A 72,089-nucleotide genomic window follows, 5' to 3' on the forward strand; every position below is an offset into this window, starting at 1 on the left:
TTTCTTTTTTGTTTTATGACAAAGCTGAAATTCCCTGATCATAAGCTGTGCAAATTGTAGATCATGCCTTAAAACTTATGCTTCTCCATGTACAGTTTGAAAAATTATATATAAATGTTTATTTTATGATGGATGTTTCACCAGAATTGTCAATAAACAAGTGATTTCCTAAAAACAGGACTCAAATGGTTTGATATTCAGTTTTGTAAAGTTGATATTTCTAAAAATGTTTTTACATACTGTATGTAGAGGACCAAACATAAGGACCAGGACAAAGGTAGTAAAATTAGGAAAAGTTGATAATTTAATAAAGTTTGAAAAATGTTTAACAAAAGCTCCAAAAAATGTCAATTAACAAAGTTTGGGCCCAACTGAGGTCAACTAAACCATAACTATAACAGAACAAAACTCGCCTAACCGGCAAAGGTGGTCTTAAATAGAAGGGGACCAACCCAAATTAAACACAAGAGGGAGGCATTACACTAACAAATTAAACCAAACCATTAACTTAGTCAAAGTAACATAAAAAGCAAATAATTATAACTGAACACAAAATACTAACTGTGCAAAATGAACGTGATTTTAACCCAAGAATTAAGCAACTGGATTAACACTAAGGAACAAACAGTGTTTCCCCCTCAGTCTTTGTAGCAGTAGTCCCTTCCAGCTCCTTAAATGGTAGCCAAGCCCATGAGTTAGGCCTTTTGTCTGGCAACTCAAAGAAAAAAAGTGTAAGTAAATAATTCAAACATGTCAAATAATATGTGTATATCAGTCGTGTAGTGGTCCCTGGAGAAATGGATATACTCCCAATGTGTCCCTCTCTTGAAAGACATTTATTCTGCCTTTCGTGACTGCATTTCCAATAATCGCACATCTTTCAATGAGACATGCAGTGACCTGTCAATCAGCTGGGGTGGCACTGGCACCTGAGGTGTCCAATCAGGTTCCAGAGATGGCCAGCGCTAGTTAGCAATATTTTCCTCAGCATGACCACCCCTACTGTGCCTCTGATTGGCTCATCAGTCCTCATGCCTAAAGTTAACCAATGTAATCAGTGAAGGCAGTGAGTACTAGCCAATTAGAGGCAGAGTAGGGCAGGCCATGGCTTCACCATTCTTGGGGAAAAAAACTGACAATCTGGATACTACTGAATGGTACACATCAGGGGGGATTTAGAAGTGGGCATACGCAATGCTGACAGAAAAATAAGTAGGTATACTCCATATACCGCTGTATACCCTGGACTACACCACAGGTGCGCATCCAAATTAGGATGTGTTTAAATAAAATAACTTAAACAAAACTGTGCATGGTAATTGATAACTAACTTAAGAATGAAATTAAACTTATGAAATAAAAAAAATACTGACGAGGTTGTGGTGGGTGAGGGATCCACCACACTATTAATGTTTCAAGATCCTGAATTTAATAGGAAAAGAAAGCTATTCACTCACTCAGATTGGACCTGTAAAATTAACTGAGTTAGTATTTGTCCATATGAGTTAATTGTCCCTTATGTCAATTAAAGATTGACATACATGTATATTAACGCTAACTCACTGCTGAATAATATCTCAAGTTCTTTTAAACTATGAACAAAATAGAAGACCTGTAATGTAAGCATTCGTTTACCCTTAAATTATTGACAACCTCATTACCCTAAAGATCAGTTAGATATAGGTCAGTTTAGAAGATGAGAGACCAGTGGGACTATGTGTAATTACATGTAACAGAATGCCTGTTTTCTCAAACACAAGCTCTGAAAAAAAAACCTATAGAAAAATGTCCTTGACTAAACCAAGTAATCACATGCATCTTAATGCAGTCTTGGACAAACCAGTTGTGTAGCTTTATATTTTGCAGCAGGTCTGTGAAATGTCAGATAATAAGTCAGATAATGTTGCGATGGCATTTCTGCAAAGGCCTTTATCTTATCAGCTCATCTGTCAGCATTGTTTAACTGTTCCATCTGTTCAGGGGGCGGAATATATTAGTATGTGATTCTGAATGAGACAGTTTATGGCTATTTTATTCGAGTTAACAGGAATAAACCAGACAATCACTTAGAACATGTACTCAACCAGACATAAAATCATAATATTATAACAGAGATAAGGGAGGGAACACACAGTTGTTCCCTCCCTAACAACAGGTCTGTGTTAGTATCATCATTACAGTCCTTATGGAAATCTGACGATAATGGCCCTAAACGGCAACTTGATATGTTTCTAAAACGGAATTACCCTTGTTTAAAGAAGAACTAGAAACATACGTATCTGAGGAAACCCATTCAGGACAGTGGTTTTCAGTGAGGTGAGATGAGAGGTCCTATGGGCCTGCTTCATTTTTTGATGCAATGTTGATGCGTATTTTGATAAAGGTTTTAACTGTGAAGCTTGAGCCACTAATGTCAGTACTTGTTAAAGCCTGAGAATGAACCTTTTCTTTTGAAAATAATTCTTTCTGAACATAATACCAGTGATGATTTACTGTACTAACCTCAAGAATGACCCTTGGGCATATTGACTCAAGGGACATTTTTGACAGGTTTATGCAATGACTCCCTGATCTACTTTCTCAAAACTGACATTCATGTTTCTTCCAATAATGTACAACAATTTGAACACATATCAGGTTTAAAGATGAGTTTGTTAATACTGTAGTCATGCCCAGTAGTGCAATAGCAACGCTCAGAATGGCTTTATTTGTCAGTGATCACTTAAAGAGATCGGACATTTGAGTAAGAACTGGTTTCAGCTTTAAATAATTATAATATACCCAAAAATTTGAAAAGGTGGGAAAGACTCACTTTTTTCTTGTTTGAAGGGATAGGTGTGGTCACCAGGAATATATAGTTCTACAATAGGTTGAATAGCAATTGTACTTTCACCTCTGCCTGGTCAGATTCAATATCCAGCAGGTTCTGGACCAGCTTCTTAAACTCTACAAAGAAGAATCAGTAGTATCAAATGTGACATTAACCAAAACATGTAAGCTATGCTCCTTATGTGTCTTTCTAGGAGGACAGTTTTGCAGAGCACATGTGTCAAAAACCCTTCTCATATTGTGACACATTTGGTTTGACAGAAGAAAATATCTGAGCGTCAAATATCCTAACTGAATTATATGCAAGTCAATGTTCAACACATGTACTCATATGTTTTAGAATATGCAGCGATCTGAAAACGGTAGAGAGAAATGAAAAACGAGGAAGGACCTTCGCTTGGATATGACTTGGAACTATAACATCAAGCATGTCTTGGCAGCTGAAATGGAAAGTGTAAAGAACAAGTACAAAACTCTTATAGACTGTAATGGCTTTCTAAGGATGTCCCTGCAGTGGACAAGTGGCATGAGAAGGTACCAGCAGAAGTCCCCCTGGAAAACTGTACTTCAACCCTTCACGACAATGTCAAGGGGTTTATTATGATATGGCAACCGGTGTTAGACACCGAGGACCCCCTCTGGACTGGAATTCACTATAACAACACTGCAACCAACTGTTTACCAGTATGTGTCTGTAGTTTATATGCATCTACTGGTGTGTTTTGTAATACATTAATAAAGTTGTAACTTTGTGTTTAATTTGAATTCAGGAAAAACTTAGAAAAAAAGATATTTTGGATGTATCTGGAAACTTTAATGGCTTTTTCATGATAATCTATGAAATGATAATGTAGTAATTTGTACTATTTAAGTCTAATGTTGCAGAGATTTTCCACCGGAATGAATTCAAGTTACTATTATGTGTGAATAAATCTTATCACCAAAATTTTTACATTTAATACTGGATATTTGTCCTCATTAATGTAAACCAGAAGTGAAACTGCTCAGCAAAACTATCAACGGATGTACTTTTGCGCACATTTCCCATCAGTTAAAAGTTTATTATACAGTAATATTGTGAATACAGAACATTTCATGGATTTATTTGAAGTATGTCTGTAAATATACAATAGTGCTTATACAGGGGCTTTTCTGAGTTGTTCTTACTGCTGCTTGATATAGAACAACACTGCTCTCATGTGGCTGAAATCATATAATACAAATACAACTGTACATTCATGGAATAGTTCAATCGGTCATCACTGACTGTAAAGAGACAGACAAATAAATGGAATACGTTAGTTAATATAAACTCATTTATAAGGCATATCAGTGTAATTAAGCCTTGGCGGCCATTATATCCGAGCGTAGGATTGCATAAGTTATACATGAGTATATTTTACAAAAAGTCACAAGGTCCAAATTACAAAAACCAACTCATTTCTTACCACTCCAGTGATGTTTTTTTTTTTTTTTTACACTTATGTGGGTTTAAGTTGACATCTGCATGATTTCTGCCTTCATTCACATAATACATGGGTAAATATTTTTTTTTATAATAAAAATAAAATCCAATGAAAACTCCAAGCTGACATAAACACAATGCAAATAATGCAAACTGAAAAATCACATCAAATCTCAGTACGCATCTTTTTCTGCAGGGTTGTCGTTACTGCAGATTAGTGCTTAAGCCAAACAGCTTCACAATTCAAAGGTGTAATGGTTATGAGCCAATTCTTTGTTGACATTAGCCACTTTTATTTTTATGCTAAATGATGAAAATGCAACCTATATATTTTTGTAATACATTGTAATGCGTCTACAGACTGTTATCATGGATGTACGCAACCAATAAAGTCAGGGAAAAGGCCCAGTGATTAAGATACACAATGATTAATATATATAAATTTATTCCAGATGTTATAAATGTTGTGCCTGACACACAGCAATAAAAAACATGAATTGTCTTTAGGTTAGCAAGAGGTCAAAGGTCAACAATCAGGCATGAATGACTGGAGAATTCCCACTGCTGAACAGAGTCAGAGGTTACAGCCCATTTTTATCACATGGCCACATTTTGATCTCATAAATGATATATCTAAACCATCTCCATGACAACAGATTGGATACTAGTTTTGAAAAGTGACTTTAAGTTGTTGGCACATGATACTACAATCATCCAAAAAAATTAAACAACATTAATGATCTCTTATGGCAGAATATAAACAGAGGTCATTTTGTGTTTTTTTGGTTGTACTTTGGGTGAAATGGATCACTGATAATCCCAAAATGGCTTCACATTTCTTATTTTGTTGTCATTGCAACTCCCTTCTTGACCCAGGCATTGCTGTTGAGCAGAGAGAGCATAAAGCGAGCGACATCTCCTCTCGCCACTGAGCTGCCTGCAGGGTTTCCACCGTTATCAGGCACAAAGTAGCCCTCGTGAGTCAGAAACTCCTGAGCTGTAAAGACAAAAAAATATATCAGTCAGAAGCATTACAACGAACAGGAAAAGCACATTTTATCTGTGGGCTATTAAAAGACCAACCAAGTCTGTATGGAAACTCTGTATTTAAAGAAAAATGTGGTCTATTCATTCCTGCAAATACCACATTAAGAGCATGTGCTCATATGCCTCAACTATGACAAAATGGATCCTGAGGCAGGAGGGCCCTGGTCTACAGTCACTGAAGGTCTGCTGTTCATGTGGGTGTAACAGCTTAAGTAACTTTCAGCAACTTTTATGAAATAAATGCACTGTTCAATGTTTCATTCTGTGAATTGGTATATTACTGCCCCCTGGTGGACACAGCTCATCTGCTTTCACCTGTGGCAGACATATTCTTCAGACCAGGAGGACGAACCACAGTCCAGTTAATGTCCTCAGTCTTCTGCAGAAACTCTTCCATTTGAAACATGTTGTTGAGGACACTGCGGATCATCGGCAGTAGCATGAAGCGGATCAGATATGATGACCGAGTTCCAGAGTTAGCTAAAACAAAGGAAAAAGAAAAAACACTGTCTATAAAATCTTATACATTTACATGCATTTTTAAAGACAACTGGACCAAAGCAAAGTTAATAATGAGGATCAAGAATCGGATAGCAAAACAAAATGTAAAAAAACATACTGTAGGACAGTGGCAGTGTTGCAGTTTCAAGCTTTCAGGAGCAGGTAGAGTTGACAATAGTTCATAAAGTGTACTAGATGAACAAACTACACATCTGTAATAACTCCTAAGTCCTCTTTGTAAAGTAATGCTATTCTTGCTATTTAAATATTAGAAAAACTGCTGGTTTCAAAAGACAGTAATAATATTAATAAACAAATCTGAGTATTAAAGTTCAGCTCAGTGTTAACACAAGAAAATAAACTTTTAATTACATTTTGAGTTGTCACAGTTGTCATTTACATCTGGAAACTAAACAATGAAGACCATTTAAATCATCTGAAAGTGGCAGACAAAATGAGTCACTATTCTCATTGCCTGCTGCATTAACCCTGACATAATGGTGACATAGTGGAAGCAACTGCATTTGCAAAAAAATTAATTACTAAGAAATCTAGTCACATTGTAAAAGTTCAGCGTGTAAGATTTGCATATGTGTGTTTTCTTGGGTGAAGCTTACGTTGAGTCTGTTTTAAGCTGCAAGATTTTCCTTTGTTGACATTAACTAGCTCCATTTGTAGACTAACAATCTGGTTACAGTCAAACAAATTAGTAATTTTTACTCTTTAGACATACAATTTATTATTTATTCTCACAAATATCTTAAAATGACTCAGTCATTATGCAGTAGTTAAGTCTGCTTATGTGCTTATACGTATTGGAGTCTGTTTTGTGCATGGATCTGGTCATTTGTTGATGTAAAATGACTCCATTTCAAATGCAATTCAAATGACAGTGTTGCACAGCGTTGTCTCTATAAAGGTGAAGAGGCACTGAAGAACACAACACTCAAAGTGCCCTAATGTAAACATCCCACACAAGTGTTAGGATGTTTACTGCTATCATGTGACTGTCATAGAAATGGAGTTAATTCATGCCAACAAATGACATAGACTCCAACACAAACTTAAGAAGTACACATTTGCATATTGAGCCTTTAACTGTAGAGATAGTTGGTACATTTGGTGCATTTTTGACACTTAGAAGAAGTCCTATGCAAATAATTAGGTTATTTCAGACCTTATAGACCACTGTTCAATGTAGCAACAAGAAAACATTCAGATTCAGTCAATCAGTTGCTGTACATTTTGACTGATACCCATGTTTTCACCTGAAAAACTTCAACAATCACCTGTCCAAGCAGAAGCAACACTTAAAGGGAGTACAGGAGCTGAACTTACGCTCAGTGTACCAGGAGGTCATGGTGATGACCCTGTTGACCCGGGCCTCTCGCATAGCGCACACTATGGAGTTCATGGACTGGGTGTAACCCGTCACCCCAGAAAAGAATGAGACCGGGAAGCCGAGGCAGGACATGATCACATCCTGCCCTTTAAAGTGAGACTTCAGGGTGTCTGCTGTGAAAATATCAGCTTCCACCACCTGGAAGCAAACAGGAAAACAAGGCCTCATTTATTTAGAAGTTACGTTTAATTCAGTATTAGGAAGGTTTCACTAAGGTGAGATGGAGGCAGAGTCATTTGATGTACTTACTTTAGCAGGTGAAGCAGTAAAATGGAAGAATTTTCTATTAATGCAACGTGACATTTTTTAATGTTCCAAATTTTTTTCCAGCATCTTAAACTTAAATATTTTTAGGTTTCTTTCCACCTCAGTCACAATAAACCAAATCATTAAAGCAAATCATTTGAAGACATAATCTTGGGATTGTTGACATTTTTTGCTACTTTCTGGCATTTTATAGACACAACTACTAATCAATTAATCAAGTAATGACCAGAATCCTTAGTTGTTGCTACTATTACACCAACACAAGAGATCCAAGTGACTTGATTTTTCATACAATACGCTAATAGGAAGCTAAAGGATAGACTGTTGTATGGAGAAGCGGTGGGATTACACAAGTTATACTTCCTCCCACTTCTTTTCGAATGCGCAAATGAAGTCATACTTTGCTTCATGTATAAGTTTCGGGGTTTTTTTTCTCCATGATTTCTTACTATCTATTTATTTCTAAGGACTAAGTAAGATTACCTTTTGTTGCATATTTGAAATAAGATAAACAAACAAACAGACAAAAAAAACATCTTCCAAGTACTGTCACATTACACGATACAGACTAAATGACTTCTCTTTACCCTGTTAAAGACACAACTCTCTCATATATCTTTAAAAACACAGGTCACAAAAGTGTAATTTTCATTTCAAAAGAGGTTTAGTAATGTCACTGGTCAGTGCAGAATTGGCAAATGCTGCTCAATCAGGAGTAAACCTGGACCAAGTAAACCAGAACTACTATCAGCTATGACTAACGATCAATCTGTTTCTGATCTGTTTAATACAAATTTGGTTATTTTGGGTGCTTCTAGCAGCAGGATAGTAACAGTTACAAAGTAACAGTTGCTTCAAACTCAAAACAAATACTACTCATAATTGTTGTTAATTTTAAGAAACATATCAAGCAATGCAAAGGTGTGTCACTGATGATGTGTGTCTAGGAGCTCCAGATATTTATGAAGATCTATGATAAAAGGGGAATAAGTTATATTAGGCTTTTGAAATGTTGCATTTAATAACCAGGATAAAAAATATGCACTATTGCCAGCCTTTACGTGTGTCCATAGAGTTATCAGCATGTACACAATCACATCATGTTGTTAAAATTAAAGACTTAATGCTACAAGTTTATATATATATATATATATATATATATATATATATACACACCCATATATATATGTATGTATGTATAAACAGGGTGCCTACAAGTTTCTACAGGTTAAATTTAAGACTTTTTAAGACCATTTCAAGACTATTTAGAATAGAATTTAATGCCCATTTCACAGCCTATTTAGCCACCATACTGGCAAAAATTCGTGATTCCTAGAACTTAGGGAAATGTATTTATTCACTCCATCACCTTGATTCCCACCATTCAAAATCATTTCTCAATGGGTTCTACAAAGTTAATGATAATTGGTTCCTAATTGCAATATAAGTTGCCAGATTGAAACGGGTGGAACTAACTTGGACAAAGTTACTTTCTTTGCAGCTCGGACATTTAACAAACACATTTAAACACAATACAGCCAACAAGTTTATAGCAACATAATTTAAGACCTACCATATTAAATTTAATACTTTTTACAGACGTTTTTAAGGTATTAAATGCAGATTTTTAAATTTCAAACTTTTAAGACTTTTTAAGACCCTGCGGGAAGCCTGTATAAAAAAAAGAATCCATGCACACTACCTTTCTCTTGACGTCATAAAACATTTATCATGTGACAACCCAGTGACTGTGACCTTTGAACCCTGGACACAGGGAGCCACATTCTATGCTTATACAAAAACAGTACAATATATGGAGATTACCTTCAGATTATCATGATGCACTGTGAGTTTTGCCGGGTTCCTGACGATGGCGGTGACACTGTGACCCTGCTGCAGCGCCTGGTTCACCAGATACTGTCCAGTCTGCCCAGTGGCTCCCAGCACAGCTATCTTCATCGTCGGTGCTCAGACAGAGGCTTCAGTCTGCGTTGATCAGTGGAAGATGTGCAGTATGCTCTGTCCTGTGTAGCAGCAGGGAGGTTACTTCCCTGTTTCTCAAGTGTAATAAATGATTACTATGGTGCAATAAAGAAGCTTTCTCTCATATTAGGGTTATCAGATGACATAAACTGTGGTTAACATGAAGTTCAATATTTCCAGGGAAAGCTCTTTTTTAAAATATCATTCTTTGAATCAAAATTATTCATCCTGAATTGCCATATAACATAGAAAAAAGACCAAATCTGCAAAAACTAAAATAAATGTAATATATTACGCTTTTACTATTGAATATAATTTAGCCACATAAACCTCTTGACGTCAGAAGGATGTAAAAATCCTCTTGTGTTTAAAAGATATCAGTTAAAAACTGAGTCTGACTGCACACAAGCACAGCATTCAGAAAACTTTCCCTTTGGCATTTCACTGTAATAGAGTTCATTGGAAGATGTCAAATAGATATACTTACACTGTACACTGCCTGGTCAAAAAAAAGTCACAGACAATACAGTTGTGGAAAAAATTATTAGACCATTCTTGTTTTCTTCAATTTCTTGTTCATTTTAATGCCTGGTACAACTAAAGGTACATTTGTTTGGACAAATATAATGATAACAACAAAAATAGCACATAAGAGTTTAATTTCAGAACTCATATCTATCCATTTTCCATGTTTTCTTGATAATAACCAAAATCACTTAATTTCTTACATCAATAGCTATGGCATTGTACTGACAAAAACGGTGCTTTTAGGCATTCCATGTCTTCTCTGTCTGTTTTAGTCACATGATACAGACAGAAGTTAGTACTTGATAGCATAACCATTGTTTTTGATGACTTTTGATGGTCTAATCCTTTTTTCCGTGACTGTATTTCTTTGGGGCAGCTTTAGCTTCGATTACAGCACACATTCGCCATGGCATCGTTCACCTTTATGCAATATCATAACATTTATTTCTATCCACAGTTGCACTAATTTTTCATCAAGGTCTTGTATTGATGATGTAGAGTCAGACCACTGTGTAAAGATTCATCTGTCACATCCCAAAGATAATCAACAGGGATCAGGTCTGGACTCTGTTTTAGGCCTATCCATGTGAGAAGATGATGTCTCGTGCTCCTGAACCACTCTTTCATAATTTGATCCTGATGAATCCTATCATTATTATCTTGGAATACGTCTGTGTCATCAGGGAAGCAAAAAAATCTACTGATGTTCAGATCTGGTCATTCACTATATTCATGTTCAGCTGACCTCATTTGTGTACACATCATTCTACTGAACCTAGACCTGACCAACTGAACCAACCCCAGATCATATAACTGCCCCCTGGGCTTGTACTGTAGGCACTAGGCATGATGGGTAATCACTTCATCTGCCTCTCTTCTCACTCTGATGCACCCATTACTCTGGAACAGGGTCAGTCTGGACTCATCAGACCACGAGTTCAATCTTTATGCTCTTTATCAAACTGATGATTGTTAAAGAAAGAGTAAGCTACTGCATCAGTTAAGGTTAAAGAACTTGTTGGAGCTGAAACGTATTAATCACTGCGGTAATTATCCAATGGAAGGATCTGAACTATTTGCTGAGTTAAATCCAGATGACACCTCTCTAGGCCAGGCAATGTAATTTAATGTAGAGATTAAAATCAGAGACCTGCTATGTTACTTATTATTGGTCCATTTACTATTGGCCTGACATGAGGAGGTAAAATTCTGTAATAAATACTCAATAATTGCCTTTTAAAGTTGCCCAGCAGTTGCAACTTTCAGTTTTAAGTTTGGTAACGCCCGATTTTACACACTCAAAACATTTCGGTGACAAAAATGTTGAAATGAATGCAAGACACCCACATAAAACATATATCCCACAGATGTTGCTCAAAAGACATGGTTAGAAAGAAATGCAAAACTCAACTATCAAGTAAAAAGCATTTTCGACTCTCAAATATCCACAATATTACAATTTAAGCTGCTACTAATAACAACAGCCTCTAAGTAATAACAAAGTAAGCCAGTTAGTAAGAACTTGGACCAACCTAAACTGACCGTGGATGTACTGAAGATAATTCACCTTCATAATAGTGCTGAAAATTCCAGTTCTTTTTAGAGAGCTGTAATTCTTTTGGGTTGGCTCACCAAAAAGAACAGATTCTTTTGACTCCCCAGAATTTTTTGTTGTTTTAATTTAATTCTTACCAAATAAATGTACGTAATGTAAAAACATACAATATATCTAATGTTTATTATTGATATGGCTTCATTTGTACATTTCAAAACTACAATAACAAGTGGTTCCAGGCACAGTTATACTTGTAACTTATTTTGGCATCGATCCAGCTGATGTCATCGTGTCTATGCCTGTGGTGATATCAAAGCATATCAATTGCCTCTATATATGTGGCAAGTTTGAAGTAAATGGAAACAAAATTGATGTTTTTATAGACATTTGAAATTTTGCCCATTATAAATAAATGGGAGAAGAAAAAAGGTTTTAAAAACTCATTGAAAATTTTAACTTTGACCTACTTTTCCCAACATGCAATCTATAAACCCAGTTTGGTATGAATTGAAGCAATAGTTTTGCTGCTAGAGTGTTAACAAACAAACAAACGAACAGAAAACAATACCCCTTGCCCCCCTCCCCAAGCAACAACAAGCCACCAGGCTGAGCCGCAAGAAGTACAACCTGCAGTCCCCTCCAGCACCCTTGTTGTTCAGTGGGCGGGGTCAAAACTTATGAAATAGAAAAACAAAGGAGCAGCAACAGTTTCAGTGGACACTCCAGTACCTTCATTAACAGGCTCATTTGCTTGTATTTTCTAATTGATGGATGGACAGTTTGTACATCCTCCTGAGACCCAGGACAGTAAATGTTTTGGCTTTTTTACATGAAATATTTGTCTGGATTGGAAAAAGCATAATGCAACTGTTTTTCAGATACAATTTTTTTTAATTTTTATTTTATTTATTCATTTATTTTTGGAATGGCCTTTGCAGTGGACATCATTTTTTCTTTTTATAAGTAAAGCTGTGAAACTCTTGTCCCCTCCAGAGGACATAAATGCATTGCTGAGTTCAGGAGGACATGTCTGTGCAGTTAGTTTGTGGAACCTGCTCAGTACAACATTTCTACTTTGCAAAGTCTCCACTCTGCTCTTGAACTGTTTATGATATTAAAATGTATTCCAATTTGACTTCTTTTTTCTTTCACTCCTTTTCCTCACCTTTGCAGCCTGTAATCTTTTGCCCAAACGTCTCTGTCTCTCTGGTCCCTCTCACTCTTGTTCCGGTGTTCACTGTTTTGTGTACCTGTGACCCCACCCATCACCCTTCTGCGCCGCGTGGACACACAAACACCACCTGCACACCTGGACTAATCACGTGCTACTTAAACGCATAAAAAAGACGAGGACGAGCATTTGAGGACGAGGACACTGGACTTGACACAATTTCATAACGCCTTCGCCATGTTGTTTACTTTACGTCACCGCAGCGATGCGTTCAAGAACCGCAGTGTTCAGCAGTGTTTGCTAATCAACGAATGGGCTCTATGCACAGCCCCACTATTTCCTGTACTTCAGGTGGGTTCTTTATTTCCTGTCTTTTATTATTGGACGCACTGATTAATCCAGGTGTGCCTAATTAATCAGGAGTCACAACAAGAAGTAGCAGACACACCGGGATTAATCAGTGCGTCCAATAATAAAAGACAGGAAAGAAAGGACCCACATGTTTGTTTGTTTTTTCCCCAACTTTATTAATCAAAATATTTTCATACATTATAAAGAATTCCATAGAAAAAGACTTCTTTTTTCCAGACTGAGCGTCAACATCAACTTATGCTGAACAGAATTTATAAATAGTGTATATATATATATATATATATATATATATATATATATATATATATATATATATATATATATATATATATATGTATATATATATATATATATGTATATGTATATGTATATGTATAATTTAAAAAAAAAAAAAAATCAGAGGTCTAATCAGGTATCAATACATTCAAATGTTCACAAACAACCAAGGCTTGTTTAGTTTCTACATATTTCAGTGTTTTGTTTTGTTTTTTTAAGTTTGTTATGTCATTTATGTAAATTAAGAACAGTGAGTTGTTCTTCATAAATCTACATCTGTGTATAAATTTTTTAGCCATAATAAAGTGTTGTACATAATTTCTCATTTTTTGTTTTTCATTATAACTCTGAATTTAATAGGACCCACATGAAGTTCAGGAAGTAGTGGAGCTGTGTATAGAGTCCATTGTATGCGAGAAGAGTCTGGTTTAACAGAATGAGTAACCCGAGGCAATATTTTATCAAAAAAACCTTCTACAATAGCTGAACTATCTCTGGGTTTAGAAAGTCAGCCAAAAACAAAGAAACTTTAGCATTTAGCTATCAAAAATTTAGGTGATGGAAAGCGAGTTATGCCAGTATTAGAGGCCTTTTTTTGGTAGCTCAAATATTTAATGTTGTTTAGCAACATATCTAATTAGTTGTTGGTTTACACAACAGGAATAAAAACAGGACACACAATGTTATAAAACTTCAATAATTATTAAAATAATAATTAAAATGTTAATGTATTTTGGTAGGGTAGCTTTTGCCAAATTAACATTATTTTCAATGTGAACAAGCAGAATGATTACCTCCCTAACCTAAAATGATTGAAATACAGCTATCCTTAAAAATTATTATAGTCCAGATTTAAAAAAAAAAAAAAAAAAAAAAAAAAAAGAAAAAGTCTGAAATAACACACAAGCTTGTAATCAGACCCAGTTCTTAAACATGTGAGTAATGGAAAAATCTGCTTTAACAAGTTGCCATTTTGATATTTAACTTTTTTGTCGATAATTTTTTTATCTTGATTGTTGCCTGACCTTTCCACAGTTCATTCCAGGCCTGTAACAGCACCAGGATATGTAGAAAAACCCTGACTTCTCTTAAGAGTCCAGTCATGTTCTTATTGGATGAGGTTCTTGGATGAGGGCATGAAAATATCTGCAAACACATAAACACACAAGCCTACACATACTTTTTTTTTTTTTTTTTTACCTATGTTTACCTTTGCATTTTGCTATCTTCCTATATAAAGAGCAGTCTAGTCGCATCAAGTCATTAGCTCCCATAATCCCCTTGTGGCTCAGTGCCTTGATGATGCGATCACACCAAGGGACTAAAGACTAAACCCGTTGCTGCTGCAAGGATTTACTGAGCAGCCAACACTGGGGAGAGCAGCACTCATGAGGGCCCTGTGGTGAGTTTCTGAGGCTATTTTCATTCATTCATTCACCTATGATGAACCCACAATCTCAGTGAGGTCCTGCAGTTTTGGACCTGATCCTGGTGGACTGGTGGAGGATGCAACAGAGGAAATGGTTGTATGAATTTTCACTGAAACTGACAGCCTAACACATTGGGAGTTGGTGACTGGAAAAGGGAGGTGACCACGTAAGTAAACTGCTGCTTTAGAGGAGTTTTAGTCGGGTAATATATTTTATCCAGGTACAGGTGAAGTAGAAGCATATAAGTCCTGACAAAAAAATTAAGATTTGATGCATCTGACCATTTTCTTACTCCTGAATTCAGTTTATATGTTTTACAATTAAACTTTCATAACCAATATAAATATACTTAAATATCTGAATTTATTGTGGTTTAAAATAAAAGGTCTTTAATTGATATTTTACCATAATTCAGCTCCAATATTATAATTTACAGGACAGGAGGCTGTTTTAATAGAAAAACATTCTCCTGTTTTGTTTGGTGCAGAACATCCTTATATTTGACACTCATCTGTTCTTTTATTTAAGCTCAAATAAACATTGTACAGTGAATAAATACATGTGAAAACACTATTCGATGACACACAGACAAGAATGTACAGTGTTTTCTACATTATTGCACACTGTAAGCAGCATTTTCTGTTGACCTAAAACAAGGCGACTGTTGAATGCTGTTTACACATCTTACTTTTTCTGTTTGATCAAAATGAATGTAGTCTGTGAAGATATTTCCAGTCTTGTGTGTTTACATAGATTGATCAATGTAAGCCTTCGTAGAATTCAGACAGAAGCAGGCCTCTCCTTTGGGATTGAGGCCAATCACAGAGGTCATGAGTGAACCAGCAGATAAAGAGATTAAACAGAGCACAAAGTTGAAATGTCCTGAAGCTCCTGCTTTCCGACCACTCAGACACTCTAAAATTTGTGTTCTGTGAATGAAGGGAGAGGACTGTAGAGAAAATAATGAATATTGTTATATAAACTTGTATCTGAGTCTGGTCATGTGTCCTGAAATGTGTATTCTTTAACAAAAAAAAAAGCTTATGAGAAATCAGCAGTAAAGCAGGCTCATGTGTTGATGCTCTTTTTTTTTTTTTTTTTTTTTAACTCTTGTCCTTCAAACAGGAACAGTCATGGGATGTGGTGTCACAAAGTCTGACCAGTTCCACAAACACCCCAGTAAAGGTACCAGTGATCCACCAAACAGACACTTATTATTCACTTTTAACCTCCTTAGACTCTAAATCACCATCACCGCAGAGTTGTCACTGAAAAAGCATTATACTTGTTAACTTCTGCCACAGTTTTTTTTTAGTTTTGTTTTATCAAGATTTCCTTTTATGTGTGTTTTGTATTGTACATGGTTTATTCATGACTGCATGTTTCTTTTTTTTGTCTTGCGCACAGCTGTCACATGTAAGCCACAAACTCCCTCCTTTTTTGTCTAGTCAGTGTTTGCTGTAACCAAGATATGATGGCAGAGAAAGTTGATAGATAAATAGATAAGAAGTAGTCAAATTAACCCTTTCATGCATAGCAGTCACTACAGTGTACATCTATTCTACAGCTGTTCTCTTGTATATTCATGGGTTTTATTGTTTTAGTTCCATATCAGCCAATACAGTGGACACTTATGCACCATCCCAAACACTGCAATTCATACAATTACAGTAACTACAGTAACAGCAGTTCTTGATAAACCTGATCTGCGGTAACATGTTTGAGTGTAAACTAATTGCTCATTGACATTAGACTGTTATTAACAGTTTTTTTAAAACAAAAATGTTTTTTTGCACATTATCTCCATGAAGTCAGTAATAACTTGCATTAGAATATGCTAAAATGTGAGAAAACATCAGATTAGCTGCATTAGAAATGTTTTTATTTCATAGTTTTCACATAGTTTATCACTTTCTGTTATTGCATTTTAAATACAAGTTTCTTTGCTTCAAAAATTAAGCACATGGTGTCTAGTTGAGTGGACATTTTTGTAACTATAAAAAATAGCTTCATTAAAAACATTTCAATCACATTGCTTTTTTCATGCGTAAAGAGGAAGTAAAACACTCAGGAAAAAAAAAATCTTGACTAAGGTTCTCATAATTCGTGCATCAAAGGGTTAAACTGAAGGAAATACTCTAAAAAGGTGCTTAGTTAAAATTAGTCTACTCTCTGGTCATCCCTTTTTGTCCTTTTATCATCTCGTAATATGCATGTGTTAATATTCCACTTATTGTCGTCTCTTGCAGCTATAAAGGCTGCCATCCTCATTCAGCGATGGTACCGTCAGTATGTCGCTCGCACAGAAATGAGGCGGAGGTACACCTGGCACATCTTCCAGTCTATCGAATATTCAGGCGAACAGGCCCAGATAAAGGTGAGAACCACTGGAAACTATCCACTATACTGTTGAGTGTGTGCTACAAGCAACTCCAAGCTGAGCGTTTGTCTCTGTTCTCTGTGCAGCTTTATAATTTCCTTGGTTACCTCATGGATAACTTCACACCATCAAGCAGTGAACGTAAGTCGTCTGCATACCTCAGGGGTTTTGATTCATGTTAAAGTTATTTTTCCCATCTCTAAGACCTGTCTTCTGAGGCACCTCTTCATTCTCACAGGTAATTTGATTTCTCACATCTTCCGAGAAAACGAAGTGTGTCGAGATGCAGAGTGGGAGCGATACTTCTGCTACAAGAACATTGAGGTGCCAGACATCTACTCGGGTCCTCACCTCACCTTTCCTCTGTCGGTGGAGCAGGCGGTCGGCCTGGTGCAGGCCTTCAGGGACAAAAAAGTAGGAGCTTCAGCCTCTAAGCCTCAAGGAAACTCTGTGATTTGGTTGTGTGTTTTTTCACATTTATTATTATCATGTTTGGTAGAAAACATAGAAAACTGTCAAATAAGACTTCACAACAAACATCTTGACACATTTCCCAAACCTTACAAATATGTGAGCATCCACAAAACACTGTTCAAGTGTACCAAATAAAAGACAAATCTAGAGTAAAACAAAGTAAAAACATAATGTACAGGGTGTCCTTAAAGTCTCTTTACAATTTAACAAATTTATTACAAAAGTAAATGAACAGAAAAAATCTATGGAAGTTATTGCAAAGTGAAAAGTAGGTATTAAATTTTTTTTTGCCTCATTTAATACACCTCTATATGGGCACCATTAGTTGCACGAAGCACATCAAGTTGGTACTCTTGCTATGTTTATATATATATATTTTCTTATATATTATATATATTAGCGGCATTGTATCTGTGGTGCCATTGTACGATAGCATGAGAGGCTAAAATCACCCAGCATACCTCACAACATTTGAGTACGGACATAAAATTGTGCCTAGTAGATAGTCAGGTAATATTTCTATTCATTTGGCGAGTTTGGCGGCGATTGGGTCTGTGAAGGTCTGTGGTGAGGTCGGACTTGGTCTGAGGTGATCTGGGACCCGGTCTGTGGTGAGCTTGGACCCGGTTCTAGGTGAGCTGGGACCCGGTCTGTGGTGAGCTGGGACCCTGTTAAAATCACCCAGCATACCTCACAACATTTGAATACAGACATAAAATTATACCAAGTAGATAGTCAGGGAATGTTTCTATTCATTTGGCGAGTTTGGCGGCGATCGGGGCTGTGAAGGCTGAGGAAAACCCGTACAAATGCCCTCCTGTGCTGCAACATTGATCGGACGGACGGACAGGCACAGAACGTGCATTATATAGTAGAATTTCTTGCCATGTTGGCTGGAACATAGCCTCATCAATGGCATCAGCGATCTTTCACTTCAGGTCATTGATGTCCTGTATCTTTGCTCGATACACGATATGTTTAACACAACCCCATAGACAGAAATCCAGGGGAGTGATATCTGGTGAATGAGGTGTCCAGGGAATTGGACCATCCCTTCCAATCCACCGGTCTGGAAATGTTTGATTTAGAAACCCACCAGCATGCAGTCCCCAATGTGGTGGTGCACCATCTACCTGGAAAATGGTGGTTGGCTGAAGGTCGTCCGGTTATGGTGACACATATTCAGTCAAAAGGTCAAGGTCAACATTTGCAGTAATTGATCCCATTGAAGAAAAATGGACCAATGATTCAATTTGGAAGTGATCCCACAATGTGATTTAAAAACTTTGATAATCGCTGAGTACATAGAGTAAATATGAAAAACAAATCTCATCAATTGCTTTTGTAAAAAATTTTTTAAATTGTAAAGAGACTTTGTGGACACCATGTATAGTGGAATTAGAGGAAAACATTGGACTAACATTAAAAGAGCCCTGACCTCATCTATAGTATCAATATCTGAAAGGTCAGACAGATTCAGTTCTAAACGTGCGAATCATGTCAAGTCTAAATCTTGACAGACCTACATTTTACAAAGAAACACGAGCTTTAAATTCAGTCAGATGCATTCACTATCCTTGCATCATAACCGGTTCCTGTAGTTCTCATTTAGTCACAGTTACAGTTAAAATATGTTTTGTGAGATCGCGACAAGCATTTAAACCTAACGGGGATGAACTGACAGAATGATGGACACGTTCTTATAGAGGTTATATCAACCTTTACAATTTGAAGTTTATGTCTTTTCAAAATCTGATATAGACTACTAATGTAGATACAATAGGGAGATATTTCAAATACATTAACCTAGAGATAGAGAAAAATGCTATTCACAATAATGTGACCATTAAACCTGTTCATGTGTTTTAGAGATTAGATTTTTTTTTTTGTTAAAGCAGGTTTGGGAGAATTCTCAGATAGTAATTGAACTTCATCCTGGAGAGAAATTCTTTATTTATTTCACTCATAATTCTGCTTCTAAACAGAATATATAGAAAATCACTTTACAGTCCTAAACCTATTTCCACAATGCACTTTAATGTTTAATGTGCACTTTAATCTATCTATCTATCTATCTATCTATCTATCTATCTATCTATCTATCTATCTATCTATCTATCTATCTATCTATCTATCTATCTATCTATCTATCTATCTATCTATCTATCTATCTATCTATCTATCTATCTATCTATCTATCTATCTATCTATCTATCTATCTATCTATCTATCTATCTATCAAAAATATTTGTTCCTTCATTTCATTTTTGCTAATAAGTGTTTTTCCCAGCAGCAGTTGCACTCGCGTTACGTCCTCCAGCTCCTCTTAGAGACGTGGAAACTGCTCCGCATGCTGCCAAATATCAACCGCATCTCCACCTGCCACAGCAAGGAAATCACCATATGTGGTAAAGGTTTAATTTTTTTTTTTTTTTTAATTATTTGCAGCTCAGATTAAATCCTTTTATGCTCACAGTATTTTTAAGTTTACTTTGGGTTGTAGGTCCCATCCTTTCTGTTTGGATGGTGATAAATTGTATTTCTGCTTCTCTTCTTCATTCAAGGTGATTTGCACGGCCAGCTGGAAGATCTGCTGCTTATTTTCTACAAGGTTTGTAACTTTTCCTTCTCATGTCTTGACATTGACTAAATTATTTAATCCTCATGACAATCAAGGATCTTATGGATGTAGTTGAATTATTTTTAAAGGGACACAATCAGATATTTTTATGAAGTTAATGAAATTCTTGTTATTCCATTAATGCTGTATTTTTATTCATTTTATTTAATTCTGTTCATTTACACTAGTTTTGCAGAATGACCTTTTAATACCCCACTATATTGTTGTTTACATTATAGAATGGGATGCCATCTTTAGACAAATCGTATGTGTTTAATGGAGACTTTGTTGACCGAGGCAAAGACTCCATTGAGATCCTCCTCATCTTATTTGCGTTCCTGCTGGTTTATCCCAGTGACGTACACATGAACCGAGGAAACCATGAGGACCATATTGTCAACCTGAGGTACAACATCCAAATGTGTACCAGCAGTAGCAATAAAATACAACAAAATCCTCCATTTCTAACTTTATCTTGTGTTTCACTGTCTACTACAGATATGGCTTCACTAAGGAAGTGTTGACTAAATACAAGGTATGTTTCTTTATTTACTGCTGGGTATTAACTCATTATCAGTGCCAACACGTGCCTTTATCCATGCACTCTTAACGAACATCAGGTCAATCTCACTTTCCAAGTAAAGCTTAACATAGGCCAGTGTGATCCTCATACTATACTGTTCAGGACTGACTCGGTTGGTCCTCAATGAATCAAAGATGTCACAGTCACAGTGAAGACCCCATAGATGCCTCATATATTCCAGGCAAACAGTACCATCCTGTTCCAGCTCCAACCTCATTAAAAATACAACATTTCAGTCAGTGGGCGACATTGTATTGAAACCATGTGGATTTTGTGATGATATTTTATTTTTAACTCTGTCTGTGAGAGTCATAGAAACAATTTATTACTATTCTATGAAAAACAGGAAACAAAAATGTCAAGTAATGTTAAATGTGCCACATAAAATATTTACCAGGACTCTAAACATCGTTTCTAAACAGATCAGGTAGATTTTCATCTGAAATGGTAGTGAAATCAACAGAACAACAACTCTCAGTATCCCACACTACTTCACAATGTCAACACACAAAGATTAAAGATTTGCCCGCATCAAATTCAAATCTTTAATCCTAGCCTACAAAATTCTCAGTGGATCTGCTCCTACCTATCTAGGTGGACTGATAAAAGTTTATGTTGCTCCACGACCACTCCGCTCGTCTGGGGAACGTAGTCTGGTGGTCCCCAGACCTTGTACAAGACAATCCAGGCTCTTTTCATGGGTCGTTCCACATTGGTGGAACGCTCTGCCAAGTGCTACAAGAACAGAGGTATCCCTGCCTATCTTCAAGAAGCTCCTGAAGACCCAGCTCTTCCGAGAGCACCTACTATCCTAGCACTTTCAAACATTCCTTTTTAAATATTCTAATAAGGTTTTTTTCCCAGGATTATCACAGATTCTTCCAGGATTATCTCTGGACCTGCTGCGGTGGTCCTGCCTCTTCCCTGCCCTCATCATCACCACTCACTTATCCTCATCTGCCTCCATGTGTCACCCCCTACTCCCCCCTTCTCCCCCCTTCTCCCCCTTTCCCCCAGTCTCTATCTCTATCGCTCTCTCTTTTTCTCTTGCTTTACTCTCTCTCTTTAACCCCAACTGGTCAAGGCAGACGGCCATCCTCCAGGAGTCTGGGTCTGCTCGAGGTTTCTGCTGTTAAAGGGAAGTTTTTCCTCACCACTGTCACCAGTCACAAGTGTTTGCTCCTGGAGGATTCTGTTGGGTTTCTGTAAATTGGCTTAGAGTCTGGTTTTTGACCAACTCTATATATAAAAGGTCATGAGATAACTTTTTTGTGATCTGGTGCGATATAAATAAATTTGATTGTTTGAGTGATTTAATTGGTTTTCCACTGTAAGTCGGTTTGCAAAAAAGCGTCTGCCAAATGCATAAACATAAACATAAACACACAGCATGTTTTATTCTTATTTTGATCAAGAAACCAATAGTGGGTGGAATTATAATTCATTGGTGTGCATTTCAATAGTTTTTAAATACTTCTTTTCATATGTCGTGAATTTCCCTTTCAGTGCACCAGATGTGGTTTTTAGGTTAAATATGACCCCCATGGCCAATTTTGCCCGAACTTTCATTCATTCACTTTCTAAATCACTTGATCCTTGAGAAGGTTGCAGGGGTGGAGCCTGTGCCACCTACCACACTGGTCTACAATTTTTTAGAAATGATTTGCTTCAGAAATTAAATGTGCTAAATGTTATGTATTTTAATAAGATTAATTGGAAAATAAATGACAAAAGTGCCGGTTTGCTGATGTTTTCAAGGTATATGATTAAGTGTTATTACACATATATATTGGTTTATGTACATCTATATAACAGTTTTATAAATCATCCACTAAATAGAACCTGTAAAGTGAATGTATTCTAATGTGCAGACAGTGTTTTGAAGTAGATCTTGTAGCTCTGAGACAAATATTCCTTTTGAGTCAAACCCATTCTCTTGTTAATTCTTGAATTTCACATTTTGACCCAAGGCTGTATCTTGGAAGTTCAGCCAACCAGCATTTTTTACTTGATTTTTCTTTATCAGTGACTCTCATGTGGTAAAATTTCATTACTTTTATTCTGGAAGCATTTTCCTTGTAGACCAGTGCCATCGGGCAAAGGCAGGGCACACCCTGGATGTGTTGCAATTCATCGCAGGGCTGACGTATAGAGACGAACAACCATTCACTCTCACATTCACACCTAAGGGTGATTTAAATTGACCAGTTAAACTATTAAGTGCATGTGTTTGGACAGTGGAAGGATGTCAGTGTCCAGAGAGAACCCACACAGGTGTGGGGAGAACATGCAAACTCCACACAGAAAGGTCCTTCCCAAACAAAAAAAAAAAAGGTCAGTAGAGAGAAAAGCTAAAGTAATTTTGATATTGTGTTTCTTTTTCTTTTTATTCATCACTCTCACATTCACTCTCATATTCCTATGGGCAAATTAGATTAACCAATTAACCTATCATTGCATATCTTTGGATGGTGGGTGGGAGGAAGCTGGAGTACCCGGAGAGAACCCACGCAGACACGGGGAGAACATGCAAACTCCACACAGAAAGGTGCCTCCCCCTGATATTTGTGTTTCTCTTTAGATGCATGGAAAACGCATCCTGAAACTGCTGCAGAAGATTTTTAGCTGGTTGCCATTAGCAACGGTCATTGACCAGAAGGTTCTGGTCCTCCATGGTGGGATCTCTGACAGCACAGACCTCAGCCTCCTTGCAAGACTTGACAGACACAATGTGAAGAAATATATTTATTAAATCAAATACAGATTCATCCTCTTTTCTTTTTGAGTGTCAAACCTGAGACATCTCTTTTGTCTTATTTTCACAGTACGTGTCAGCCCTGAGGCCTCCAAAGAGGAGAAACACGAGTTCAGCCGGGATATCTATTGACTCAGACATAGACGAAGACTGGTCCAACCACAAAGTCTTCCAGCGCCGGGCGTCATTCACTTTCCCCAAACCTCTGGGAACCCGTAGCAGCTTTCAGAACCGCTCACTGCAGGACTTCTCTGACAGGATCAAAGTGAACGTAGAGGAGGAGCTGGAAACGTGCAGACGGAGGTCGTACACTTTCAACGCTGGGATTAACAGAGTGGAAAAAGAAATGGCACCATGCCCGTCCACTGACTCTGTGAACAGTGACAATGCCAAGGAGGAGTGGAAACAGGTGAAGAGAAGAAAACCGAGCAGATAAAAATGTCTACACTGAGCTTTTTTTTAACACTGTTAATTTGTTTCATGGAAATCCAGTGGTTCCCACAGTTTCCTCATGCCTAAACCCATGAATCTATAAATAATTAGATGGTCACTCCACAAGACAAAACCCCACAGTCTTGTTTTGCAAAAAGAGAAAAAACAGGATCTATCCCTTCATAACAATCAGAAAAGTGTTAGTTCATTATTGGCCTTAAATTTTTACCAAGTTTGAAGAGTCAGTGCTATAGTTTTTGCATAGTACTGCTGATAAACAACTGAAATACAAAGCCTTAACCTGGAGGTACATGATGTATAAATGCTTTTCAAGGCAGCAAAAGTGACAATACACTGCATAACCATAAGAAAAAAATATAAATAACAGTATGATAGTACAGTAATATTTATTAATATATATATTCATGACAAAAAACAAACAAAGAAAAAGAAAACAAGTCCTCAGCTTTACTTATAAAGCCTTTTAAAACCAACACAGATGGCCAAAGTGCTGTACACAGACATAAAAACTAATAAAACAGATAAAAGAATGAATAAAAACAATAGAAGTAATTATATGTTAAGACAATAAAAAGCAAACTCTCATGCTGAGTTAAAAGCCAAGGAGAAAAAATATGTTTTGAGAGAAGATTTATAAATAGATATAGAATAGAAAACAACAACACAATCAAACATTGTCGGTTAATTATAATAATGAGAGATTTGACTCATTACATTTATAGGATACCTTGAATGCCTCATAATATTACTGCAGCCTAAGATAATAGTTATGTGTTAATATTTTTCAGTACTGCTAATGGTTAGAATTAGCCTGAATTGATTTGCTTTTTACTTCTTGCTCTATGAGCGACGGGTTGTTGGTGTTATTTACTATCACACCTAAATGGAAACAAAGTTTTTTAAGGTCAACGATCACAATTCATGACCTTTACACCTGCTCCCATTGGCCCTGAGTGACAACCTGTTAATGCTCCATCAGTAATCAGTGTGAATCACTGTGTGCGTGGGCCTTAAAAGCTGTAATCCACTGCGTCATTAATCCCTTTGCAGTGTGTTCAATCTGCTTTTCTAAACTGACTGTCAACATTACCTTGCCTAAGTGCTACCAGTCAACGTCAAAGCACCACTAGGTGATTTTATGACCTGATGTCGAAATGAAATGCATCCAAGAGGGAAACAAAACACCATCTGCAGTATTGGATCTCTTTTTTTGCCATTTTGTTCATTCTTAGGCAATATAACAAGCCAAGACTCATAAAGACTGACGCATCTATTTGTGATTTATAATATGTACATAACTGCAATAAACTGAAATGTCAGTGATGCTTTCAGATGTTTAACTTTATACTTAGTACAACTGCAGTATTTACAGACTGTGTTATAAACATTCAAAACATTTATTTTACTATTTAATTATGATGTCTCTTTAGCCAGAATTTTTTAGCCTTAAATGTAGTTTTTCTAAAGTTCAGTTCAGGCTCGTTGCATACTAACATTACATCATTACAAAAAGACTGTTCCTAGGATTTAGTATGAGTATGACTAGGCTATTAATAGGTTTTTGATTAATAATTATAAGGATATTCGACCTATGTAGGTGAGAAATCTTGCTTATTTTAATTTTATATATAGATTTTTTTCTTGACTTTTTTTTTTTTTATATCGTTTTTAACATAGTAGTAGTAATATTCTTTACATTTTTCTTTTTAATTTGATCTACAAAAAGGTAGCAACTTGCTAGAAATTGGCTTAACATGCTGACTGATAGTAGAACAATATAAAGATTTAGAGATTTAATCTCCTGTGACCCAGGAAATGTCAGGAAAGAACAAATTTTGGCTTTTTTTAATTAAATTATTGCCTATATTGGAAACATCATGATGCAACAGTTCCTTCAGATGCATTTTTTAAAATTTATATGGAATGTGCTTTGTGGAGGACAGTTTTTTTTTGTTTGTTTGTTTGCTTTTTTTGTATAAAGTTGTGAAACTCTTGTCTACAAACATGGACAGAAAACCCATAGCTGGGTCTTAGGAGGTTAAAGAAGAATAGTGAGATTTAATTGTTTATTAATGACTTATAAAGTGTTCATGACCTATTTAATAATCTAATTGTGCACCATAGAGATCCTTTGGAGTACTATAATTGTGAAACATAACTTCCAATATATCAAATATTTGTATCAGAATAATGGGAACTAAAAAAAATCAAGAGATTCTCAATCCTTTACAAATCATGAAATGTCTGAATATTAAACCTTTGAAATCTATCCTTGTATCCAGATCAGCTGGCTACTTAAAGCATAATTTGTGACATAACATCTGTCTCATTTTGTACTATTAATAATGTTGCAGAAATGTATTATACTATTTAATGATTATTTCCTCTTGTCTGTTTTGTTTCTTGCTGGCAGGTCCTGGACCTGCTGTGGAGCGACCCCATGACTCAGGACGGCTGCGTACCCAATGAAGTGAGGGGTGGAGGCTGCTACTGGGGCCCTGACATCACCGACGATTTCCTCAACAGACACAACCTGCAGCTCATAATCCGCTCGCATGAGTGTAAACAGGATGGATATGAGTTCTGCCACAACCGTAAGGTGAGCTCAGACACTGACAGCCCACAGGGGCCTATCAGGGACTATAACCTGTTACTCACCTGCGCTCCAGTCCAGGGACTATAGATGAAAATGAACTCTTAGCTATTTGTGGTATAATTTATGTATTGTGCACTGTCCCTGCTAAATAAACAACAAATAATTAAAGAAAATATCTTATATGATTTTCCTCATCTCTTTAGGTCCTCACTTTGTTTTCTGCCTCCAACTACTATGATGTGGGAAGTAACAGGGGAGCCTATGTTAAGTTGGGTCCAGACCTTGTGCCTTATGTGGTTCAGTACCAGGCCAGTAGCATGACCAGAGAGCTCACCGTGAGACAAAGGTACCCAAAAACATGTCACTATGCCTCACTCATCTGCCAAGGTTGTAATTTTTTGGATTTATTATCAGCCTACAGCTTTAATTACACAACTTTCAACTTATTGTTCATAAAATATTACACTGAAAAAGCACCTCAACGATTAAGTGATTCAAATGTAACTTTACCCCCATTCTGAGTCTAACTCCAACCACTGTGTGATTCTTAAAACAGCTACAAGGTTGGAAATAGACTGAGAGTGAGGTGATCTCAATGTCCAGGTGTGGATGTGAGACAAGTGTAGTTCAGGGACATTCATATGACGGAGAATCACACATAAAAAAAAACATGTGAGGCTCTGAAAGGGTTAGTTTCCATTTTTGCTGTTTCACAAAAAAACTAGTCCCACCTAAAAACCAATATACACTTCCATGTGTACTGTATTTCTTCCACTCCTTTCCCATGGGGTAGTGAAGCCATGAAGTGGTCTGATCCTGCCTTCACGTGCTATGGGAATTATGGTAAATATTAGCTACAAACTCAAAAATTGCACATGAACATCCCCTCACATCATATTTTCCACTGGGGAACTGGGAAAAAATGTTGATACATGAGCTGCCAAAATTAAAATAAACAAACTTTTCAGCATGGCCGAGAGCAACAAGGGATTCACCTCGAAAGATGAACACTTCTTTTGTTAACATTCTGCTGCTGTTAGCTGATGATTTTGCACATTTATAGCATAAACAATCTGCCAAAAAAAAACAAAGTAGTAGATGAATTAACATGTCCAAAACTCTTTTACCCAAGTAACAGTTCATGATGAATTGTGTGTCAACCATTTTTTCAATTCGCTACGACAACAAAACCACTTATAATTTTGAATTCACCAGTGAAAAGGCTCATCTTCCCGATAGCATGTGAAGGCAGCATTAAACCTACCAGAGTTCAAAGGCAAAAAGAGAAGGCAGAGACCTCTGTTGTGTCACTGTGGTGTTTTAATTTGATGTTTCAGAGGTTTTACAAGTTAAAATTGCTATGAGTCTGGTGGTTCAGAATAGATATGATATAATGGCTGTAGTTCAGCTTTGGAAAATGAATAAGGTTTGTCAGAATGTGGCTGAAGGACAGGTGGACTGAACACCTCTGACTAAGGAAGTGATGATTGATGACCTGCTTTCACCTACAAAACACAAATTTGTGTCAGTTTTTATGTGCATCATTACCTGCGCTGATGGATTTCTTTAAAATGTTTGCATATGATTCTGTTTACAACTTACAAAACATGTTTTGTTTAGTATCACTTTAGAGAACAGAAATTCTTAGGTGTGAGGTTGTATTCAGTAAAAGTATTTAGCCCTTTTCAACCTTGTTGAAATAGAATATGAACATGGGCCAAACTTAACTTTGCTGATGAAATGCTGTATTTCCTCTTATGTTGCAGTGTGGGACGAACAGAACGCTCAGCCCTCAAAGTCCTACGGGAGCAGTTGTTTGCGCACAAGTCTGACCTCATCAGTGCCTTTAAAACATTTGACAGCGAAAACACAGGTGTGTAGTGTGGGTTTCATGATCGGATTCAGCGCTCAGCAGATCAGGTGTATTTTCATTGTGTAACACCTCTCATGTGCCTCCATTTTCACGTGAATTTCTCAAAGAACCTTGTTTCACCACTGAGAAATGTGAGCTCACCTCTTTGTAGTTCATGTAAAGCATCATAATAGTCATTTAGAAGAAAAAAGAACATTTGTGGTGGACAAAGGTCTATTCCAGAACACCAAATAGTTTCACTGAAACCTCAGCTGAAACTGTTAGTCTGCTTCATTGGAACACTGTTGTTTAACAACGTCATAAAACTTTACAGAGTTGCAGAGCACACTGTGTTTCCCAAAGAACCAAATGTTGCGTGGCCATTGAGTAGATGAACTCCTAAAAACATGTGCCTACAATAAAAAAACAAAGTAAGTCAGTTATTTTTGCTTGATTTTGGCTCTGATCTTCCTATTGTGTTTGTCATTCCAGTTCATTTGTCCTTCACACATTGTTCCATGTCAGTATTGTAAAACTATTATATTTGAGTGTAAAAAAAAAAAAAAATCATACTTGTCAGTGTTTGTGGAAGTGCTGTTTCAATTTGTTTACTGCAGGAAAACTGAAAAAGTACAGGCTCTGAAATGTACTTGAAATATAAAACTATAAAGAAGGCATTTGAAAGACATTTCTTCTAGTTGTTTCAGTGTGAGTCAAACTGAACCTCGTGTCATATTATTGTAATATGAGACTATTAAACAAAATAGATAGATAGAAAACAAGCCTGGATTTAAAAAAGAAAAAGTGGATAATTAAACTGTAAGATTCAAAAATAAAATGCAAGGTACAAACTGTAATTTTCCATGTGATCAAAGTGCAAAATGAAAATTTAAGGGCAGAGAGACTAGATTAGTTTAAACATCAGACAGAGGTGAGTTATTGTTCAATGAAATGGCATGTGGCAGGAAAGATGATGTTCAATCAGTAATTCGCCTCAAATGCATTGAAACCCAAGAACCAAGCCTGTTTTAAAAATGTATGGAATAAAAAGTATAGAAATATGTAATAAAATGCATGGACTAAAAGTATTAAGAATAAAGGTAAAAGAATAAATACTCAAGCAAAGTACAGATACCTGAAAACTTAACTTGGTGCAGTAATGAAGTATTTGTAGTTCATTATTTCCCGCAAACTTAACACTCAAATGACCCAATTATGAAAGAAAGTGATCAACAAGGGTCATTATAAAGTGTTAATAATGGAAAATGCCTTTATGGGTTACAGATAAAAGCTGTTTCTTTCTCCTGTTGTAGGTCTCGTGTCTCTGACTGACTGGGCCTCAGTCGTGGAGAGCGTGATGCACCTCGGTCTACCCTGGAGGATGCTCCGCTTTCAGCTTGTCACCTGCAAAACCAGTGACGGCATGATCGACTACAATGAATGGTTCAACGAGCTCGCCATCAAAGCACCCAACACTGATGTAAGAACTCACCAGCACCACCTTAACTCACTAGAGCCTTATTATATTTAGTCATTTTTACATTTTTACAAACAACAACAAAATGCAGCAGCACTTTTCTTTTTGTTGCATTTAGAGCTCCTCGCCTTCAAAAGGTTTTTAACGTTTTTTTTCCTTTTTCAGAACATTGAACAGGGTTTGTTGGAAACGTTGTATCGTCACCGGTCCACTGTGGAAACCATCTTCAGAATAGTAGATACAGACAACTCAGGTACGATTATTTATCACCAGACTTTTGTAGCTTCTGAAAGAAAAATATTATGTTTCACATTTGTTCTTTGGTAGCATATCTCTCTAATTTGATACTATTTTGAGAAACACAGGAGATCTATTTTCAGAAGGTCAGCTATGTTTCATTGCAGTTTTGAGTTTGACTCGGCATAATGCGTATCGTTTATTTCAAGATATTTCTGTTCTCTGCCTTTAGATATTTTCTTACTCAGTTAAATCTTCCCAAGCACATTTATCTTCCTGCACTGGAAGATCGTTTCTTTAGCTTTAACTTATCTCATCAGTAGATTTTTCCAGTGAATTAGGAAAAAAATATTTTACCATGAGTGAAACCAAAAATGAACTATTTCAGACAAAGTAGGATTTCATTATTTGCATTTATTTTTTGCATACTACATAAAAATAGACAACAGAAGTGACACAAATGTCACAGACTGAGTAAAGAAAAACAAAAATATATGAATTGCCTAAACATAGAAAATTCACAATCATTATTAAACATAATTTCTGACATTAGGTATCTTTCATTCAGAATGTTAACCAAACCTGAAGCAACATAAGATCATGGGAGTTGTTGCTTTCACAGCTTTTGCAGATATAAATCTAATGGATGTGACTTAATTCTTGTACTTAATTTTAATTAAAAGTTACGTTAAATTTCAGTAAAATGGATGTGACACCATTAACCAGTGACCAAATGAAGTAAAGTGTTAACACAATTATGGATTTTTCTGAATTTGAACATTGCTAAAAGTATTTAATTTAATGTAAGCACACAAGTCAACCAAATATAAAACCATTTATAGGTACGTTATGACAGAAATGTGACATATAACTTTAAAGGGGTTGTTATTGATCACAAATTAAAATGGAAACCACATATTAGATATATAAAAAGAAAGATAGCAAAGTCAATGGCAATCTTGTTTAAGTCCAGAAATATACACAACCACAAGGCACTACATATAACTTACTGTTCACTTATACTTCCTTATATGTCATATTGTGTGGGAGTGTTCGGCTCGACATATAAAACAACTGTAAATACTATATACTCCTACAAAAACGAGCCATATGTATTATCAATAAGGAAGGTTACTATGAATATACTAATGAATTGTTTATGAAATCCTGTATTATGAAATTTAATGATTTGGTTTACTATAAAATAATGCAAATAATGTATAAAGCAAAATTAAAGTTACTCCTCGTCTGTGTACACAGGTTCTTCTCAAAACATGAGTCTAAATATGATTTGCGAGATGTTTGTAAATTTCTTGTACAAAAAGCTAGAAAAGAGACTAAAAGCAGATGTATATCTGTAGTTGGAGTTAAACGATGGAATGAGGTCAGCATGGATTTAAGAATGTGTAGCCCATTTCTGATATTTAAAAAAATGGTACGTAAGGCAATTTTTGAAGGATATAATTGTTAAGCTCTAATAAGTAAACAGTAAATCATTTATTTTTGACTCTACATTAAATTACCATTAATTTCGTTGGTTAAGTTTTCTATTTTTCTAGTTTAGTTTCACTTTTTATGTTTTTGCTTGTTTGTTTGGTTGTATGCATTGTTGTTTTTTTCTTTTTCCTATATTGAATGCTGGATAACTGAATTTATTATGTAGGACAGGCATTAATATAAGCATTCTGCTTCCGCCTGTGCCTTTTCAGTCACTAACCTGTTGGTAATGTTTGTAGTGTTGACACTGGTTGTATTATTATGTGACGACTGAATAAAGAATTTCATCAATTTCATCAAAGAGGAAAACAAGAATAAAGAAAAGGCGCAAGTAAAAACAGCAGAGAAATTTGGTGATAAGGCGAAAGACATGACACTATGACAGAGTGACCTGCACAAGACCGTATTAAACCCATATACTCAGGATGTGTCCAGAGTTATATGCTTTGAGGTCTACAATGTGATGACATTCTTTACTCAGTCTGTCACACCGGGTATAAACTTGTATAAAGTGTGTCAGTTGATTGTTGTGTCCAGATAGAAACGTCACACGAGTTCAGCCCCTGTTAATCCACCTGTGGCGTTCCAGCAGGTCATAGCGTCCTGATTCCTCCCTGTTAAGATGTGGATTAACCCACTGATCTACTGCTCTGTCCACCCCCCCCCCCCTTCATCCCACGCACATGCTGCTTTTGCATTATAAGCCCTTTTCTCCATCACCTTTCTTTTTATCGCTTCCTTTCACTCCTCTCTCTTCTTCCTCCTCAGGTTTTATTACTATTGAGGACTTCCGGCAGACATGGAAACTGCTGAGCATCTATCTGAAGATGGAGTTCACTGATGAAGCCATCTCTGACCTGGCCGTCACCATTGACGTCAACCAGGATGGCAACATTGACATTGATGAGTTTATGGAAGCCTTCCGCCTCACAGACAAAAAGAGCCGCCTGGAGAGAGGTCGCAGCATGTTTATGGGCACAGCCACTGACCTCACCAAACTAGAGGGAGACCCCGACATCTGAAGGTGCTGGACAGAGACGTCTTACTGACTCTTACCAAGTCGAGGAGTGAAAGGGAGGGTGGGGAAATCCTGCCAATGCAAGCTGCTTTAATGACGCACATTGAGATGTAGGATCACAGACGCACAGATCATATGGGATTAGATGGAGGTCAGAGTTCAGAGGTCAGCAGTGACTGTTTTTTGGATTTTCTGAAGGAGATAATTTTCTACAGAGGAAGTATTAAAGGAAGTGAAATACTGTGTAACTGCAGGAACAAGAAAAAGGGACCGTTTTGAAAAATTTGAAATGCTAGATTAAAAAAAATCAAAGTAACCTTGTTTTTGGAAGATGAGTCTGTTTGACTGTCTTAACCCTTTCATGCATGAATTATGAGAACCTTAATCAAGATTTTTTTCTTGAGTGTTTTTATTCCTCTTTAGGAATGAAAAAAACAATGTGATTGAAAATTTTCTTCTGAACCTTTTTTTTTTTCTGAGTTCTACTCAGCTGGACACCATGCGTTTAATTTTTGAAGCAAAGAAATATATATTTACTGATATACTGTGTGAAAACTATGACATAAAAACATTTGTAATGCTGCTAATCTGATGTTTTCTCACATTTTTAACATACTCTAATACTAGTCAGTACTCACTTCATGGAGATATAATATGCAAAAAAAAACCTTTCGTTTGAAAAAAAACCTGTTAATTGCAGCCTAATAATAACAAGCAACCGATTTACACTCAAACATGTTACTGCAGATCAGGTTTATCAAGAACAGCAAAGTTACAGTAATGGTATGAATTGCAGTGTATTATGGGATGGTGCATAAGCATCCACTGTTTTGGCTGATATGAAACTAAAACAACAAAACCCATGAATATACAAGAGAACAGCTGCAGAATAGCTGTCCACTGTAGTGACCACTATGTGTGAAAGGGCTAATAAGATATTTCATCTAATATTGAGCTACAGGGTGGGGAAGCAAATTTACAATGAACATTTAGTTGTTTTTTCTCAGCAGGCACTACGTCAATTGATTTGAAACCAAACATATATTGATGTCATAATCATACCTAACACTATTATCCATACCTTTTCAGAAACTTTTGTCCATATGAGTAATCAGGAAAGCAAACATCAAAGAGTGTGTGATTTGCTGAATGCACTCGTCACACCAAAGGAGATTTCAAAAATAGTTGGAGTGTCCATAAAGACTGTTTATAATGTAAAGAAGAGAATGACTATGAGCAAAACTATTACGAGAAAGTCTGGAAGATACTATTAAAGAAGAATGGGAGAAGTTGTCACCCGAATATTTGAGGAACACTTGCGCAAGTTTCAGGAAGCGTGTGAAGGCAGTTATTGAGAAAGAAGGAGGACACATAGAATAAAAACATTTTCTATTATATAAATTTTATCGTGGCAAATAAATTCTCATGACTTTCAATAAACTAATTGGTCATACACTGTCTTTCAATCCCTGCCTCAAAATATTGTAAATTTTGCTTCCCCACCCTATACATTTTAATGTCTCAGTGAGTGAGATTTAGGTGAATTCACAAAGATCTAACTCCAGAGTTGAAATATAATATCCATAATTATGTTTTCATTGGTACATAATAGCACAAAAACTTTTGGATGAGTTGTTTATATCTCCAGAGGAAGGACTGTTCACAGAGTCCCCACGTTGTACTGCCATCGCTCAGAACAGAACAGACCAGACAAAACAAACAGCGGCTTTAATGTGACTTCACATATTTTTTTATTTTAAAAAAAAAAAAGATTTACCACTAGATATCACTATTTATCGCGCACTGACTGTTTTAACCAGTAACAACCAAAAACAATGTTTACGTAATATCCCAGCAGAATGTAGATGATTTATGCCAACTTTAAATTACAGTTTTTGCATAGTTAATTATCACATCTATCATAAAATTTATGAGCATACACTAAATTATATAATATACACAAAACCAGAGAAAGTATTGAATTCATGATAAAAGAGTTGATAACTGTGCAAAGTATGCACTAATGTATCAAATACATTCTAAATACAGCAGAGTAAAAATACAGAAAATACAGTGTATTTTTCTGGTGCCTTAGCAGTAGTAGCATAGTAACTTCTAGTGGTGAAGTAAAGTCCTGTAAACACTGACAACATTTTATATCGGTGCAAACTGCCAATGATGTATTGGAGTCCCTCTTTGTGTCAAACAGGGTCTCAATTTTTCCAGAACAGGGAGCTTATGCATTTATTTAGTTCTAGTACTATTATAGGGTGTGCGGCAACTATGTAAAGCTCAGAGCAGACATGGTTTGTTATTGTTAGCTGTTTCAATTAAACCTGCTCTGGTGTCATTGTTAGATAATACTTGAATGTTATTTAGAGCCACCACAAACTCATTAAGGAATCAGTTTTGTCTTTTTTTTTATATCTAGTATGCTGTTGACTGTACATACATACCACTGTCAAACTGTTAATTTGTGCGTGTGTGTATCTGATGTTTTGATGGATATAATTTGCTCTTCAAAGAGGCAGCAGTGATCCAAAAGTAGTATGATAGAGAAATATAACTGTCATGTTATTCCCAGAAGGCCTTTTGATAATATTAACCAATAGGACACATGGGGCTTCAGAGTTACAGACTAAATTTACATAGAAAATAAGGATGAAGCTCTGACAAGGACCAAGAAGATCATAGACTTATCATTTTTGGTACTGTTTATACAGGAAGTCATGAATAGTACACAGGTAACATTTTACTTCACATGTTCTGAGCAATGTCTGACAATTACTGGAAATAATGTAGCATCATGTGATGGGATGAATGTAATAAAGATATTTTGCAATATTCCACTCTGTGTATTTTTATTTTCTTTTGTTTATTTGTTTATTCCATTACCCACAGTATCTCATGAAATAAGAAGCCCTAACCCCTCATCCCTAACCCCTAATCCCTATCCCTTACCCTCACCCTCACCCCTAACCCTAACCCCAACCCTAACCCCTATCCCTAACCTTAAATACTAACCCCAACCGTAACCCCAACCTGTCGCCAGACCCTAACCCTAACCCTGCACCTTTCATTATGTCAAGTCATCTGAGAGCATTCCTTTACTTTTCTGAGCAGTTAGAAAAATGCAATTATGGAAAGTACCAACAGGGGGCACATAAGACCATTTAGTTTAGTTTTGTATGGCTGACAGATGAGGCACCATATTTATAGAAAGTAAAGTGTGTTTTACCTCAAGTTATTGTTATTAAAAGGAGCCACGGGGGGGGTTGTCTTATTAATAAAAAAACCAAGCAAAAAAAAAAACAAAAAACAAAAAACACCCAGAGTTTATTTAGATCTCTGAAGGTCCTACAACCTAAAGGTGAGCAGACACAGACAAGACAAATTCTAGGGGGTTTACCAGAGACTGACTGGATTTTCGTTGGGTTATCTCCCTAAGCTTCCGTGGGTAGGAGAGTTATTTTGCTTTCGGTTGATTATCTTTAAAACAAAGGGGTTTAAAACATGCCCAGAGCCGTCTGCAGTTTGTACAAGCCGGGATATAAAGGCATTACATAAACTGAAGTTTACAACACCATAAGCCTTTACCTTTCAGAGGAGCTGCCTGTGCTGCCACTACTGAGCCTGTGGAGCCAGTTTCTCATTAACAGAGTATGTGGTCACTCCTTCAGGGCATCTGAGGTCACTTGCTTGCAGATTTCTGTAAACAAATTAACGTATCATGAAGAGCTTATCATTTGGGGGAAATTGCATGGGTGCTTTCTTCACTTATTAAAACAATCACAAATAGTGCATAATATGGGAAAAGAAGTTAAACTCTGGCTCTACTCTACTGAATAGGAGTTGTTTGACAGTAGTGCATAAACAAACAGATGGAAAAGATAAAACCGGTGTTGTTCCGGCAAGTAGATCTGATACTGTGCAGTTCTGTTGAAAATTAAATGATGCATTTCACATCATCAGTATAAGTTCTTATGAGACTGATATAAGGCTACAACTATTAAAGTAACCCACACTGCAAATAGAAAAAAACTGAAACAAAATCTTTAACAGAAGATGCTACTAAATTATTTCTCATTGTATTATAACAATGACAATAAAGTTGTACTCTTTTCTATCTGCAACTAGGGTGTGTTTCCTTCTTCTCCTCTTGGGACCCATCTTTTTAATTGCCATCAGGTCTTGACTCACTCTTACACAATTCATTCCAAGGAAATTTATCTCTCAGGAAGCACATTTATAACATCAAAACTGGCTTGTTTTTCTTGACAAAATAGAAACATCTTCATCTGTGTGTTCAGAGTTCACACATTATTTGACAGTAATTCAGAAGAATATGAATAAATGTGTGAATAAAATGAGTAAGTTTGTTTAGTGAAGTCAACGAAATGGTCTGTTTTCACTTTTTTCTTAAAAGGTTTTTTTTTAAAATGCCTTTAACCTTCAGCTCACAAAAACTCATATTCATAAATTCATAATTTAGGGTCTTAAGTGCTCAAAAGAGTATAGAAGAAAAAGTGCAACTCCAGTGTTTTTTTTCAATGGCAGGTTTCACTTTCACACTGGCAGAGATGTCGCTGTGGTGATTTATATCGAGGCAACTATTGTAAGTTTCCCTTCTAATCATTAAGTGTAGGACAGCAAATATTGTATGGACATTAGAAGAAAAAAAATGAAACTGTGTTGCTTTTTTAGAGCCTCAAGTTCCTTGTTTGTGCCTCAGATTCACCCACAAAAGACAAGTTTGCCTTTTCCTTTAGATCACATGCACTGTAAAAAAAAAAAAAAACGTAAAAAAAAAAAACTGTAATATTCTGTTAAATAATGGAAAATAACCATCTCATAAAAATACGCTAATTTTCCATAATTAAAATATAATTTTTTGCCCTAACTTTACATAAGATTTTGCTGGGTTTTTTTTTTTTTTTTTACTTTTTAATGTTTAATAAAGAATATTTACATGTATTAAAACAATCAAATTACCTATAAATATATATATATATATATATATATATATATATATATATATATATATATATATATATATATATAAATATATATATAAATAATTTTCAATGAGACTAAGTTGTACAATTCACTGATAAAAACTATATTTGGACAGTTTATCAGTGCTTATACATGTTATACATTCACAGAAACACATTTATTCAATACTTTTGCTGTGAAACCTCCCGTAATTACACAAGATATTTGTTAATTAACAAACAAGTCTTGTTAAACTTACAGAACAAATACTTCTTTTATGGTTAATTGTCTGTAATTTTATCTCTTTTTTTTTTTTTTTTTTTTTTGCAGGATTAAACTTTAAATTAACAGTTTAATCTCATAAATAGAAAATAAATATTTGTGAAATTACGATACATTTGCAAATGTATTTTAACTGTATCTTTCTGTGAAAAAAAAAAAAATTCTTTTAAAAAATTGAAATTTTATGGTTATTCACAGTTACAGTTTTTTCATGTTATTTTACATTTGACATGTAAAATCACAGTCTATTTTTGGAATTTCATTGATATTTTCCTATATCTTAAAAATACAGGAAAAATCTATAAAATAAACAATGAAAATTCTGTTCAATTAGAGTTTTTTTTTTACAGTGTGTTGATGGCACCATGGCAACAGTCAGCCAAAGACATGTCTTTCCTTCATGTCTTTCAATAAAAAGGTTCAGATGAGGGGTGTACCTGTGGCCCACCTGGTACAGAGCATCCCACACAGACAGAGGCCGGGATTTGATTCTGACCTAAAGATAATATCCTGCATACTCTATTCTCCCTCATTTACTGTCTCTCTCTACTGGACCTATCAAATAAAGGCAAAAATGTAAAAAAAAAAACAAAAAAACATATAAGATTGCCCCATTCCCAGCAGATACACACACTCGTACACACAGACATACACACACTGTGTAACCTATTCAGAACAAGTACACAATTAACTTTGGCTCATGAGCCACTAGTTGAGAAAGCTCGCTGTGTAGTTGCACCTTGATACCACAAACACAAGCTAAATAAACTAACTGAAAGCTGACTGGTGTTACACCACATTTTATCACCACATCTGTGACTACAGGGTTTTTGTACTTAACCCTTTCATGCATACTGGTCACTCCAGTGGACAACTATTCTGCATCTGTTCTCTTATATATTCATGGGTTTTGTTGTTTTAGTTCCATATCAGCCAACACAGTACATGCATCATCCCATACACTGACATTCAGGGGCCATTACTGTCACTGCTGTTTTTGATAAACCTGATCTGCAACATGTTTGAGTGTAAATCAATTGCTAATTGTTATTAGACCATAATTAACAGTTTTCTTAAACAGAACTTTTTTTTTGCATACTATCTCCATAAAGTGAGTAATAACTGGTATTAGAGTATGTTAAAATGTGAGAAAGCATCAGATTAGCTGCATTAAAATGTTTTTATTTCATAGTTTTCACACATTTTATCACTTTTGGATATAGCGTTTTAAATATATGTTTCTTTGCTTCAAAAATTAAACACATGATGTCCAGCTGAGTGGACATTTTTGTAACTCCACAAAAAATAGGTTCATTAAAAAAAATTCAATTGCATTGCTTTTTTTCATGCCTAAAGACCAATAAAAACACTCAGGAAAAAAATCTCGACTAAGGTTCTCATAATTCATGCATGAAAGGGTTAATTCCATGCTACATTTAACATTTTTCGAAAACTAATTCCCATATCATTGTATTGTAACAAATTTTAATAGCTGGTCTGAACTGTACCTGCCATCCATCTGTGAGGTGCAGTTCATATGAACTATCAAAGGTCAAAACTCTGTTGATGGTTGTATGAGTTGTGGTTAGTCTCCCAACAGCTCAGAAAATGGTTAAAAACAAATCAAACCTGTGAACATATGTGAAGTTTGTTATTTATTGCTTTTATATGCAGTTGTATATTTTGGTAATTCTATGTTTGTATATGTATTTTTATGTTTGAGGACTGAGGATGGAAATTAGCTTCTTGTCATATCAGTCCCTGGACTTTTTCTTGTTTTGTGTGTTTCCTGTTTTATTTTGTTAGTTTCCCTCATGTGTCTTGTCTGGTGTCTTTACTCCCTCTTTGTGTTCACCTTTGCCCTGATTACCTGCCTCCTCCCTGATTGTCTCCACCTGTGTCCAATTGTCTTCCCGCCCTCTTGTGTATTTAAACCCTGTGTTTCCCCCTGTTCGTTGCCAGTTCGTTTTCAACCCTCGGTGTGATAACTTACCAGCGTTTTTTTGATCCTGCCTGCCTGTTGTGACCTGTTTTGCCTATCGACCTCCGACTCTGCCTGTTCCTCGTCTGTCTGCTTGTCTGTCTTCGACCTGGTTCGTCTAACACACCTGAGTATTCGCCTGACCCCTGTCTGTTCATCCGCCTCGGTGCCCTATCCTGGTTTCGACCCCTGCCTGGACTATCGGTACGTGAGCCTGCCTATCCCCATGTACGTTTGCCTGAGTAATTGTCTGCCCGTGTATGACCTGGTCTGTCCCTTGACTATCCTTTGCTTTCTCCTAGTCGGGTTCCCCTCGTGTGCTCCCGACCTGGGCTGCAAAGCGGTTCACTTGGAATCTGAAGCCGAGACGATTCCCCAGCACAGTTCCGCCGAAGATTTATCCATTACTTTCCTGTGTGAACCAATTACTCTGATTGTATTTAATAAATCCCCTTTAACTGTACACCTGTCTGAGGGTCTTGCATCTGGGTTCAGTTTACGTACCATCAGCCCTAACAGTACGAACTGGCCAGATATGAACCCAGCAGACCTTGACCAGGTCCGGGAGGCAATCTGGTTGCAGGGGCAACGGCTGGGGGGGCATGAAGGAGTATTACACTCCATGGCGGATCAGATGACCCAGCTGGCTCTTCGGGTCTCTAAGCTCACCCGTACCCAGGCTTCCGCCTCTTCCCAGTCGGTCGAACCTGTGACTCCTGTTCCGTCTGTTCAGCCTCCAGACGAACCTATTATTCCTCCTCCTAACAAGTATGCAGGCAATCCAGAGACTTGTAGGAATTTCTTTACTCAGATCCAGTTAATCATTGAGGCTCAGCCACGGCGTTTTTCAAATGATTCTGCTAAAATAGCGTACGTCGCTAGTTTGTTGGAGGGTCCCCCCCTAAGTTATTTCTATGCCTTATTGGAAAAGGAATCCCCAGTGGCTCGCTCCTTTTCCAGATTGTGTGCCGAACTTAAACGTGTGTATGATCACCCTGTTCGGGGTCAGCAGGCTGCTTTTCTGCTTATGAGGCTGAGGCAGGGGGAGCGATCCATAAGACAATATGTGTGTGATTTTCGTTCCCTGGCGGTAGAGTCTGAGTGGAACGAGCGAGCTCTGATAACTGCTTTTCAGTCGGGTCTCCACCATTCCATCGGCCGTGAGATGGCGCTCCGTCAGAAGCTAAGGACCCTGGATGATGTCATCGAGGCTGCCATCCAGACCTCCGACCAGATGACCTTCTGGAACGCAGAAACTTCGCGGACCGCCCCTTCATCCCAGGCGGCTGAAGGTAATCCTGTCCAAAGGCTCCCTATCCCAGTAGCTGAAGCAGGTGACGGTCCTAAGGAGGAGTCCAGGCAGCTGGGCCGTACTCATCTCCCTGCAGAGGAACATTGGCGCCGTCTAGCGGCAGGGCTCTGCCTCTACTGTGGACAGGATGGCCATCGTGTGGTGAACTGTCCAAAGAAGAACAAGGCTACCTCTGGTGAGGACAAATTAGTAAGCCGGACTGTGTGTGTTTCTGACTCTTCCCGTCTGCAACCTCTGGTTCTTCTCAGTTCTGCTTCCCTGTCATTACAGCACCCTGTATTAATAGACTCCGGTTCGGACGCCAATCTAATGGACAGAAATTTCGCCCTGAAGCTGGGTCTCGGCCTGACATCCCTTGACAGACCGCTGGAGGCTAAAGCACTAGATGACCGGTTAATATGCCGTATTACCCAGCGCACTCAACCTGTGACTGTCCGGTTCCCTGACGGTCATTCTGAATCACTGTCCTTTCATGTTTATCAGTCTGAGGCTCACCCCCTTATTTTAGGTTTCCCCTGGCTCCAGCGTCACAATCCCTGTATGGACTGGAGCTCGGGGAAGGTCCGGGCATGGGGGGAGGGGTGCGCCTCTTGTCTAGTGGGAAGTATTCAGTCTGAGCCAGTATCCCAGTTTCCCCGCACCACGGTGGACGAGGCAGATTTCCCGGCCCTCAGTAAAGTACCAGAACATTATCATGACCTGAAACAGGTGTTTAGTAAGACCCGGGCTACATCCTTACCCCCACACAGACCCTACGACTGCGCTATAGACCTCCGGCCTGGAACCTGTCCCCCTAGAGGGAGATTATATTCCCTGTCGGGCCCAGAGACCGCTGCCATGCAAAAATACATTGATGAGTCACTGGCAGCAGGGTTGATTAGGCCGTCCTCGTCGCCTGCAGGGGCAGGCTTCTTCTTTGTAGATAAGAAGGACAAGACTTTGAGACCCTGTATTGATTACAGAGGACTCAATGAGATTACTATCCGTAACCGATACCCGTTACCCCTGATGTCGTCTGCTTTCGAGCTCCTGCATGGAGCCCGGATTTTTACCAAACTGGACCTCAGAAATGCATATCATCTGGTGAGAATAAGAGAGGGAGATGAGTGGAAGACTGCATTTAACACCCCTAGTGGACATTATGAATATTTGGTGATGCCTTTTGGTTTGACTAATGCTCCTGCTGTCTTTCAGGCCCTCGTTAATGACGTCCTCCGTGATATGCTTAACCTGTTTGTGTTTGTCTATCTGGATGACATTTTGATTTTCTCCCCCGATGAGAAGTCACATATCCAGCATGTCCGTCAGGTTCTGCAGAAGTTACTCGAGAATCAGCTGTATGTCAAAGCCGAGAAATGTGAATTCCACCGGTCCTCCGTCTCCTTTCTTGGATTCATCATTGGTGAGGGGAGTGTCCAGATGGACCCGGAGAAGGTCAGCGCCGTCAGGGATTGGCCCACACCCACATCTCGCAAAGAGGTACAGAGATTTCTGGGGTTTGCTAATTTCTACCGTAAATTCATTCGGGGGTTCAGCAATGTGGCTGCCCCCTTGCACTGTCTCACCTCCCCTAAGACTGCTTTCAGTTGGAGCCCCGAAGCCGAGGAGGCGTTTGGTCACCTTAAAAAGGCCTTCACGTCAGCACCGATCCTGTCCGTCCCTGACCCGGCCCTGCAGTTTGTGGTGGAGGTGGATGCTTCTGATGTGGGGGTGGGAGCTGTCATCTCACAGAGATCCCCGAGGGACAATAAGCTTCACCCCTGTGCTTTCCTGTCACGGAGGCTGTCTAAAGCTGAAAGGAACTATGACATTGGGAATCGGGAACTGTTGGCCATCAAGGTGGCGCTAGAGGAATGGAGGCACTGGTTGGAAGGAACGGAGGTCCCGTTTTTGGTTTGGACAGATCATAAGAACCTGGAATACCTGCGCTCCGCCAAGCGTCTAAACTCCAGACAGGCCAGGTGGGCTCTTTTTTTCACTCGTTTTAATTTTTCCCTGTCTTATCGGCCGGGCTCTAAAAATGGCAAACCTGACGCCCTGTCCAGAATGTTTTCTCCTACTGATTCTGTCGTTGAACCTGAAACAATTCTGCCAGATTCCTGTGTGGTGGGGGCCTTTCAGTGGGATATTGAGAGATCTGTGATGGAGGCCCTTAAAGACTGTGACGTCCCGGAGGGGATTCCGCCGGACCGGTTGTTTGTCCCTGTTTGTCTCCGCCCACAGGTGATTCACTGGGCTCACACCTCCAGGATGACGTGCCACCCAGGGGTTCAGCGTACCATGTTCTTCATAAAACAGCGGTTCTGGTGGCCCAGCATGGACAAGGAGGTGTCAGAATATGTGGCTGCGTGTCCCGTCTGTGCGTCATGTAAATCATCGCACACAGCTCCAGCCGGTCAGCTGCGTCCTCTACCGGTTCCCAAGAGGCCATGGTCTGACATCTCCCTGGACTTCGTGACGGGTCTGCCCCTCTCGGACGGTAACACCACTGTACTCACTATTGTGGATAGGTTTTCTAAAATGGTCCATTTTGTAGCCATGCCTAAACTCCCCACTGCCAAGGAGACGGCGGAGGCCGTTTTATATAATGTGTGCAGAATTCACGGTTTCCCTAAAGACGTGGTCTCCGATAGGGGACCACAGTTTGTCGCCCGCTTCTGGCGGGCTTTTTGTGCCCTCATTGGGGCATCTGTCAGTCTGTCATCTGGATATCATCCACAGACTAATGGGCAAACGGAACGGGTCAACCAGGTGTTGGAAGCCGGCCTGCGGGTGTTGGCGTCTCATAATCCGGCCTCGTGGAGTCGCCAGCTGATGTGGGTGGAGGTCGCCCACAATACCCTTCCCTGTGCTTCCTCTGGATTGTCTCCGTTCCATGTGGTCTACGGATATCAGCCGCCCCTGTTTTCATCATCTGAGAGGGAGGTCAGCGTTCCATCGGCCCAGTTCCTCATTCGGCGCTGCAGGAGGACTTGGCTGCGGGCCAGACAGGCCCTGTTGAAGTCCACCGGTTATTATAAGTCCATGGCGGACCGCCGCAGGACCCCTGCACCGGCTTATCAGCGGGATCAGCGGGTGTGGCTATCCACGCGTCACCTGCCATTGAGGGTGGAAAGTCGTAAGCTGGCTCCCAGGTTTGTTGGCCCATTTCCCATCTCAAAAGTTATTAATCCTGTTTCTGTCCGTTTAAAGCTGCCAAGAACCATGAAGATCCACCCCACTTTTCATGTAAGTCAAGTCAAGCCTGCGAGGGAGAGCCGGCTGGTACCCCCCACTCCACCCCCACCGCCGCCTCGGCTCATCGATGGTGACCCGGTGTACTCAGTACGACGTCTCCTAGCGGCCCGCCGCCGTGGAAGAGGATTCCAGTACCTGGTGGATTGGGAGGGGTACGGACCAGAAGAGCGGTCCTGGGTCCCTGCGTCCTTCATCCTGGACCCGGAGCTCATCAGGGATTTCCACCATCGCCACCCTGAGGTTCCTGGGCCGTCTGGAGCCGTCCCTTGAGGGGGGGGTTCTGTCATATCAGTCCCTGGACTTTTTCTTGTTTTGTGTGTTTCCTGTTTTATTTTGTTAGTTTCCCTCATGTGTCTTGTCTGGTGTCTTTACTCCCTCTTTGTGTTCACCTTTGCCCTGATTACCTGCCTCCTCCCTGATTGTCTCCACCTGTGTCCAATTGTCTTCCCGCCCTCTTGTGTATTTAAACCCTGTGTTTCCCCCTGTTCGTTGCCAGTTCGTTTTCAACCCTCGGTGTGATAACTTACCAGCGTTTTTTGATCCTGCCTGCCTGTTGTGACCTGTTTTGCCTATCGACCTCCGACTCTGCCTGTTCCTCGTCTGTCTGCTTGTCTGTCTTCGACCTGGTTCGTCTAACACACCTGAGTATTCGCCTGACCCCTGTCTGTTCATCCGCCTCGGTGCCCTATCCTGGTTTCGACCCCTGCCTGGACTATCAGTACGTGAGCCTGCCTATCCCCATGTACGTTTGCCTGAGTAATTGTCTGCCCGTGTATGACCTGGTCTGTCCCTTGACTATCCTTTGCTTTCTCCTAGTCGGGTTCCCCTCGTGTGCTCCCGACCTGGGCTGCAAAGCGGTTCACTTGGAATCTGAAGCCGAGACGATTCCCCAGCACAGTTCCGCCGAAGATTTATCCATTACTTTCCTGTGTGAACCAATTACTCTGATTGTATTTAATAAATCCCCTTTAACTGTACACCTGTCTGAGGGTCTTGCATCTGGGTTCAGTTTACGTACCATCAGCCCTAACACTTCTGGCTACATCAAGTATTTGTACTGTGTGTTTATCAATATGTACTGTCCTCAATCAATCAATCAATCAATCAATCAATCAAACAAACAAATAAATAAACAAACAAACAAACATAACACAGATTGTCCTTTCTTTTCAAGGGGCCTCATATTTTATTTTATTTTATTTTATTTTATTTTATTTTAGCAGTATTGAAACTTGAAATTTTTTTAGTCTTTTGTATTTATAGTCTTAGGACTAAGAGGGTATTTTACGATCTTGTAGATTTGCATTTGTATATATTGTGCTTTGTGTGTTCAGTGTGTGTACTGCTGCTGGATGCTTCAGTTTCCCTCAGGATCAATAAAGTATCTCTAACTAACTAACTAACTAAATAAATAAATAAACAAATAAAACAGTGACTCACATATTAATAAATTAGCATCACAGACTTTAAACCAGTGTTTTTCAACCTTGGGGTTGGGACCCTATGTGGGGTCGCGTGGAATTAAAATGGGGTCACCTGAAACTTTTAGTAATAGATGAAAAAAAAAAAAACCCCTCCCCCCAAAAAAACAAAACAAAACAAAACTTACCAATAAAAAAAATGTATGGTGAGTTGAGAGAGACAATCACAATCCATAAAAGACATAACAAACTGTGAAGCTGAAACTGAAGCACTGTGGTTCTGTTTATCTGTCAAATGTTCATTGTGGTCAGTTTCAGATGCTGCAGCTCTTTCATAATTCATAGTTTGAGTTCTTGTTTGTTCAGTATCAATTGTCAGCCTTGGAAATCCAAGCTGGCCTGACTGTACATATCCTGACCAAGGAAAATCAAATTCTGACTTTGTGCAGTAATCTACACCTGGGTTTTCTGCCTCCGTCCATAATAATATACATTATATACACTAAATGTTTTCTACAATTAACGTTTATTTGCAACATAGTATAGCAAAATATTACATGATCAAAAACAAATTAATTTTTGCAAAAAAAAAAACAAAACATGTCTCTGTTTTGAATGTCTGGGGTTGCCAGAAATTTATGATGTTAAAATGGGGTCACGAGCCAAAAAAGGTTGGGAACCACTGCTTCAAACTCTTAAGAAAGTCAAAAAATGAACCGTGTTCTTCCCCAGAGGTAGACACTGCCTGCCCTTTGACACTTCTTTTACATCAGCCACCACCACCCCCAACACAAAACTCACACACTGGTGACAAGCAGGACAAAAGAGAGGGCAGTTAGACCTAGTTTCAGAGTATATGAGCAGGAGGGGGCATCTATTGTTCGCTGTCTGCATGTGGTCTTACAGTTGTAAAACTGTTGGAGCTCTGCCCTAATGACGACACTTGAATGACTGAGCGTCTCAAGGCATAAGCGTCATAGATTTGGTCTTAACTGTAGCCCCAAGATCTCATTTTAAGGGACATTAATGTGTTCAAAGAGGAAAGGTTTATCTACTATTAGATTACAGTTTATCATTTGTGGAACTTAGAGTAGCTGTTTTAGCAAAACTTAATTTTGTCACCTGATTTGGTCTTGAATTTAGCCCAAAATCTCATATTGTGGTTGATGTAAACAAATGCTTCCAAAAAAGATAAATGTCACATTTTCATCAAGAACAGACACGTAAATATCTCGTCACACTTGTTGATTGTAAGGATATGCCAAGAGAGGTTTGCAATGTTCAAAGAAAACAATATCAAGACGAACTTAACCTGTCAATGTGAGAGAGAACAGAAAAAGAACTGAAATACTCTTCCACATGAATAAAACTTTTTTTCTATGAATTGCCAGGAAAAGAGCAAAATTTAGCTACATGCTGTCACACACCCACATGAATCGGAGACCATTCATGTTTATGACATAATGCATTGTGTTTCATCAGTGTCCTATCAGTGCATGTCAGACAGCTAGCAGGTTTCTTAGCTTGATTTATGTTCATTCTTTTACTTGGACAGTTTTTTCTGTCTTGAGCTGTTTCAGCCTCTGATTCTGCTTCTTTGCTTCACTTTTACACATCATTTACCTTGCATATCACAGCAAGTCAGCAGCATCTCAGCAGCGTTCGATCAAAGATCTCATCTCTCAGCAAACATGGTATCTCTTCACAGACTGAACATTGCAGTGTTTTCAAGGTGACGCTGTGTTTGAGTGGATTGTTTTTTGCCGACGTAACCTCAGAGTACAGCAGAGTAACAGACACCGTTAAAAAACTGGACAGTTTGTGGCATAAAATTCTTGTTTTTGAAAAAAGACCCAAGCCTTCTGGTGCTGGTTGTTGGGTGTGTAGCTACTTTATCAGAGGCAGTACAACCCTTGGAACATTAATGTGGTATTAGATCTAAAAAAATAAATAAATACATGAATTGGATCCATTAAAACTTCCTGTGAGTATCAGTGGAGCTCTGACTGTCCCACACTGTAAAAAAAAAAAAAAAAACAAAAAAAAAAAACATAAAAAACTATTATTCCGGCAGCAAGGGTGCCGAAAAAATACTGTTAAATAACGGAAAATAACCATCTCATAAAAATACGGTAATTTTCCATACTTAAAATACAGTTTTTTGCCCTAACTTTATATGAGATTTTGCTTTTTTTTTTTTTTTTTTTTGACTTTTTAATGTTTAATAAAGAATATTTACATGTATTAAAACAATCACACTACCTATAAATATATATATATAAAACTAATTTTCAATAAGACTAAGTTGTACAATCCACTGATAAAAACTGTATTTGGACAGTTTATCAGTGCTTATACATGTTATACATTCACAAAAATACATTTATTCAACATTTTTGTTGTGAAACCTCCCGTAATTACACAAGATATTTGTTAATTAACAAACAAGTCTTGTTAAACTTACAGAACAAATACTTCTTTTATGGTTAATTGTCAGTAATTTTATCTCATTTTATTATTATTATTATTTTTTTTTTTTTACAGGATTCAACTTTAAATTAACAGTTTAATCTCATACATAGAAAAGAAATATTTGTGAAATTGCGATACATTTGCAAATGTATTTTAACTGTATTTTTCTGTGAAGAGAAAAAATTTCTTTTAAAAAACTGAAATTTTATGGTTATTCACAGTTGCAGTTTTTTCATGTTATTTTACATTTGACATGTAAAATCACAGTCTTTTTTTGTAATTTCGTTGATATTTTCCTGTATCTTAAAAATACCAGAAAAATCTATAAAATAAACAGTGAAAATTCCGTTAAATTACAATTTTTTTTTTACAGTGCAGTGTAATAATTACTGTCAGAATCACAATCTGCTGCTTTTGTCACCTGGTTTAGCTTCAACCTAACACTGCATCACCTCTTTTTAGAAGATTATTCTTCATATGTTTTTGTCAGGAATTTTTTTTTTTTTTTTTGGGGTAGAGGGAACCAAAATCAAACCCAAACCCAAACCCACACCCTCCTTTATAACATCAGAGAATCAGCAGGACTGAGAAAAAATAAAACCACTGACTTGTTTAAAGATGCTTAATATATGGAGATCCTGTATGTTCCATGATAGTAGATTTACATCTACTTTACAGAGAAAAAAAGACACCCAGAGAGAGACTGAGAGTGGTCCAACAATGTAAAAATATTGCATAATATATCAGTATACTTGTTTGATGTTTAATCTCCAACACATTTCCCAAAACTATTGTGGATGTAATTTGTCATTAATTATAACGAAATAATAGAAGTTCTGCACATTACTTAAGTGTCATTAATTTCACTTTTCACTAGGTTTTAAGATGATCTTGACTGTCACTCAGGTTTGTTATACAATGTTCCATATATAATGAATTATGTCTTTTCCTGAAGGAGGTTTCACAACCCTAAGTGACACTGAGTACTTACAGAAAGAAAACTGCTTGATGACATAATATTTCTTCTAAATGAACCCTCTTACCAATCTGTGACTTACAATAACTCATGGTGCGCTGCCTGGTAAAGGGAAACAACCATAATGAAGAATCTAAATAAATAAATAATAATCTGTGTCACCTGATGAAGTTTGGGTCAGTTGTAGAAACAGTTTAGATTATACAGTTCAGATACTGGAAACCAAAGTGTGGTTGTGCGTGTGCACTGACGCCGCCAGACCCTGAAATGAGGACTATCTCAAGGGCAGGAACATATGACGCGAATTCTCTGAAGAAGTCAGACAGGAAACATAACAGCCCCAAGGACACCGGGACAAATAATAAACAGGAGGACATATGAAATATCCCTGGATTTATCTGCACAGGTTGAGACACAGTGTGGACAAGTGCCCGTCAACGTGCCTGAACTTTGGGAACTATTCACTGACGATTGCATGACGGATGTAGAGCTGAAATCAAAACAGTAGGGAATAAATACAAATACCTTGGATGTTTTCATTAAAGGCGGTGCAATGGATAACACTGTCAAAGGTCCTGACGAAGGTCCTGGGTTCGATTCCAACCAGGGGCCTTTCTCTCTGGGTGCTTCAGCTTCCTCCCACCATCCAAAGACATGCGCATGTTAATTGATCAACCTAAAAAATTGAGAGTGATTGGTTGTTTGTCTCTATATTGCTCATTTATTATCTCTGGACCTGCTGCGGTGGCCCTACCTCTCTCCTGCCTTCATCATCATCACTCACTTATCCTCAACTTCCTCCATGTGTCTCCCCCTACTCCCCCCTTCTCCCCCTCTCCCCCATTCTCTATCTCTTTTCTCTTTCTTTACCCTCTCTCTTTAACCCTAACTGGTCAAGGCAGACGTCCATCCTCCAGGAGTCTGGGTCTGCTCGAGGTTTCTGCTGTTAAAGGGAAGTTTTTCCTCGCCACTGTCACCAGTCACAAGTGTTTGCTCCTGGAGGATTCTGTTGGGTTTCTGTAAATTGGCTTAGAGTCTGGTTTTGACCAACTCTATATATAAAGTGTCATGAGATAACTTTTTGTTGTGATCTGGCGCTATATAAAAAAAATGTGATTGATTGAGTGATTTGATTGGTTTTCCCCTGTAAGTTGCTTTGGAAAAAAGCGTCTGCCAAATGCATAAACAAACATTTAAGATGTACCCCGACTTCCCCATAGGGAGCTGGGATAGGCTCCAGCACCCCCCCACAACCCTAGTGAGGATAAAGTGGGTTCAGATGATGAAGGAATGTTTTCATTAAATTATAATTCTACACACAAGTCCTTGGTCTTTTAAAGGTGTTTGACCAGTTATTTACAGGAAACATTCACTTCGTCAAACACCTTTAGTAACAATCCACCCTCAGTCACTGAGGGTGTCAGCATCAGTAGAAAGAGTTTATTTATCAAAACATATCTACTATTTTACATGGAACACAAGTCGCTTTGACCTCTATCAAATACATGTCAGGATTTTATTTTATATAATATTGAAACATTTTACTTCAAAAATTGGATTTATGTGAAATAAATCATTTGCTTTTCAGACCTTTGAAATGTTTTAGCTTTGATTATGGTACCTATTTGCTGTGGTTTATGCACTGTTACAACATTTATGTCCATCCAGAGTTGTCTTTTTTTTTTTTTTTTTTTTTACCAAGATCTTGGTCAAACCACTGTGTAAACTCTTCTCCATCACATCCCAAAGATTCTCAATGGGGTTCAGGTCTGGAATCTGTGGTGGCCAATCCATGAAAATTATGTCTCATGGTCCCTGAGCCATTCTTTCTTAATCCAAATCCAATGACTCCTGGTATTTAGATTCAGATTCAGACTATTTTAATAATCCCCGAAGGGCAATTCAGTTCACAGTTACCCTGCCTCATTAAACGTCCAAACAATTAGGGAACAAACAAACAAATACGAAACATTCATAGCAGCACATGACAGCCACACATTCACCTGTCATAGAATATGTCTGTGTCATCAGGGAAGAAAAAATCCACTGATGTTCAGACCTGGTCATTCCCTACATTGATGTTCATCTGACCCCAGTTTATGGATGCATAATTTTACTGAACCTAGACCTGACCAACTGAAAGAACCCCAGTTCATAACACTGCCCCCACAAGCTTGTCCTGTAGACACAAGGCATGATGGGGAATCATTTCATCTGCCTCTCTTCTCACCCTGATACACCCATCACTCTGGAACAGGGTCAATCTGACATGACCTTTATCCATTTAAACACAGTCCAATCTTTATTCTTCATCTCTACCAAACTGATGGTTGTTTCAAAAATAAGAAGCTACTCACTGCACCCGTAGGGCAGTGTTTTTCAACCTTGGGGTCGGGACCCCACATGGGGTCACCTGGAATTCAAATGGGGTCGCCTGAAATTTCTAGTAATTGATCAAAATAATAATTAAAAAAAACTTACCAATAAAAATATATATGGTGAGTTGAGAGAGACAATCCCAATCCATAAAAGACATGACAAACTGTGAAGCTGAAGTGGAAACTGAAACACTGTGGTACTGTTTATCTGTCAAATGTTCATTGTGGTCGGTTTCAGATGCTGCAGCTCTTTCATAATTCATAGTTTAAATCCAAGCTGGACTGACTGTACTGCACTGGAAACACCGCAGGTGGCGAGGGCCTTTCCAGGTGCTCCTGATGACGCACACAGCGGTCAAGGTTGCTGAACGTGCCACGTGGATCCACGCGACCCACTGTAAGCGGTTTCTGGGAGAACCGCCGACTGCTGCAGCTGAGGACGGGCCGGAGCATCGATCGACAGCGTAGACTGGACGACTGGACACCGGAGCTGGACACAGCTGCATCACGCACCTACACTCACAAGACTCACTGGTTGAAACCTAGCGGTGGTAACGACCCCAGTGACGTCATATACACTTATCCTTTGCCTGGTCACTGGCGAGTGACTGAGGACCCCCTGCCCCACACATACACTGATTCGACGACGATGGAGGTGATGAAAGGGTCAGCTGTCATCTGCATCACCCTCCTGTGCCTGTACATGTGGTACATGGACACATTCTGTCAGGTATCTGATCCTTCACCACCGCATCACATTCCTGTTGTGCCCTGGTCTGTAGGAGGACTGCCAGGGTCAGAAGAGCTTCGGGGACGTCACAGACGTGACCTCCACCTCATTGATCACCACGAGTATAGCGATAACACATGGTGGCGAGTGACACGTGATCTGACACGACGTGTCACTAATCTGTGTGCTATGTGTGCAGTTTGATGCCACACAGCTCACACAAAGGTACTCTGTTCGCTCCTTATCCTCTCTCGATCAGTCACACACTGTTGACAATGATAAAGTGGACAGTGGGTGATTGGCCGTCTGTCACGGCGTACCCCTGGCTGGGGTTGAGACCCAACGTGACCTTCCTTCAGAAATCCAAGAAATTTCTCTAGAGACACTAATATTACTATGGTACAGAAAAATGGTGTTTTTCGGCTCAGAGATCTGTCTAATCTTTTTTTCATTCCACAGTTGTGCTTCCATTCCCCAGTCACAGAACACACACGTTATAATTTGGGACACACATCTGGGTGTAACATTACTCTCAAGGTAGCCTGTGGGTTAGCAAATTGTGAAAATAGGGCTGATAAATTTACTTTTCTCCATTTATAGTCCTTTACAGTCTCACGGCATTACTAGGTACACCATCCCCACTGACACATTATGATGCTAAGACCTCATATTTTTATTTTATTTTATTTTATTTTTAATGTTACTATCACATATAATGCCACCGTAGCTCTAACTCCTTCTGATTATGGGTGTGGCTGTCCTACAGATATGGTGTGGACATGTGGTCCACACTCTTATCTGTATCTCCCAGCATGATGGGCAGGTACATATCACCTCTCTTATTTGGTTCCAGCTATCTCCAAATTGACCATCAGCCCAGTTATGTCACCGCCTCACACCCGTGTAAAACAGGATCGGATTTCAGGTGGCCATAAGTTTGTAGTCAGTATTATTCCCATGTACGGCCCTGCTCGTTTAGCCTGGTGCATAGAAGAACTTTCTGTGGAGCTAGAGAATCTCACTGTGTCTGTTGAACAGGGGTTTAATGACCAGTGAGATGAAAGCTCTCCGCACTGTCGCATTACAGAATAGGGCAGCTTTAGATCTCCTATTGGCCAAAAAGGGAGGTGTCTGTCATCTTATTGGCGACCAGTGTTGTACCTATGTACCTGATGTTTCCACAATCAGCTTGATCACCTTAGACGAGTCCTACATGAGGAAAACACTGCATACACTACAACAGGCTAGGATTTTTGGGGCTGGCTGCTGTCTGGGGGATGGAAGGCAATGTTGATGAAAATTGTTGCTGTGATTTTTGGTGTGTTTGTATTACTCCTTGTATTATCCTGTTGCATCATTCCAATAATACGTTCAATGATTAGCAATGTGATTGGTACTTTTAGTATGGTATAGCATGAAGTGATTGATGATGATGATGATGATGATGATTATGATTTTGATGACTTAGATGATCTTGATGATGATTTGATGGTGTATGAAGAAAGCAACGTGTAATCCTGTCAAATTAACAAAAATTGTGAAACTGTAAATCACTGTTCTGCCTGATGTCCAAAAGCAGATAAATCATGGGTGGATGTTTATAGTATTTTTTCATAGTATTTTGCTATTTGTCCTCCAATGTCAAACATGATCTAGAAAAAAAAACAAAGTCTGGAAATTTGGCTACATATTATTTATATCTGGAGGAATATAGCTTAATTAGGTTGTCTATGGTTTGATGATCATTTATAATCATTTATTGATACTCGTACGTAAATTTTATGTTTTTGCATGATTGATTCATTTGAATAATCAAAAGGGAGGAAATGTGGTGGAAAAATTTACTTTTTATATTTTATACTCTTTATATTTTATACTGTTAGTACATCTTCTTTTAATGCTGAGTCATTATTCATTATGTGTGATGTTTACCACTCTGTAACACCCCCGGCTTGGGAACGGAGTTCTTACCTTGAGTTAAAACCCAAACACCTAAATGTCTGGTTATGTGATGGCGCCTGCATGCTAGATATTATTTAAACAAGGTAAGGGGTAAGAGGCCAATATGGCCTCCTCCCCCCCGGAACCGGAAGGACTGGTATGGAGTGGTATGATTTACATATGGGGTTGTCATTTGAGTGTCATCATTGGGGGGGCTGGATTTTTGGTCTATATAATCTTTAATATTTTCATGGTTGACTTCTCAATAAATGCATTTATTTATTTTAACTCTAACTTTCTCTCCTCCTCTTTGTGTGTGGGTTATCAGTTGAACATTTCCACAACAATATCCTGACCGAGGAAAATAAAATTCTGACTTTGTGCAATAATCTACACCTGACTTTCTGCCTCCGTCCATAATAATATACATTATATAGACTAAATGTCCTCTAAAATTAACATTTATTTGCAACATAGTATAGTAAACTATTACATGATCAAAACCAAATTAATTTTAGCAAAAAAAAAAAGTCTCCGGTTTGAATGTCTGGGGTCGCAACAAATTTGTGATGTTAAAATGAGGTCAAAAAAGTTTGGGAACCATTGAGTTAGGGTTAAATAACTTGTTGCTGCTTAAACATAATCACTGCAGTAATTATCTAATGGAAGAATCTGAACTGTTTGTGTAGTTAAATCAAGGTGGACATTTTTTTTGGCTGGACAGTATGTAACATCATATATAATCTGAAGGGGAAAGAGATTTGAAAGTGTGGGCATGGTTTTCTGACATTTCTGGAGACCACTACATATAAGTCCTTTTTTATTTAAATAAATAATGAATGTATTTGTTATACATGAATTTGTTGGACACATTGATTACTTTTATTAATTTTTTTGTTATTTCCTCTTTGCATCACCTCTTCCCCCATTTTGTTTAATCATTTCCCAATATCATTATTATATGTATATTTTCCCAGGTCAGGTGGTTATATCTTAAGGGGTGGATGTGGTTGATGAATGGTGGGCTACACTGGTAACATGCATTTGTATTTTTGCTAGAATTTAGGGCATAAAATCAATTTTTTAAAAAACCCTCTTAGCTCTGGGTTTCATGAATTATATACACAATATAAGCTTTTAAGGTTCATCCTTTCATATGCAACAGCACTTCATCTGATAGGAAGAAATATGATCAATTACATTCACACTCAATTAACACGTTTAATACTATTTCACCTGGATTTTAGCACAATGTAAGTTTTCTTAAATACTAAACCTCTGGAACCAAACTAGAGTATTTTTTTTACTTTGATAAATAGTAAAAGACATCCTCTCAAAGTAAAGTAAGTGTTATTTTGTCACAATTGTGTAATATTCAGATCTATACTAGTATGAAACATAAATGTTATAAAGGACAACACAGTAATCTCACAGACACAGACGACACTTGATGTGATCTTTGCACTTAATTGCAACTTTTATTTTTTTTTGCAAATACACTAGAAATGTTTACAAAAGCACTGTAGAAACATCTGTGCAGTGTAAATTATCAAAACTAAAAATGGATATTACTTTGAAATCATTTTGCACCTAACATGACAAGGGGGATTGTCATTTTCAGCAGCAAAACAAATTAGTATATCTCAAGACGAAATGTCTGTTAGTGATTTCAGAACACCGTAAATGGGGAGGTGGTGGTTAATACACCGAAAGAGCAAATGGCAAATTCATACAGGATGGTATGGCACTAGTGCTCATCCCTGAAGGAGGGCTTCATTCATCTAGATATTTCACACAGCATGTTTGCTTTACTTTTATCAGTCATCAAGATAATCAGCCTTCCAAATTAAAAAAAAAAAAAAAAGTTTCCACTCCAGTTTTCCAGAAATGGTGCATTGGTTCCACAAATACAACACGTTTTCATACTCATCCATTACAAACACCAAAGTCTCCAACCATTCATGAACACTCTTACAGACATTTTACAGGACTGACTGTTCCCAGTGTGACATACTGGTCCATCTTTTTTGTATTTTCATTGAAATGAACAAAAATGAAATGTGCTTTATCATCAGCAGTTTTACAAAAGGACTAATTCACACTAAAGAAAAAAAGAAATACTTGATCAAGTGAAACTAACAAAATCACAAGTTCAGGAAAAAAAAAATTTAACATAAATATCGTGTGGCCCCAAAAACATCCACTATTTATTTTACATAACTCTGTATTGCTTTGTCTTATATAATACTGAGATTCTTATGCCCATAAAGAGCATTGATTACTTTTGTATGCTCTTGCACTGGGTGAAATAAAAGCAATACCCATCAAAAACTACCAACAGTGATTTGTTTTTTTGTTGTTATTTTGCCTTGATGTAAAAGGCACATACTGTACATACATGACTTTACACAACACTGTTGCAAATACTTCACATACGTGGTGGCACAATTAGTAAAGGTTGGTGGCGGTGGTTTGTGGCACGGCCGTTATCGCAGAGGAGAGTAAACATGGCGCCGAGGGGGTAAGATCTATATGGGTCATCTTTGGTCAAGCCGGGACGAGCCAGTGGATTTCAAGGATCGTACTCAAAAAGGTCAGTGGAGGGGAAGTCAGAGACATTTCGTGTGTACGTCTTGTTTTAACAGACGTTGTACAGGCAACACATGCATGCAACTTTCAGGATTAAGGTCTAAGGTTCAAGTCAAGAAGGTGGAAAACAGACTGAGTTTGCACAAGGCCTTCAGTGAAATTTTTTTGATAAAAAAAAATATCTCCCACCACATTACTGCCAGACTGAACACGTCCAGTTCTCAAACCTTAACGGTGCTAAAGCGGCTCGTCCTTTTTGGACACCTCCTGCGATAATAAACCCGAAACACACCTATGATATGATCAGATAAACTGCTAACGGTGAAATTAATGTTTTAAAATGTGATGGCTGACTTAGAAAAATGTTGCTCGAGATTACTGTGACTGCTAATTCCAATAAATGGCAGCAAGCTTTGGGCTTTGTATCTTGTGCTCAGGTATTCACAGGTGTCAAAATGGTTGGCAAAACACCAGAAATCCGTTGAAATGTAAGACTTTGAGGAGGCGGATAAAAGCCTTTGTTTTCCAACCTGAATCCGAATACGAGCAGGTTATGGTAGATACCCATATACAAATACAAGTCCATAAGTTATGGCATTTTTAGCAGCAATAACACATACAAAAGTATATCAAAAGAAGACACTCCATGTGCTGAAAAGCAAGTAACACAGAGGCGTGGATGTTTGTTGTCCATTTGCAACCACATCCTTCATAAATCAATACTAGCCTGGACAAACTAGTGAAATGAACAGTACACATGGACCACCTGCATTGAAATGGACAAAGGACAAAAAAACATATAACAATGAAAATACACAGGGCACAATTTCCAGGCAAAGTGCAGGGAATTTTCAACAGTATTATGGCCTTAATTCACCTTCCAGTGGTGACCACCAGTGGGCTTTGACATGTGACGAGACAAGTGTGGCGGACAGAAAAAAAAGGAAAACACAAACATGAAATGTAAGACAAAACAGTGATTCAAGCACTGTGTACTGTGTTTGCCTTGAATACCTTGATCAGATCTTAGGCAAACCGAAAGACAGCCGCACATGCACAGTGGCGGCGGCGCTTCATTTTTAACAGCCACGGCACTTGACAGAGTCTTTGATAGGTCAGCTGTAAATTCACATACAGTAAAAAGGACAAAAAAAAAAAACCTGGTAGCCTTATACAAGGACTGGTTTTAGCAATCCAAATTGTGCTTTGTCTAAGTAACAGTATAGACGTGCAGGAGCGGTGGACACCATAGCGAAGTTAGTGTCTTATCAGCACACCTAAGAGGACTGCTTGCTGGATTTGGTCAGAGGTATCTCAACATGTTCCCCTTTACATACAGTATGTACAATGCCAACAAAGAGATTTCCAGCTTATTTGAGCAATGTTCAACCGCGCAAAACATACTGAACCATTATAAGGCAGAAAGTAGGTTCAAGTCTCCCTTGTAAGTTCTGTGGGTGTTTTTTTTTTTTTTTTTTGACTTTCCGTTTTGAATGTGGTGAAGCCTAAAACAAGGTGCAACTTTGTGAAGCTCCTGTTTTAAACTAGCCACTAATTGCCTTGTCTAATGAAATGAAGCTCTGATTATCTGTTTAGCTAGTGTTCTGGTACAAGGTGTCGATGAAAGAAAAACAAAAAGGAGAGCGTGGAATCTAAATCACGAGTTTCCAGGTGTTACACTAAACTGTGCCTGCATCAAGAAAAATAGTTACCCATTGTCCATCAAAGCAGGACACGGAAGTGTAAGATAAAGGTGCACACTCTTTCACTACTGGAATACCAAGTGCAGTGTTTGGGTGTGTACTAATTCACCTTAGGAGAGAAGGCAAAGAATCCTATAAATAGTTTGGCTCAGTCCGTTTTCACTTTTTCTTACAAAAGGATATACTAAATTCACCTTTGTTAGTAAAACCATTTTATCTTCAAAGCTCAGGAGCTCAGACGCACAAGAAGAAGAGGAGGAGGGGGTTCTTAAGGATTCAGTCTAAAGGGCTTTCTTAATCTGCCGGGTTGAACTGCCAGTTCCCTGCAGCTGGAATACGACTGTAACACCCGATGTGATTCAAGTTAATACTAAACTCGCTTTGAGCCATATTCTTCTGCTCAGAAGACCATGCATCTGTGCGCAGCGGTGACGCCTATGCTACCATGTTCCCTCAGAAAAAAGATACAGAAAAAGGCTTGTCCTGGCCGAGCCCCACCCGGTGTCCTTTCGTCTTGGGGCCCACCAGGACCGAAATGAGGAACAGAGTGTGGGTGGGGTTTGTCGTGTTGCAGTACGGCAGGCAGTGAAGGCCATGCTCAGCAGGTAGAGTAGAGGACAGCCGTAAGAGGGCTCAGTGAGAGGAGCAAAGTCGTATTTGACTAAACATTACCCGGGGTTTGTGTCCCACCCCTTCCCCCGCCCAGGAAAAAAGACAAATTGAGCCCACTTTGTAAAATTCCCACCAGTGGTCATGTAACCCCCCCTGAACTGCTCCTTCAGTCCTCCTTCCTGAGCTCCAAAAGACGGGGAGGGATCCTCGATCAACACTTCTGGGCCTCCACTGGAGACATTGCAATGTAAGAGCCGTTTTTCATTGGCTGGTTGGCCGGCGTTTCTGGCGGCCCATCGGGTTTGTCGCTGACCTGAGTGTAGGCCGTTTCATCTTTCGCCGTCTGGACAGGAAGAGTCAGGAACACAGAAGGTTAGAAAGACCACTGGAGTGGAAGGACAATCCAAAGTAATGGCACACTGTTGTACAAGCCACACTGACATTAAAATGGGAATCAATGTTTTGACTGAAATGTATATGTCAATCTAAATACGCACCAGTTACAATAAAAACCACCACAAATTAAAAATAAATAAAAACACCAACTTAAAAATAATGAAACCAATTACACTGCGAGGTGAGAATTAAAAGAAATATTACATCCCATAAAAGATAATTAAAAATGATGATAATGAGAGACAAATTAAAAAGAGAACAGCAAACAAGGCAAAAATGAAGACTTACAGTAAAAGAATGAAAAGCTTCAGTAAAATCAATACGTTTTACTTCGTTCTAAAACAGAAAGGAAAAAGGGGGGGTTAAAGAAAATTAAAATTAGGACATGGTTAATACAACACTTTACATTGCAATTAAGCATTTTTCCCCATTTTGTTTCTCTTAAAAAGTTGAATGTGTCTTCGTTTGTGAAGTTTGTGCTGAGAACAAGATGTCTCTGGTGTTGGCTAACTCCATTTCTGAGCTGGCAGTTGTCTGAGATGCCTCAATTAATAACAAAAGGTTGTTCATAGATAGATGTCTTGGGGTGGTTTTACATTTTGGAGGCCTTCAATGTCTTTCCTCTGCTCCTCTACAGCATCAACACTACTTAATATAGAAAGGGAGTTAGCTAACATCAGACTGACTAACAATGCTGTACTCCAAAACAAACTTCACACAAGCACAAAAGCATTTGCAAATCTAACCTACAGATCTATACATGCTAAGATATAGGAGTACACTCTGTATTCAAAATGTGATATTTTGGGATATCTTGCCAAGAGTTAGCTACCAAGATAGATACCACTCTCATATTTCTATGTTAGGTTACACTGTCAATGTTGGGTGGCCTAAGGCTTCAAAATGTGACTACACCCAACCAAAAAAATGTCAGTTCAACCCAGAATGTGACACGTTGACACGCAGGTTTTGTTTATCTAAAAATGATACGACCACACATGAATGTGCATTCTTTACTTGTTGCTTATTTGAGGCAGAGTTAAGACAGTGAATTCCTGCTATTTCTGTAAGATGTGAGTGGTATCGATCCTTTCATCAAACTCCAAACAATAAACCTAATAAATGAAAAAATGTGATATTCAGCCAATTCTTGCAGGCTGCTCTCAGGACAATGAATGACCTAAACTTCAGTAACCTTAGGACACTAGAGTTTAGATAAACAGTGCTAGATAACCGTTGATAAGAGACGAACATGTGCTATATATCATTCTCAGGTCTACTGTCGTTCAGTGCACTTTAATACCATTTTCTTGACATCCAGCACAAACACTGAACAGATTAAAAAAGGAGACTAAGCTCCTAAAGACAAAGACTTATCAATTTACCAAAGATGCAACAGCTGTTAGACAAACATTGAGCAAGAAAAAAACAAAACAATTTCACCTAGTATCGTGGGAAACTGTTCATGCTGGCTTTGCAGCTTAGAAATCATGCAATGTGTTATAACATGCGCATAGCTCGGGGTTAAACTGCAGCAGCTCTGTGAGGTTAATACAGAAATTTGTTCCCCATGCAAAAACCTGGTCAAACAACTAAAAAAAAATGTAGCTATTAAGGTAACACATGACAAATGTCTATCATTAATCTAGGTTTCAGTCACACTGTGAGCTAATGTAAGTGGGTGGTGCACACTTTTCACAAAAGGGTAACTGGATTAATATATTAATTCATTATATTAATATGGTCTACACACACGTCCACATCCAGACAGGGGTGTTTCCTACCTTCTTCTGGCGGTTTCGGCAGAACAAAACGACAAGGACCAGCAGGAGAATGATACCCATGCCCACAATGAGCAAGGGGAAGTTTGACACAAGGGTCACAATTAAGAGCAACGTCCTCATCTGAGATGCTGAATCATCATCAATAATCGCCGTCTAGGACAGAGAAATGTTTCAGTATTGAGTTTCATTTCTCTAACAGTCTTCAGAAAGGGTTTTGTTTCATACAGTTATTAAAAAAAAAAAAGGGCGGCCTCACCTCATTGACAAACATGATTGGGAAAATGGTTTCGTTGATGTGCTTGGTTTTGCTGGAAGTAGAGAAGACAAGGTCAGAGAGGACAGCAAACGCAACATGTGGCTGAAATCAGGACTGTGTGCCAACAGCAATGTGGGCCAGTTCAACAAAGGTCAACTTACGGGAATCCATTTACCCTCTTCAAAATGATATTAAGCTGCGCTCTCTTGCAGGCACGAATGGGAACGCCAGTGGTCTAAAACACAAAAAACAAAAAAATACATCAAACAGTATCTTTTCAGTTGGTTGTATTTTAACTGTATACAAAATGTATTAAGTGAAAAATTTAAGTGTAGTATTGATTGACAACTATAAAATGGCAACCTGTAAGGATTGTAATCTCATTGCTCTACTTCTACAACAAAACAACAAACAGAAAAGGGCCAAACACCATAAAACCTAATTTAAGCAACTCATGTCATTTAGATAAGACAGCAATAAAGGAACAGAATGACACATTCCTCTCATATCCTTCTAATCTGAGGTGATAATTAAGAGCACAAGTCATACCGGCTGTAGATCCAGATAAGTCTCATGTTCTTCTTTGTTGGGGTTGAGTCCATCAATTGCATTGATGTACTCAGGGTCTGCCTGATAAAAGTGAGGGAACGACACCACGATGGGAGCACCTTTGCGTGAAGAAAAAGTCAGAAACACATGAGTCACTGGATGAGTCAACAAGGACTGAAAACAGATTAAAGGGTACGGAAAGATAAAAGCTGTATTGAGTATTTGTGCCAAGATACAAGGATATTATTGATATAAAGCAGCAGATAACTCAAGGCTAAGTGTTCTAGTTTAAGAAGGTAAGCACAAACATCCTCCTCTGATTTGCTCTTTTGTCATTTCCTGAATGAGTGCTTAATACTGCCTCTGCACTATGCAGCACTATTCTGAACACCAATTCAAACAACACGGAGTCTCACAAATACGACTACGAGTCTAAATTACTGCTGCCATTGTTCAAACTCACATTAAAAACTGTCATGTGACTCTAATAAGATTTTTTCCCCTTTTTCACTAAACCGCAACAGCAGATCTTTAATTAAAACTTTTGATCCGTAATAAAGATCTTCAGTTTTGTCATTTCTATGTAGCGTGATACACAGGAAAAAGACACACTGATAGGGTTTAAACCACTTGACTTGGTTCAAGGATTCCTGTAACCACCACAGGCAGTTTCAGAATTACTGTAAGCACATGACGCAAAGGTCTTGTCTGATTGGTTTTAAGTAAAGCATCACAATATAATCCTTCCAATCATGTTGGACTGCTTAATATGAATGAAAGGAGTTGGTGTTAACCACAGTTAGCTTTTACTGCTGTTGTTTTTAGTATCACCTCAGCTTCCCCACATACTCAGTGAATGTTTTGTTTACAGAGTGATGGCATATTATGAACAAAGCCACAAAATAATATAAATACTCTGCATGCAAGTCAAATAAAACAGGGAGATGGTGTGGCTACAGTAGCATATATGTACAGAGATACTACACTTCATGGAGCTTATCAGTGCAATCACAGTGCACTCAATGACCACTATAAAATATCTCAATGGCCACTGCACAGTTAACTCAGTTAATCATTGAACCATGTATTGAGCAAAATGTGACATGCTCAAACAGCGGGAATGCCAGATTCCAGGCAGGGAACGTGGTTGATGACTGAAAGGCCATTTTTCAGGGGGCAGAAAAGGGGTAATGGTCATGTGGCCAGTCTCAGAGGGAAGTGGTAAATGGGTCATACACTGGCAGCTAAAGGGGTTAGAGCAAGTGAGTGTGGGGAGGGGTCAGGTGGTCCTCCTACCTTCTCGACAAACGCTGACTTTAAGCACCCCGGTGCCGAGACAGTCTCCAGCTGGCACACAGAAGCCCTCGTTATAGGGATTGACTTTGGGGCTCTGGAGGACGTCGTTTGGTGGGGCGAAGCGGTACGCCTGGATGCCTTTCACCTCCACGTCTTCCACATATTCCAAATGAATAGATCTACACAGAGAAAAGAGGGCCTCGATTAGGGACTCATACAGCAACAAAAGCTTCAAATACTGTCAAGAGTCCTTGTGTTTTTACTACGACTTCTTCAAGACCACGGAAATTACTATTCTTTATCTGCTATCCAATTAAGACTCTAAAGTAAACAGTAACAAGTAAAATATGACATAACTATCCCTGAAAAACCTGACTTTTCCTCAACAACATTCCTGTGACTTATCAGAAGTTGTAATTACTCTGACCGTATCTGTGGGTTTATGAACATCACATGGGACTCATCATCCACTTACTTGGACTTACTGTTCTTTGCCCTACCAGAATGCATTGCCTATAAACAAACAGAAAACCCCACGTAGGAACACGTGAATGAATACCTGCACAGATCAGCAGCAAAGATGTACAGCCGCTCTTTCCTGTTAATTAGAGGGTGGAAGACTGCACCGTCTGTACCATTGATCATGTTGCTCAGATTGGATGACCACCATGACATCTCCCTATTATTTTGTTAAAAAAAAGAAAAAAAAAAAAAGAATAAAGATATGAGAAAGAATCAGAGGAAGAAGTTAGTGCTTTTGTCCAACTACAAACTGGAATCTACCTGCACAAGCTGATAACATTTTAAGTGCAAACTAATTTCCGATATTCAAACATTTGTTTTGCAATCCTGCTCGTCCAAAATCCAGGGAGCAATGTCTTTCCCCTCTGAACATTCAGGTACAAGTTGCATAATATAGTAAATGTGACTATCATAAGATGGAAGGAAATGGAGGCAGATGAGAAAACATTTCCTAAAACTTTGAAGGCGGGAAAAAGGAAAGATCTGTTTTGGGTTTTTTGTTTTGTTTTGTTTTTTTAACACAGTGTAGGAAGTAATTACTGGACCAGAGTAACAAAATAGAAAAGTGGACACTTGTCATAAGAAATGGGGCTGCTGTGTGCAAATATGATGCAGGTATTTGGAAATACACACATTATATGTTTGCTTTACAAATTTTAGTTTAATGATTACAAAAGTTTTCATGGTAGTGTGTAAAATAAGAACATCTGATGATGTTAGACAATCTAGAAACTATTAATATTCCAACAACACAAGATTAAAAATGTCATATTCAAAGGCTATTCTATTGAATTTCTATGGAAAATTGCAGACAGTCATATAATTCTATCTCAACCTGTATGGTACGGTTCTATGTGATTCATTACCTCAGGCCATTCCATGTGTCGATTTTGCCATAATCCAAGTAGTTCTCCTCACCGGTGTGGAACACAAACTCTCCTTCATGGGTACCATTTTTCTGAAAACAGAAAATAGACACAGAGACACTGAGCAAAGAGCCACTAAACCAGAAACGGTGTATTTGCTGATGAAGATGCATGAAAAACAGTTATGGAGTTACTTTGTGTTGTAGTTTCCCTGCAGATAATACTATTATGCGTGATAAAAGAGGGGGGAAATTTGAGAGTTACTGGGTTTTCTCATGAGAAAAAAAGGCAGTCTGATGTTTTAGCATTCTGAACTAAGATGAAATCCTCCAGATCACAAGACATGTGTTGTCACCACTCGTGCCAAGCTGCAGACATTATGGCGACAGATAAACAGGAAGTATAAGCATCTTCCATCAGCATGTGGCAAATCTCACTTCTCTTACATGTTCCTTCTCTCAGGCTTCCTCTTGTTTTTTGTTTAGGTAACCCCTGACAACTGCTTTGTCACTCATGCAAGACGTGTTCTTCGGGGCTTTGCCCTATAGTAACTTATGCAATGCTGCTCTTCCAAGCATTTCCATTTGTGTAAAATTTGCAGTGTCAGTGTTTGTCTTACCTTCCACATCAGGCCAAAGTATTCATCCACTTCAGGCCTCATGGAGTGCAACTTGGTTAGTAGAGGGTCTTTGAAGCCCCACAGGACCTCGTGGACAGTGCGGGTCATGAATATATCAATACCCAAGCTGTTCATGTACATTGAAACCAGAGTTCGCAGGAAAAAGGAGTAGGAATTCAGCTCACTCATCACCGCCTAGGGAGGAAATCAGACAATTGAAGAAGAGGGAGAGGAAAGGAGGCAAAGGGTGAGAATACTCCCATAAGACGCAATCCAATTGATTTGGTTAAAGAATGTTTGGGCTGGTCTGATTCTGATGACCACCTGAGTGACCGTTTTACATGCTTTAGATATCAAAATGTCATAACAGCACATCGAAGACAATGGCTGGGAGTGTGTTTGTGGAATGATGATGTTCCTTCCTCAATAGAGATTAGAAAGCATGTGCCAAACAAATGATTCCCGGAGATGACAGACATGATTTTCTGGCTGCTACAGGTCATGATAGCACATAATGACTTACCACAAATGGGATGTTGACAGTCCTGATAATGTCGACTGTTGGGTCACCCGCTGACTTCTCGGGCACAAAGACAAAACTTTTGGGATTCAGGGCATAAACTTTGGTGCCGTTCTCCAGGAAAGTTACATTTTCCCTTGGCCTGTATTCTCTATTGTGAGAGAGAAAATGGAAAGTTTACACAGGTTTGTTTGCACAGATGTCTTTTGTTTTGATTTCACACAGTACTAATAAATTGCACCCAGAGGAACCAGATGCAAGATGTCATTTAAACAAGACCTCAAATGTATAGCTAAAAAACAACAAAACTGGTATCTGTTCCAACAAGTATCCAGGTGTTCATTACAAAGCTCACCTGTAAGTGTATGGTCCAATCTGTTTGACAGCGGCCTTGCCTCCTGCTAAAAACACCTCTGGATTGGTCACATTGAAGAAGTAATACTCCATGTAAACTGGTGGGGGTGGGTTCTTCCATGACTCAAACACTTGGCTCTTCTCTGTCAAAGTAATTTCCTATAAACAACAACAAAAAAAGGAAAATATACTTTCAGACTGAGAAATGTTGAGCTCTGTGAATGTGTGCCATCTGAGTGGCACTTTTGGTGGGTGGCCAAGGCCCCAAAAACCCAGAGGGAAGCAGAGAAAAAGTCCTTCACAGCTGCACAAAAAAACAAAAAACAGGAGGGGTAGAAAGTACATGCAAAAACTGCAAACAGACCCTGACCTCAGCAAGCCCGAACAAGAATCTAAGTGTGGGTTTAAGTCAGCCCACGGAATCAAGCCAACATTTTGCAATAAAACGGCATGGCGGCTCTGTACAAATCAAAACTACAATGAGTACACTAGGTGAATTCTGAATAATGAATCTGAATCATCATATGCAAGTCAACACAAGAAGATAAAGCAGGATTTGTCCCGATGTCAACGAGAAAAACATCTAAACCTGAACATTTGAGTCAGTAGTATCTATGTGACAGTCACCAGGTTCCCACTTGTCCAAACATGAACAACACTAAACTTACATCAAGTGGAAAACAAACCTGTGAAGAAAAGCTTACACAATCAGAACTTCAAACCTCAGGTGTTTATTGACCAGAAACGCAGTCCAGGAAAACAAGCAACCTTTTTCCCCCCTCATTCTTGGGAAGTATTTTTAAACCTGGCAAAGAGAAAAATGGCCCACTTCCCTTCGTGCCTTTTTTCATGGTTAGTTCCTGAAAAACCTCTGTCCCATGAGTATGCTGAGGTGCACTCAAGAGGGGCCCATACATTGTCTTCTGTGGTCTCACAAGCACTTGCCGTTGAGAAAATATAGCTTAAGGTGTGGCTGGCAGTTCCTGTTTAGTTTACAGCATCCGACAATCAAGTGTGTTTGCTTATGTATAGGATTGTTCGGTGGCTTTGTCGCATCCTCTCCCCCTTTGCTACTTTACAAAAAGCGTGTTAGATCTAAAAGGTCAACCAAAATACCTTCTTTGATCACCTTACACAAAAAGAACGATGATTTAATGAACAAGGAGAAATGGAGGGTCTGTTCAATTCAATTCAGATAATGGAAAGTGATTATTTAACTTATCTGGTTGTGCAATTATAAGTGTTACAGTCTTTACCATGCAACAAACTTCAACTTAAAGCATTAAACAGTGTCCTTTGAATGCGTTTCAGCATCCTATGTCAGACCAAAGCCAGGAAATATGAAAACACACAATGCTCGTTACACAGATGCAACTTCTTCACACTGAATGTCTTCTTACTCAGAAGAGGAAGTTGATGTATTTAAGAGTTGCTCTCAGGAGTCCTATACGTCCTATGTCAAGCGCTGATGTGAAACAAGGTAAAAGTACGACAGTCAGGTGATAATGGACTAGTAGATATTCAAACCCAGCCAAAAGAAATTAACATAGTTGATCCCTTTTACAGTAGCTATCACTTTTCAAAACTGGCCTGTTGGTTTTCCACTCTACATCGGGCCTGTCTTTCCTTTCTCCCTGCAGCATGTGAAAAATGTGTGGCAGTGGCTGCAGGCAGCGCGAGTAGCTGCGTTTGCCAACTTTGAACAAAGGTCTTTGAAAAGGCCTTCGTTTAATGATCATTTATCTCTCAGAAGAGCCTTGATCCATCACATACAAAAACAGGGTTGAGGGACAAAGAGGAGAGGTTGTGTCAGTGCGATAAAAAGAAATACGGTGATTTAATGTGAACTGGGTCGTAATGAAATGACAAAATAACACAATTTGATTATTCTTTCCAATTTGAACAGGAGCCCAGAGAGCACATTTGCGGAAAACAACATGTTGGTGTTTTACCAATCCGACCTTGTTCTTGATCTGTTGCAGTGCAATCCGTCACGACTACCTTGAAAGGTTTCCCCTGCGAAACATGTCTAAGAGAAGGAGTGGCATGATGGGGCGTTCCTCTTTTTTTCTTCCATGTCTCTGGTTGGAGGAGACAGGCTCAGGATAGGCCAGTCTTGGAACAACAACAAGATACTATGAGGCTAAAATCCTACCCTGAGGCCAAGACATCTGTCAAATTCCTTGCATGACTTTTTCACTACTTCCCTCTACACCCTGTTCAATAGACTCATGGAAATTGTCTCCTGGAGGTAACTCTGTCCTTAAGAACCAGGATATATTGACATCATTATTACGCAGAGCCACATTCATACGTTAGATTAGGTGAGATTAGGTAGAGTTTTGGAGTCAGTTCAGCATGTCCAGACCTAATTCAATGGGAAGACTGTAACGAAAGAGGATTAGCTATGCTGTCATTTTGTGTAATCGCTAGCCACATCAGATTTCCCTCCCCTGCTGATGAACTTTGACTAACACTTTTAATTTGTCTCTGCTGCTGGGATGCCATGCCAAGGTACAGAATGAGGGAAAATGAGACCTAGACCTAAATTTAACTGCAAGAAGGAGGGGAAATGGTGTCAGTGAGGCAGGCAGCTGTTTGCGAGTCCCCTACTTGGCCAAAAAAATAAGTGTGTTGCTGAGCTGCTTTCTTCAGTCTTCTTTCTAAGTAGGAGGAAAATGACTTTAAGGGGCGACTTAAAGGAGTGGGATTTTTAAAAGCACAGATTCATCAGTAGTGCAGAGCATCCAGCACAGGGATTGATGTCAGCTGGAGGAATGCAAACTATTTTAAAGGGCAGGCAGCGGCAAGGGATGTGAAGGGAGTGGATATGGTGTCAGCTGCCAACACCCCCCACCCCATCAGACAGGGTGGGTCATCCAGTCAACGTCTCATGACTTAAACAACACTTAAAAAGGTGAATATTTCTGCCTTCACTGCATCCACTGCTAACATCCCATTGCTTTTTAGACACAGCACTGCAAATAAACGGAAAAGCTTTTTTTTCTCTCATTTCACCTTGAAGCACAAAGCAGAAATTACCACAGCAACACACAGGCACTGAAATGCCTCATTGCACTGCAAAATGTTCTGCTTCAGAGTAACAGTAGCAGCAAAACATAAACCAAATCAGAAATATATGTTACCTGCTTGGGGTGGGATGAAATAACAATACCAGAATATTTAATATTGCCTCTTCTTGTGACATGGGGGCAAAATTATTCGTGTTATTTACGCATACAGGTCAGATGAATGGATTTCCTACATTTTTTTTTTTCTTGTTACCAATTCTTGTAATAATGACAAAAATGAACATTTTGAAGTGAGTGTCTGTAAAAACTTGATCTGCGCTAAAACACAATACATTCTTTGCATATTGATTCATCTCAGTTGTCAAATTCTGTCAAAGTGGCACCACAATATAGTGAATCAATACAAAATTCTTACTAATTTGTGTGTTTTTAAAGGTATTTTTGTTTGCTTCCTGCTAATTTGTCAGTTTTTAATCTATATTTTTGTTGTTTGGTTTCACAGACATTGCGACATATTATAGGTATTCTATGGTAGTGGCCCAAATACTGTGGAGTTATTAAGCCCCTCTTCATCTCTTTCCCTGCAGAGGTAGATGGATGGATGAATAGATGGATGTTTGAATTTAGCCTACATTAAGTGATATAGCAACATCACATCCTCATGAACATAATGATGAAAGTCTGAATGACGGTTCAATAAATCTGGAGTTTTATATTAAACTAACAGAAATATAATCTTGGTGATTCCAGGTGCATTTTTTTAGCAATTATATTTGACAATGCAAACTTAATATTCAATACCAACCATCTGTCAAACGTCCCATCCATGATGTCTGTCTACTGCAATGCAAGTATTAAAAATTGCAGAATTGTATCATATCTTGACATTACGCCATTCCCATCCCTGCTGCCTTCTGGGATTCAGTAAGTCACAAAATTGTTCAAGTTGATTGACTTTTTCCACATTTGTTCTACATTATCAAGTGACTAATAATTTCCAAAGCAACACCCCAAATAAATAAGGGAATTGCATACAGACAGATTGATGCTTTTGCAGGATATGGACCTAATTTTATCCACGATTTAGATCTTCAAATATCTTTAATTTCACTTGCCGATCTGCGTTTATAGACATCAATCAAGTCAGAGCAGATTTCTCTGGTTTTTTATAGACTGTGTGGCTCATTTTCTGAACGCCTGAGGTCTACCACATATCCATCATCCAGCCCCACAATGTAAAACTTACTGTAACTCTCCATGCCTGTGGAAGTCAGGGACTCCCAAAGCTTGCACAGTCAACTCAGGCAAGGACTGTCTCCCTTCCCCCTTCCCTCTAGACCTGCACACACACACACACAAACACCCCCCCACCTCTCACTCAAAGACCCTGCTGGCGAAGATTTCTACTATTACTACTATGGGTAACCCTCTTAAACGAGCCAAACCACCACCACCACCAGCAGCAGCAGTTGCATCAAACAGAAATGTGTCACCAGGTCATGGTTTAAAAGACAGCATTGAGCTCAGATAATAAGGATAATGCAGCATCACATAGGACAAATACAACATATGAAATATTTTCCTGGGTTTACAGTTCTAGTGGGGAATTAAGCTGTTTAAACCCTGATATAGAGGCTGCAGATCCATAAAGGAATGTCAACCAATCATAAAAAAAGGAAGAAAATGGGGGTTAAGTCATGATGAACTCACCTCTCCATAGTCGCACAGTGGGAGGTATGGGTATTTCTACTTGTACTCATAAGAACAGATTTACATGCTACTTAATCATCAGTCTGAACGCAGCAAAAAGCGTCAAACAACCGTGGAATGTGACTGACACGCCGCAGGAGCTCTGATCATGCGGATTATATGAAGGGGAAAAAGGTCCATCCAGCAGAGATGACCACTGCAGAATGTACAGAAATCCCAGCAGCACTAAATGTAAAAACATATGACATTGGTTTGATGATGTGAGTGGATGGAACAGAGCTGAGAAGCTGCTGAATGCGCAAAGATTTGGACCACTGCAGATGAAATTACGTTGACATTTTTAACCCCCATTTAAATATTAGGACATTATAGAAGTGTGAACACAGAACAACACATTCTCTCAGTCACTCACCTTTTTTAACCGGCTGTGGATCATTGTTTGAAAGACTTGTGCCACGACCAGGGCGATCCCCACAATCAGGAGGTGAGCGCACACGATCCCCGTGGCGTAAATGGCACAGGATCTGCGAGTCATGATGCCGGGCAGGATGGTTTTAGGGTTCTTGTCCTCTCAGGGTTGACACAAAAACTTCACTGAAGTCGAAGATATGAACTGTCTAAAATGACAAAAAATAAAAAAACAAAAAAAAAGAGGCGTGAGGTCGGAGGTGCGGGACAGGCAATGTGCGTCCTCGGATCCGGCGTCTCCTTGTATCAGCCGCTGAAAACTTGGACCAAAAAAGAGGTTCTTGATCCGACGTAAGGAGAATTAAAAAAAATAATAATAA

General features: G+C 38.5%; 3 protein-coding genes and 1 long non-coding RNA gene across 8 annotated transcripts in view; 1 reads left to right on the plus strand and 3 right to left on the minus strand.

Annotated features, from left to right (window-relative positions):
* Positions 1-3,873: 3,873 nt before the first annotated feature.
* LOC115425695 (flavin reductase (NADPH)-like) lies at positions 3,874-12,996 on the minus strand. 3 transcript variants are annotated; one of them, XM_030143387.1, is made up of 5 exons: positions 12,743-12,996; positions 9,336-9,535; positions 7,181-7,382; positions 5,657-5,821; positions 5,134-5,291 (listed from the first exon to the last, which is right to left on the minus strand). In XM_030143387.1, exons 2-5 carry the CDS (start codon positions 9,468-9,470, stop codon positions 5,134-5,136), a joined length of 660 nt encoding a protein of 219 aa, XP_029999247.1. In that variant the 5' UTR covers positions 9,471-9,535; positions 12,743-12,996. The 3 variants fall into 3 exon arrangements, with proteins under 3 accessions (XP_029999249.1, XP_029999247.1, XP_029999248.1); XM_030143388.1 differs by having other exon boundaries at positions 9,336-9,562; XM_030143389.1 differs by lacking the exon at positions 12,743-12,996 and having other exon boundaries at positions 3,874-5,291; positions 9,336-9,470.
* Positions 12,997-14,692: 1,696 nt separating this feature from the next.
* On the plus strand, positions 14,693-33,067 carry ppef2a (protein phosphatase with EF-hand domain 2a). Of its 2 annotated transcripts, none has more exons than XM_030143385.1 (18): positions 14,693-14,992; positions 15,952-16,011; positions 16,234-16,242; positions 17,076-17,203; positions 17,293-17,347; positions 17,445-17,620; positions 19,974-20,088; positions 20,245-20,291; positions 20,540-20,710; positions 20,803-20,835; positions 23,465-23,614; positions 23,709-24,047; positions 26,505-26,690; positions 26,891-27,033; positions 28,454-28,560; positions 29,853-30,019; positions 30,182-30,269; positions 32,519-33,067. In XM_030143385.1, the coding sequence occupies exons 2-18, from the start codon at positions 15,960-15,962 to the stop codon at positions 32,770-32,772; spliced, it is 2,220 nt and encodes a 739-aa protein (XP_029999245.1). In that variant the 5' UTR covers positions 14,693-14,992; positions 15,952-15,959; the 3' UTR covers positions 32,773-33,067. The 2 variants fall into 2 exon arrangements, with proteins under 2 accessions (XP_029999245.1, XP_029999244.1); XM_030143384.1 differs by having other exon boundaries at positions 14,695-14,992; positions 20,540-20,706; positions 20,799-20,835.
* On the minus strand, positions 32,961-35,593 carry LOC115425696 (uncharacterized). The gene is made up of 2 exons (XR_003936264.1): positions 34,272-35,593; positions 32,961-33,105 (listed from the first exon to the last, which is right to left on the minus strand). It is a non-coding gene; the product is annotated as an uncharacterized LOC115425696 (long non-coding RNA).
* Positions 35,594-55,946: 20,353 nt separating this feature from the next.
* scarb2a (scavenger receptor class B, member 2a) overlaps positions 55,947-72,089 on the minus strand; it is a 16,295-nt gene continuing 152 nt past the window's right edge. The window contains exons 1-13 of one of the 2 annotated variants that reach the window (XM_030143163.1): positions 71,714-72,089; positions 66,561-66,718; positions 66,209-66,356; positions 65,686-65,880; positions 65,067-65,158; positions 64,238-64,357; positions 63,679-63,857; positions 62,383-62,501; positions 61,995-62,068; positions 61,834-61,885; positions 61,578-61,730; positions 60,082-60,129; positions 55,947-59,740 (exon numbers count right to left, since the gene is read on the minus strand). The exon at positions 71,714-72,089 is cut by the window's right edge and continues 151 nt beyond it. In XM_030143163.1, the coding sequence (XP_029999023.1) occupies positions 59,609-59,740; positions 60,082-60,129; positions 61,578-61,730; positions 61,834-61,885; positions 61,995-62,068; positions 62,383-62,501; positions 63,679-63,857; positions 64,238-64,357; positions 65,067-65,158; positions 65,686-65,880; positions 66,209-66,356; positions 66,561-66,718; positions 71,714-71,836 (1,593 nt within the window). In that variant the 5' untranslated portion in view covers positions 71,837-72,089 and the 3' untranslated portion in view covers positions 55,947-59,608. The remainder of the gene's footprint in view (positions 59,741-60,081; positions 60,130-61,577; positions 61,731-61,833; positions 61,886-61,994; positions 62,069-62,382; positions 62,502-63,678; positions 63,858-64,237; positions 64,358-65,066; positions 65,159-65,685; positions 65,881-66,208; positions 66,357-66,560; positions 66,719-71,713) is intronic. The other variant, XM_030143164.1, reaches the window with a different exon arrangement.

Source organism: Sphaeramia orbicularis, chromosome 9 (genome assembly GCF_902148855.1).
Source record: "Sphaeramia orbicularis chromosome 9, fSphaOr1.1, whole genome shotgun sequence".
Taxonomy (NCBI): Eukaryota; Metazoa; Chordata; class Actinopteri; order Kurtiformes; family Apogonidae; genus Sphaeramia; species Sphaeramia orbicularis.

Excerpts from the sequence above, each read along its gene's own strand:
- LOC115425695 (XM_030143389.1), bottom strand. The coding sequence starts at position 9,470 with ATGAAGATAGCTGTGCTGGGAGCCACTGGGCAGACTGGACAGTATCTG. Across the intron at positions 7,383-9,335 it reads TGCATCATGATAATCTGAAG|GTGGTGGAAGCTGATATTTT; the intron begins GTAATCTCCATA and ends GTTTGCTTCCAG. Across the intron at positions 5,822-7,180 it reads GACCTCCTGGTACACTGAGC|CTAACTCTGGAACTCGGTCA; the intron begins GTAAGTTCAGCT and ends CCTTTGTTTTAG.
- ppef2a (XM_030143385.1), top strand. The coding sequence starts at position 15,960 with ATGGGATGTGGTGTCACAAAGTCTGACCAGTTCCACAAACACCCCAGT. Across the intron at positions 17,204-17,292 it reads GCGAACAGGCCCAGATAAAG|CTTTATAATTTCCTTGGTTA; the intron begins GTGAGAACCACT and ends TTCTCTGTGCAG. Across the intron at positions 23,615-23,708 it reads CAAGACTTGACAGACACAAT|TACGTGTCAGCCCTGAGGCC; the intron begins GTGAAGAAATAT and ends TTATTTTCACAG.